Source organism: Nicotiana tabacum, chromosome 20, assembly GCF_000715075.1.
Source record: "Nicotiana tabacum cultivar K326 chromosome 20, ASM71507v2, whole genome shotgun sequence".
Taxonomy (NCBI): Eukaryota; Viridiplantae; Streptophyta; class Magnoliopsida; order Solanales; family Solanaceae; genus Nicotiana; species Nicotiana tabacum.
Genome location: NC_134099.1, coordinates 113790896 through 113862984, shown reverse-complemented (window position 1 = coordinate 113862984; position 72089 = coordinate 113790896). Strand labels below are relative to the sequence as shown.

Genomic DNA, 72089 nt, shown 5'->3' with positions numbered 1-72089 from the left:
AGGAACTTAGACCCAAAATCGCGGAAATAGGTCTTTTAAACATTCTGCCCAGCACTTAAAAATCCTTCATCGCGAACGCGGTCAAAGCCTCGCGTTCGCAAAGCACAAATTTGAGTTCACTAATTTTCCTTCTTCGCGAACGCGTCTCCCCTCTCACGAATGCGAAGGCTCAGCTTCCCAGCCCATCGTGAACGCGGCCCCCCTCTCGCGAACGCATAGCTTGATGACCCCAACCCTTCGCGAACGTGGGACCTCCCTCGCAAACGCGAAGGCCAAACCTTCAGCCTCACATTCTCGCCCTTCGCGAACGCGAGGGTCCACTCGCGAACGCAAAGTACTGTTGTCTGCAACACTACAACAGATTTTTTTGCAATTCTTTTCAACATGAAATGGTCCGTTTAACCACCCGAAATTCACCCACGCCCCCGGGACCTCCATCAAATATTCCAACATATCCCATAACATCATTCAAACTTTTTCCAACCTTTAGAACACTCAAAACAACATCAAAACACCAAATTTGCATCAGATTCAAGCCTAAGAATTCCAAAATCTTCTATATTCCGCTTCCGATCAAAAAGTCTATTAAACCATGTCCGAATGACCTGAAATATTGCACACACATCCAAAATGACACAACGGACCTACTGCAACTTCCGGAATTTCATTCCGACCCCTATATCAAAATCTCACCTATCAACCGGAAAATGCCAAAAATTCCAATTTCGCCAATTCAAGCCTAAATCTACTCTGTACCTACAAAACACATTCCGATCATGCTCCTAAGTCCTAAATCACCTCCCAAAGCTATCCAAACCATCAGAACTCATATCTGATCCCTTTATCACATAAGTCAATATCCGGTTGACTTTTCCAACTTAAGCTTCCTCAAAAGAGACTAAGTGTCTCAAACCTTACCAAAACCTCTCCGAACCCGAGCCAACCAACCCGATAACACAAAATACAGCTGAACAAGGCAATAAGAAGCAGAAATGGGGGAAACAAAGTGGTAACTCATGAAATTATCGGTCGGGTCATTACACATGAGTGCTTAGAGAATGGGCATTTACTTTCATTCCCCTTAAAGCGGCTTACACTTCACACTCACATAGGTAATTTCTAAACGTGTAATCCTATAGACACACTTTTTGGTCATATCCTACCAGACTTAGCAAATCATTAAAAAACTTTAAGCTTTATTGACTCATCAAAAAACATTAATGCTTTACCTTGATTTCTAAACATTGTCTTCATCACGAGAATGGGTTGAGTTATTTGACAATGTTGAACTGTCATTCATAAATTTGTTTGATCTCTTTGAACCTAGCTCTTGGGATCTCCAGTCTACTTACCGCCATGATGACTTGTCCTAGGCCTTAGCCTATTCCCTTCGATGATCTTTCAACTGCCTCTCTAGGTAGGCCTTTTGTAAGTGGATCAAACACGCTATTATTATACATAACACCACTAGAGAGTAGTTGTCTAATGGTATTGTGTCTCTATTGAATGTGACGAGATTTTCCATTATACATAACGCTCCATGCCCTGCCTATTGCCGCTTGACTATCACAATGTAAACATATAGGTGCCAAAGGTTTGGGCCAAAATGGAATATCTTCCAAGAAATTTCGGAGCCATTCATCTTCTTCACCCACCCTATCTAAGGCTATAAACTCAGCCTCCACTGTAGAGCAGTCAATGCACATTTGTTTGGAAGATTTCCAAGACATCGCTCCTCCACCGACTGTTTAGAATCGGTTGAACTGGTGATCTAATTTGCATCACTATACCCCTCTATTATCGCGGGATACTTATTATAATGCAAAGCATAATTTGGAGTATATTTCAAATACTCCAAAACTTGTTTCATTGTCATGAAAGTTCAATGCAAACTTTCTTTTGTCGTAGACTAATACGCCTCGACTTTCAATTGCACATCATATTATTGACTAAACTTAATATAGTAATAGTATATTTTAACAACAACTGGAATGATTGTCTTCAGTTGTGGCCACAACCTTTTAATATATAACACATTTCGCAATCACTCCGTTATTTTCAAGCATTTGTATGATATTTATTCATACGTCTATATATGATATGCAAATTATAGCACCTTCATTCATAAAACAAATCCAACTTGGAATGGATTTTGGTCATTTTCATCGGTTGGTTCACCTCATTATAGACCAACATATTAATATATTTGTTCATGAACAGTCATGTTTATAAAAAATATGTAAACGCATTTTTCATGAAAAATCACAGCCTTTCAGGTGACACCCATTCCTAAAAGAGCTAAACATTATAAATGTTCAAGAGAGAACAAATCATTTTTGGAAAGGAACGTAATTCGAATTTGTTGTTTCATCACTAAGACTGAACAAGTAATGAATTCACCGACTATCATATCAATATCCACTAAGGATTGGTGGGGTCCAAAAATTATATCATTTAGACATTACGTCTAACATTTGCTTGTGCCATGCATAAGCTAAATGCCCCCACATTTTAAATATTTCATTAACATATCATCCACATATAATCAAACAATGACTATATGATTTGAAGTATTCATAAAGTAAACACATTTGTTTACTCTCGTTAATTTTGAAACTATTTGACAATATTATTTGGTCAAATCTGGCATGTCATTGTTTGGGTGCTTGTTTTAGTCCGTAAAGTGACTTAACAAGTTGACACACCTTCTTTTCTTTTCTAGGAACCACGAACCCTTCAGGTTGTTCCATATAAATTTCTTCCTCCAAATCTCCATTTAAGAAGGTTGTCTCTAAGTCCATCTGATGGATTTCAAGGCCATACATAGCGGCTAACGCTATTAAAACTCGAGTAGATGTAATCCTCGTTACCGGCGAGTATGTATCAAAATAATCAAGAGTTTCTCATTGTCTAAATCATTTGACAACTAATTTTACCTTATATTTGTCAATAGTACCATCAGCTTTCATTTCCCTTATGAAAAATTCACTTAGAACGCAAATATTTATTTCTTGGAGAAAGATTAACCAATTCCCATGTATGATTACTTAATGTAGGTTCTATCTCACTATTGACTACCTCTTTCTAACATTGTGATTTCAAGCAAGAGTTGCTTCTATAAATGTTTGAGGCTCACTTTCCAACAAGAATGTTAGAAAATTTGGTCCAAAGGAAGTAGTTGTCCTTTGACGTTTACTATGTCTTGGATTCACCTCATTAGGTGTACTTTTCTTTGCTTCTTCCCGAGGTCGCTTAGATATTTTACTAGACGACTCACATTCCTTTTTATGCTGATAAATATTCTCAAAGAATTCAGCATTATCTTATTCGATTATCATATTAATATGAATGTCCGGATTTTCTGATTTATGAATCAGAAAACGATATGCCTTACTATTTGTTGCATATCTTATGAAAACAGAATCAAATGTTATCGATCCGATTTTATCCTTTTGGGTTTAAAAACTTGGACTTTACCCAAATACCCCCACACTTGGAAATATTTCAAGCTGGGTTTACTTCCTTTCCATTTTTTTCATATGGAATGGATTGTATCTTGTTATGGGAAACGTGAATGAGTATTCGATTAGCGGTAAGCATAGCTAGCTTCCCCCCACAAATTTTGGGTAAACCAGAACTAGGCATTCATCGTCTCCTTTGACGTTCTATCCTTTCTTTCCACAATTTCGTTATTGCCGTGCCTAAGGGGTGATCGTTTGGTGAATAATTTCATATTCCAAACATATTTCTTCAAAAGGAGATTCATATCCGACTGCCCCTGTTACATTGTTGAGCCAACCACATGAACTCTTGTTTGTGTCACGATAGAGCTAGAATTAATAAATGGTGAAATTTTTAATCTTCAAACCAATCTGACACATTCAGAATTAATAAATGGTGAAGTTTTTAATCTTCAAACCAAGTAATATCTGATACAACTAGATATAATAAACGGTAAAGTTTTTAATCTTCAAACCGAATAATAAATTGCAGTACAAAAATCACTAAGATTTTAATCTCCAAAACGAGTATAAAGTCACTTAGACTTTAATTTCCGACAAATGAGTAGAAAGTCACGAAAACTTTAATCTCGACGAACGAGTAAAAATCACGCAGATTTTGATCTCGAAGCAGGAGTATAAAATCACGAAGATTTTATTCTCCATTACGGGTGTAGAAAATCACGAGAATTTTAATTCCCTTTCCAAATGGGTTTTCAACTAAACCATTATAACACTTTAAATAGTTTGGTCTCTTTCTCTAATCAAACACATATATGTTCATCTTTACATATATTATATTCATGATCTCAAGAATACTTTCAAGTATCAATGTAAGCCTAATTCATATCTTACGACATTGAAAATAATCATCCACATAATTTATGCATGTTACCAAAGTCTATATCAATTTGCCAATTTTATTTGGTAAACCGAATAACAATTTTTCTTCAACAATATGTTATTCCTAATCCTAGCATACAAATATGATATACTTCGAGATCACATAAAAATTATCTGCCCGAACATTTATAGAAATTGATTTCATAAATCACACAGAGCAAATAATTTAATTAAATGTAGAATCAAGAAAGTAGAACCCGGATTTTGTTGTACTTTATTCTGGATTTATTACTTTAATATGCTTAAAACCATCCTTGATTTGAGTATGTACACCAATCAGGTTGATGGATCCAAGACCCGCGAAAATGTATCACCCAGTTCCAGCGTTAAAACTCTGGAACTAAACCACGCCTTTGTAATAATTTCTTTATCTTCCGTTAGGCAATCCACCACCAGATACACATAACGTCTTTCTTCTTTCTTTGATTACTGTTTGCTATAATTAGGCAAAATACCAATGTCACATTATCTCCAAGCAATTCTTCATTCATAATGCTCAGTTGTTTTCGTGCCTATCTGTTGGTACATTTAGTGATTCGTACTTTCGGCACATATTGAAAACTTGACAATTTAGTTCTCAAAGAATTGTTGGCCTTTGCTGTTTTATTGGTCAACTACCAAGTTAAAGCCATCGCCATATAACAACGAGGATGCACGGACGAGGAAGAACAAAGCAGTAATCCAATAATCTGTTACTTTTGCGTTCCGTTTCCCTCGTTCGTTACAATACCAGTAACGCCTTAAATTAAAGGAACACACAATTTACTTCTCTGATTTTTTGTGTCAATCATTATGGATAGAAAATTTGAACGTAACAACACCATCATAACTGCCAAGTTTGGCAATTCCATCTATACTCATAGTTTTTCTTTTTCCTTTTAAAAAATAAACTACGCGATATGTTACCCAACAGTAAGTAATTTCATTCTCCTACAAATATTGATCGAACCAATTTTGTCAGAGAACCACTGTATTCATAATTTTTATTAAATTCCTTAAGATTGTTGGTATTACTGTGTTCAAAATTAGAAAATCAGAGCAGCAAACAAACGTTAGTTCAATAAACAAATCGTAACATAATTCGAGCCCACTGAATGCACAGTGTGTCCTTAAGGAATTTAATCCCCTCACTGTTGCCCAAGGTATATGGATTAATTCCTCCCAGGATAGAAAAGAATAACTATTCTGTGATAGCGGTACTTCAAATCACAGAACTTCATCGAACTCAAAAAATGGAGCAAATCACACATGACACTTATGTTTATTTAGAAAATAATGCAACGATGTAGAAAAGAGAGGAGAAGATTTCAGATTTTCCTTATCTAAAAAATGAGGCAAAGCCTCTAAATTTATAGACAAAGGAAGGGTGAGATGGAGAGGTGCAATCCAAAAGGCGCCTCTTTCATTTCCCATTCACACCTTTTGTTAAGCTCGAAGAAGCATGAACTAAGCAAGCTCCACAGTCTACAATGGAGGAAGCTATCAGAAGCTTCCAAGGGATCGAAGATTAGAACGAAGAAATGGAATCTCTCAATTGAGTGAAAATGATAAATCACTTTTCATTATGCTAGAACTGGATTCTTATATATAATGAGATCGACTAAGGACAACTAAGCTACAGCTAATCAATCGCTAACTAACTAACTACTAACAAATGTAACTAACTAATGGAGTGCAATAACTAACTAATGGAATGAACAGTAACAACTACCAACTAACTATCAGGAAGAGAAATAAAGATGCAGTGCTAGTGTACTGCTATAATCTTAATACCCCTCCCCCCTCAAGTTGGAGGTGGAGGAAACACAACCAACTTGATCAAAACAGTAGCATGCTTGATCCCAGTGAGAGATTTTATGAGGATGTCAGCGAGTTGATCACCAATCCGTATATGGTGAAGCAGGATGAGACCTTCTGTAATCTTGGACCTGACAAAGTGGCAATCAACTTCAATATGCTTAGTGCGCTCATGAAACACTGGATTCCTGGCAATGTGGAGAGCAAATTGACTATCCCAAAAGATAGGGATAGGTAGGGCAGGAAGGACAGTCAATTATGTGAGCACACGATGCAACCAAACAAGTTCACCAACAACCTTCCTAATGGATCTATACTCTGCTTCTGTTGAGGAAAGGGAAATGGTTTCTTCCTTCTTAGATTTCCATCTGATAGGGTTGTTGCCCAAAAGAAAAATATAACTTGATACCGGCTTCCTGGAGTCAGGGCACGTATCCTAATCAGAATCGCAGTAAGCCTTAACTGAGAAGTCAGCTTCATTGGATATGAAGAGACCCAAGGTGGGATCCTTGAGTAGATATCTAAGCATATGGTAGGTAGCCTAAAGGTGAGTCTCTCTAGGAGCATACCATTGTCTGCTAGCTTGCTTTAGGCCATAGGCAGATTTATTCAATCTGTAAACTAGCTCAGGAGAAGAAACTGCAAGCCCTTGAGGTAGTTTCATATATACTTCATCATGTAAATCTCCATAAATGAAAGCATTGTTCACATCTAGCTGAAATAACTCCCAGTTCTTCTTAGTTGTAGTAGCAATTAAATCTCTAACAGTGGTCATCTTCACTACTGGAGAAAAGGTTTCTGTGTAATCTATTCAAGCCTTTTGTGTATATCCTTTCACAAATAATCTAGCTTCATATCTTTCTATGCTTCCATCTGCTTTGTGTTTGATCTTATATACCTATTTGCAGCCTATGGCTTGCTTTCCAGTAGGCAATGGAACCAATGTCCAGATGTTGTTTGCATGAAGTGCTTCAAATTCCTGAGGCATGGCATGTTGTCAGGCAAGATTGACTGCTGCTTCTTCATAAGACAAAGGTTCCCTGTCATTACAAATGCTTCTCACAACCTGTTGGCTACCAGTATTCAGGACATCAGGAGTGATATGATTGCTTTGGGTAAAAAGAGCATTGAGAGAAAAGGGTGAACTGGTCTGAGTGACTTCAGTATTTTGAGGTTGCTTTAGGTTAGGTATAGAACAGACATATTCAGACAGGTAAGATGGGGTCTTAGACACTCTACTAAACACCTGTTGGCTTGGCCTCAATATAGAAGATGAGGGTTGATCACCCTTGATGTGACTGGAGGTATTTCTTGTGGTGATATAGTGTGAATAATTGGAGGTGAGTGTATGATATGTTTAGATGACACTGGAATGGATGAGTGTGTGGTGTGACTAGGTGATGGTTAGGATAAGGTCTGTGAGTGGGATAAGTACTGAAAACATCAGAGTGGTCTTGATGTGTGATAATGTCAGGCAGGGAATAAGAGGAGTTTGATATTGATGGAAGTGAAAAAGGGAAGATTGATTCATGAAAAACCATATCTCTGGACACATAAATTTTCTTGGCAGCTAGATTCAGCACTTTGTACCCCTTAACATCAAAAGGATAGCCTATAAAAATATGTGGGGAAGTTCATGGTTCAAACTTATCTCTGTGAGGTTTGGGAACAGTTGGATAGCACAGACAACCAAACTTCTTAAATGTGAGTAGTTTGGTTTCTTTCCATACAGCAACTCAAAATGGCACTTATTTTTCAAAGGTACGGTAGGTAATCGATTGATGAGAAAGGTTGTTGTAAGCACACACTCTCCCCAGTATCTCAAGGGGAGTTTGGCTTGAAACAGTAGGGCTCTAGCTATTTCGAATAGGTATTTGTATTTTTTTTCTACTATGCCATTTTGTTGGGGTGTATAAGGACAGGTTCTTTGGTGTTCAATATGGTGAGAAAATATTTAAAATTATCATGAGTGGGTACATGATAAGGTCCCCACAGGTCTACATGTAGGAGATCAAATATGGTAGAGGTGTTTGTGACTTTTCAGGAAAATGAAGTCTAGCTTGCCTGGCCATAGGACATATAGAGCAAAGGAAAGGTTGTTTTGGTGCAAAAGTTACTGGTATATTAGATATCCCTTTCATCTTTCCAAAGTATACATGTCCAAGTCTGTAGTGCCATATTGGATTCATATCACTTACATCAATTGAGAAAGGCTCAGAATTATAACCTCATCTTGTTTTATTGCAAATGAAATCATTTATAGTAGGAGATGGAGGCACATTATTTATAGCAGAACTGGGGATACAAGAATGGGAAGGACACTGAGTATTTACAGTTGGGCAAGTTTGACAAGAATGAGAAAAACAAGGTGTTGTAGCAATATGACATGCACTTTTCTTTGTTGATGTAGGACTTCCTTTATTAATACAGTCTGAGCAGAGAAGGTACAATCCATCATGGACCTTACCAATCTGCAGAGGCCTCTTCAGAGAAGGGGCCTGCAAAAAGTAGCATGTGTTAGAAAAGGAAGCCAAACATTTGAGATATGTTGTCAATGAACTTATAGAGATGAGATTATATTTGAAGGATGGGACAAATAGGATTTTTATGTAGAACTATTTTAGGTGTAAGAGTTACAGTTCCTACTTCTGTGACTTTAACTTTGTAGCCATTAGGTAGTTTCAGAAGTAAGGGATAAGGTAAAGCAATTATGTTCGGTAGGTTTGTTTTGTTGAAGGTCATATGGTGTGAAGCTCTTGAGTCCAGAATCCATTAGTCAACTTTTTCTTGAAATTACCAAAGTCTATAGAAGAAGTATATGTCACAATACCTGCAAAATTCATTGTTGCATTGGCTAGATTTGTGTTGCTTGAATTATCTCCTGTCTCATTGCTTTGGAAGTGTTGAAGTAGCCTTATCACTTGATCATATTGCTCTTTTGAAAAGTTCATGTTCTGGATTTTTTGACCACTTTGGCTATCTAGATTTTTTTTCCTGATTTGATATTATCTCTGGCGGCATAGCCTACACACCAGCTATGGCATTTGCTGCAACATTTTCCCCCTATTGTTCCTGGGATACTGATTGTGATTGTTCGACTTGTAATTCTGGGTTCCTTGTCGATTAAACTGTTGTGGATATCCATAAAGTTTGAAGCATTTATCCTTGTTGTGACGTTGTCTCTTGCAGAAATCACAATAAGGCCTAGGTCTACAGTTTACTGCGAAGTTTGTTGTGAATCCTCTTGGAGCTTTCATGCTAGCATTCATTGCAGTAGACTAAAGGTTCAATTGATTCCTTGGTCAAAATTCTCTTTGTTTCTCCTCTTGCACCAGAAGAGCAAAGGTTTGTGCCATTGAAGGCAGGGGATTCATCATTAGGATGCTCCCTCAAACCACAGTACAAACCTCATTCAAGCCCATTAGGAATTGTATCAATCTCCTGTCCTGTTCAACTTTGTGTATATTCTCTTTCGCACCACAAGTGCATTGACAGTTACAGATGGATTTTGCACTCAGATTGGTTAATTCTTCCCATAATTTCTTCATCTTCGTGCAGTATCCAGTGATGTTGAGTACTCCTTGGCTCAAATCATTTATTTCCTTTTTGGATCTTGTATAGTTTTGCTCCATTCGTCTGATCATAACGATTTTCAATTTCTCTCCACAATTCTACTGAACTACTCACATCGATTGTTGAGTGGATCTCTGTTGTTTTTGCATTCGTAGTGTCTGCATCATCTATCGCCATGTTTGTCTTAGCTTGAAATTAAGAATGAATAAGAAGGAAAATTGACGAATTGAGAAGACGAAGGTGCAGAAAACCTCGATCGAATGAACTGAGAGATGGGCCCTAATTTTGAGTACGAAGAAGACAGTAGACTGCAAACTATAATTCAATGGATCATCTCGTTGCGAGAACCACGCTCTGATACCATGTTAAGCTCGAAGAAGCATGAACTAAGAAAGCTCAACAGTCTACAACGGAAAAAGTTATCAGAAGCTTCCAAGGGATCGAGGCTTAGAACGCATAAATGGAAACTCTTAATAAAGTGAAAATGAGAAATCACTTTTCATTATGCTGGAGATGGATTCTTATATATAATGAGATCGACTAATGACAGCTAAGCTACAACTAATCAATCACTAACTAAGTAACTACTAACAGTTGTACCTAACTAATGGAAAGCAATAACTAACTAATGGAATGAACAGTAACAACTACCAACTGACTATCGGAAAGAGAAATAAAAATACAGTGCAGTAGTGTACTACTATAATCTTAATTAATACCTTTTAAAGAAAAAACACAACATGAATAACATAGCCGTTGGCTCCCTTTGATATGCTCAGATGATTTTCTTTCCTTCCTTGAATTTATCAGAGTCGTTGCGAATCTGCACACAAAGTGGAATAATATTGGTCAAGGCTTTTGATTATTAAACATTATTAAAATTTTAAACCTAACATTTATGTGCGTCGTGTGTGTGCATCACGAGAGTCTGATGCACCTAATCACAATTTTAATTGGATTACTATGTATGAATAACATAATGCTTCTTAGATAATAAAATGTAATTCTTTTACTCTCATGAAATTGGGGGATTTGCAGTCGTACATTATTTTTATGCCACCTTTTAACATTTACCCTGTTTTTAAAAACTATTGATTTCCTAACCAACTAACAAAAAATCCATAATAATATGATAATTATACCCCTTCCAAAATATATAAGAGTCTGTCTCTCCTCCGTAATCCCAGATTCAAATTCAGATCTCCTCCGTATCTCCTCCATCAGTCTGTCTCTCATGAGAACGCATCTCGCATTCAAATTCAAATTCCGAATTCAAATTCAAATTCAAATACATTGTAAGTATTCAAATTCATCTCCAGAATTCAAAATAGTTTTTGATTTATATGTTTTCTAAATGATTGATTGAAGTTGTTTGACAAACTTCACTAATATCCTGAATTTGCAATTCTAAATCTATTTGACGATGAATTCTAACATTCTAAGCTGAAGTTATTTAGTTAACGAGCTGGAAAATAACACAACGAAGAAGAAATTATATTAAATTTTATATGATTGTTTTGTTGCTGAAGTTTTTTTGTCAATAATTAAAAGCTGAAGTTTTCCTCGTACACTGGGTAAAAAATCATAAAACATAAGTTAAAATTTCATATTGCACCAAAAAAACTTCGGCCTAGGTGCTGAATTTTTTTAGTTATTACTTAAAAACTTAAGCAGGAGGGCTGAAGTTTTCCTCCTACACTGGCTAAATAAAAAAATCATATTGCACCAAAAAAACTTTGGCCTAGGTGCTGATGTTTTTTAGTTATTACTTAAAAACTTAAGCAGTAGGGCTGAAGTTTTCCTCCCACACTGGCTAAATTTAAAAATCATATTGCACCAAAAGAACTTCGGCCTAGGTGCTGAAGTATTTTAGTTATTACTTAAAAACTTAAGCAGGAGGGCTGAAGTTTTCCTCTTACACTGGCCAAATTAAAAAATCATATTGCACCAAAAAAACTTCGGCCTGGTGCTGAAATTTTTTAGTTATTACTTAAAAACTTAAGCAGGAGGGCTAAAGTTTTCCTCCCACACTGGCTAAATTTAAAAATCATATTGCACCAAAAAAACTTCGGCCTAGGTGCTGAAGTATTTTAGTTATTACTTAAAAACTTAAGCAGGAGGGCTGAAGTTTTCCTCCTACACTGGCCAAATTAAAAAATCGTATTGCACCAAAAAAACTTCGGCATAGGTGCTGAAGTTTTTTCCCCCCTGTATTGATGAATCACCATCATAAAAAAACTTCAGTTAATATGTTGAAGTTATTAAGCTTATCTCTAAAAACTTTAGCACTTATAAGTTGAAGTTTTCTTTGCAGGATTCATTAATTATGTCATACATCTTTTTCCAAAAAAACTTCAGCAGAAGATGCCTAAGTGACTTAGTTTATTTGTAAAAATTTCAGCACAAACAATCTAAAAAATTCTTTTGTTCACTTTCCTAATACTTGCCACTAAACATGAATCTGCAGGATGAGTTCGATTTGCATTGTTATAACTTTCAATGGGAGTTAGACTCCTGATTTCAAATACTTGGATCATGATACAAAACATGTTCTACTTAATAAAGACATATCATTCAATACTTTCCTGAAGAAAATTAGTGAAGTTGCAAATATTGATTCAACCAGATATGCATTAAAAGTATGGTTTGATATCAAACTAAATCAAGCAAAGGAATGCTTGTAACTTCAGATGAAGAACTCAGTACGTGTATACATTTGCTTACAACTGATTCAGCCTACAAGAATTGCCATTTCGTCATCGAAAAAATACAACCTTCAGAATCAGCAGCATTCAACCAATCTCTTGCATATGCGATAGATTCAGAACCTTTTGCTGACTATCAACATGAAGTACGACTCCCAATAATGGAAGTAGACAACGGGCAACAACCTTCTAACATTACAGCTGCTTCAGAATACATAGTGCTGCAACAATTAGCCCCCTACTCCAATAAATTTATACCAGTTTGTCGATGACCAAGAAGAAGAAGGACAACTAATAATGCAAATTGACAACCAACACACAATCCAACAAAGCTTTTTTTCACCTTCTGCAATGATAAACAACAATGAAGATGAATTAAACATGGAACTTATACCAATAACATCACATAGAATTGAAAAAATTGCTGAAAGTTCTTGTGCTTCTCAGAAATCAAGAAAAAAGTGAGGAGAAAGGTGAAAGAATCTCCACCATTTAAAATACTTAGGCACGATGCGTTGCCTGAGGAAGTAAGAGCTGGATCAATCTTTGAGAATAAACAAAACATGACTAAATTTTTCTGCAGCTTGGAGATAAATCAAAAAGTTGAATTCACTGCTGTTAGATCATGTTCCAAGAGATAGGAGCTGAAATGCATCGTGGACAAATGTGGTTGGAATGTACGTGCTACCAGAATAAAAAATTCCACACTGTTCAGGGTGATAAAATATCATAACATCCATGAATGCTCAGTTGATGCAAGAAAATCAGATCAGAAGCATGCTACATCAAATTTTATAAGTGAACAAATTATAGAACATGTTCGAGACAAAAAGTTAGAGGTTACACCAGCCTTTGCAGAAAATGAAATGAAAAAAAAATTATAATTGACATTGTTTATCACAAGGCATGGCGTGCTATTCAAAAAATTGTTGCTTGCATAAAGGGACCATCTGAAGAGAACTACCAGATTCTTCCTTCATACCTACACATGATGGTGGCCAAAAACCCAAGAACATACACAAGCATAAAAAGAGATGCGTAGAATAGGTAAGAAAAACAATACTAACCATTAGCCTGAAGTTTCAAATGTTACTATTTGAAAAACTTCACACCTTATGATTTATTTTTTTGTGTTTCAATGTACAGATTTGCTTACTTGTTCTTCGTTCTTGCAGCATCAGTAGCTGGTTGGTCCTACTGTAGACCCGTTATTGCAGTAGATGCAACGTTTTTGCAGTCAAAAATATCGTGGTGTTCTATTTGTTGTTGTATCAAAGGATGCAAACAATCAAATCTTTCCTCTATATTTTGGTGTAGCAGATTCAGAAAACAATGAGGCATACATTTGGTTCTTCGGGGAAATGAGAAAAGCAATTCAAGTCCGTCGTGAACTGGTTTTCTTGTCAGATAGAAACCAATCGATCGCAAATGGTATTAGAAAAGTTTTTCCTGAAGCTCACCATGGTATCTGCCTCTATCACTTTGAGAAAAATTTAAAGCAAAGACATGCAAAGGCCACGCTAATAAATCTTTTTCAAAGTGCTGCAAGGTCATACAAACGTGAAGATTTTAATCAGTTAATGTCCCAACTCAAAAGTATTGACAAGAAAACATACCATTACATAATGGAAGAGCCTCCCGAGAGATGGGCTCGATCGTGGTTCCCACGGCGACGTTATGATAGGCTAACAACAAACATGGTAGAATCAATGAATTCCGTTTTACTAAAAGGGAGAGAAATGCATATTTTAAGAATGTTAGATTTCACCCAAGAAAAGCTGGAAGAGTGGTTTTATGAACGGAGAAAAAAGGCAAATGAAACTTTTCACAGAGTATCAATATGGGCAGAAGAAGAGATGACTAAGAAGATGGACTTGGCTTGCAAAATGTTTGTGAGTATATTTATTAACTTCATCTTTTTATATCTGGTGCAGTGATTTACTGCATACATTTAAAAAAATTTATTCATTTTCTTTTTGAAGCAAAAATACACTAATATAATTTGTCTTAATTTTTTATTCCTTGTTAGGTGTTCAACCTTGACTCAATGTTGTTTAGAATAAATAGTGAAGGAATTGAATTTATTGTGGACTTAAAGAAGAGAACTTGTGACTGCGTGGAATTCCAACTTGATGAATTGCCCTGTCCACATGCAATTGCTGCTATTAATAAGAGATATTTGCAGAAATCTGATTACTGCTCAAATTGGTATTCAAGGGAAACAAGGTTGAAAACATATGAAGGACATGTGAATACCGTGGGAGATCAAAAATCATGGGAAATACCACAAAATGTACAATCTGAGATCACAAAACCTCCCGATGTAGAGATTTTACAAGGAAGAAGACAAAAGAAAAGGCATATACCTACGACTGAATCATCAGTACCATTCAAGTCTACCAAATGCAGTTGATGTAAACAAGTTGGGCATAACAGAACAACTTGTTTGTCTTCTCCAGCACCTCATCCATATTCCAAGAAACACATTGAAAAATATTCCAAGCTTCAATAATCCTTGGTCTGAATTTAAACTTTCTTTATTGTATGACATAATTCAAATGTGATTTTTTCATAGGAATAAAAAAAATAAGCTCTTGGACAATTTTATATACTGCTAAAGTACAAATCACTCATTTTTGTTGCGCAGGCTTATAGGTTTTGTTGCATTTTAAAAAAGTACGCAATGATTTCTGCGAGAAAAAACTTCAGGTTACAGTATGTGAAATACATATCCTTAAACACACACACACACACACATACAAACACTCTTACACACACACATATGCGTACAACACACAAAAAGAAACGCATGTACAAACAAAAGTTGTAGCATCTCTAAGCAACTAAGAAGTATAAAGCAAATACCAACAAATAACAAGGATAATGCAATAGAAAGTGAAGAACAAAGAGGGTGACAATTACATTGATATAAAAAGAGGTCAGAACAACACACATTTACAAACAAAACTTCAGCTCTCCGGGCTGAAGTTATACAAAATTAACCTAAAAAATTTCAGCTCTATGGGCTGAAGTAAACAAAAAGCATAGCATTGAAAACATAAAAAAGGATTACAAACACTAACAATCATCACCATCATCATCGCCATCATCACAGTACTCCTCAATTTCTCTAAATATCTCATCATCATCATTATATGAGATAACTATAGGGTAGCCGGGCAAAAGACAACTGAATCGAAGAAGATCAATCTTTAACTTGTTGAATTGATCACGCAGCTGACTTTGTTCGACGATTACTCTGTCCATAAGAGAAAGAAGAGTCTTCATGTTGTTTTGCAGCTTGAAATAGTCGTTCCAGCTAGGAAACTGAAAACTATCAAACTGCTGCACAACCTTGTCGAACGAGGTTGAATAACTTCCACAACTACGTTCCATGTTAAGCCTGTTCTGGAATGATTGATGGCAAAAAACTGTGGTCTGATTCTCTCCCAATCAGCCTTTATTTGATCCCACAAAAGCATAAGCTTAGACATCGGTTTGTTATTGTACCACTCACACTTCAAACTCTCCCAGTTCTGCATAATTTCATCCATATTAGGCTTCCCACTTCCACTTGCACCAGACATTTTTTCTTTAAACAAAAGCTGAAAGACTAAGGATGAATACAAATTTAAAGAAATATGATAGAACTCTATGAATGACTATGAAATTTTCAAGTGGATAGATTGTTAATATAGACAAAGAGTTCAACTAATCAATTTAATATCTATAAATGTAAAAGTAACTTTTCAGCTGTTTTTACTATTTTACGTTCAGAGAAATTGAATGAAACAAGATAAGTAGGTGGTAAAAACAAGTATGTTGTAAATGCAAAAAGAAATGTAACTTCAGCCCTAGTAAAACCCACAGTTTTTCTATAGTAAAAAAATAACATCAGCCTGAAAAATAACTTTTCGGATCATTTACTATATGGTCCAACAAATTTAAATGAAAGATGAAGTAGTTGACAAAAGACAAAAAGTAGATAGTAAATGGAAAAAAGATAAGTATCAACTTGAAAAAAATACCAAAACATGCTAAAGTTTTTGTCCTAAAGCTATTTCGAAAAACTTCGGCCCAATGTGATGAATTTTTTTAGTATATTTCCAAAAACTTCAGCACTTGATCAGCCAAAGTTTTTTGTTGGATTCATTAGTTTTTGTCCTAAAGCTTTTTAAAAAAACTTCGGCCCTATAAGCTGAAGTTTTTTAGTATATTTCCAAAAACTTCGGCACTTGGTCAGCTGAAGTTTTTTGCTAGATTCAATAATTTTTGTCCTAAAGCTTTTTAAAAAAACATCGGCCCAATGTGCTGAAGTTTTTTAGTATATTTCCAAAAACTTCAGCACTTTATCAGCCTAAGTTTTTTGTTGGATTCATTAGTTTTTGTCCTAAAGCTTTTTCAAGAAAATTCGGCCCTATGGGCTGAAGTTTTTTAGTATATTTTCAAAAACTTCGGCACCTGATAAGCTGACGTTTTTATATTGGATTCAATTGTTTTTGTCTTAAGCTTTTTCAAGAAACTTCGGCCCTATAAGCTAAAGTTTTTTAATATATTTCCAAACACTTCGGCACTTGATCAGCTGAAGTTTTTTGTTGGATTCAATAGTTTTTCTCCTAAAGCTTTTTTCGAAAAACTTCGGCCCAATGTGCTGAAGTTTTTAAGTATATTTTCATAAACTTCCGTACTTGATCAGCCTAAGTTTTTTGTTGGATTCATTAGTTTTAGTCCTAAAGCTTTTTCGAAAAACTTCGGCCCATTGTGCTGAATTTGTTTAGTATATTTCCAAAAACTTTAGTACTTGATCAGCCTAAGTTTTTCTGTTGGATTCAATAGTTTTTGTCCTAAAGTTTTTTTAAAAAACTTCGGTCCAATGTGCTGAAGTTTTTTAGTATATTTCCAAAAACTCCAGCACTTGATCAGCCTAAGTTTTTTGTTGGATTCATTAGTTTTTGTCCTAAAGTTTTTTCAAGAAACTTCGGTCCTATAAGCTGAAGTTTTTTAGTATATTTCTAAAAACTTCGGCACTTGGTCAGTTGAAGTTTTTTGTTGGATTCAATAGTTTTTGTCCTAAAGCTTTTTCAAAAAACTTGCACTTTATCAGCCTAAGTTTTTTGTTGGATTCATTAGTTTTTGTCCTAAAGCTTTTTCAAGAAACTTCGGCCCTATGGGCTGAAGTTTTTTAGTATATTTCCAAAAACTTTGGCACCTGATAAGCTGACGTTTTTCTATTGGATTCAATTGTTTTTGTATTAAGCTTTTTCAAGAAACTTCGGCCCTATAAGCTGAAGTTTTTTAATATATTTCCAAACACTTCGGCACTTGGTCAGCTGAAGTTTTTTGTTGGATTCAATAGTTTTTCTCCGAAAGCTTTTTTCGAAAAACTTCGGCCCAATGTGCTGAAGTTTTTAAGTATATTTCCATAAACTTCCGTACTTGATCAGCCTAAGTTTTTTGTTGGATTCATTAGTTTTAGTCCTAAAGCTTTTTCGAAAAACTTCGGCCCATTGTGCTGAATTTGTTTAGTATATTTCCAAAAACTTTAGTACTTGATCAGCCTAAGTTTTTCTGTTGGATTCAATAGTTTTTGTCCTAAAGTGTTTTCAAAAAACTTCGGTCCAATGTGCTGAAGTTTTTTAGTATATTTCCAAAAACTTCAGCACTTGATCAGCCTAAGTTTTTTGTTGGATTCATTAGTTTTTGTCCTAAAGTTTTTTCAAGAAACTTCGGTCCTATAAGCTGAAGTTTTTTAGTATATTTCTAAAAACTTCGGCACTTGGTCAGTTGAAGTTTTTTGTTGGATTCAATAGTTTTTGTCCTAAAGCTTTTTCAAAAAACTTGCACTTTATCAGCCTAAGTTTTTTGTTGGATTCATTAGTTTTTGTCCTAAAGCTTTTTCAAGAAACTTCGGCCCTATGGGCTGAACTTTTTTAGTATATTTCCAAAAACTTCGGCACCTGATAAGCTGACGTTTTTCTATTGGATTTAATTGTTTTTGTCTTAAGCTTTTTCAAGAAACTTCAGCCCTATAAGCTGAAGTTTTTTAGTATATTTCCAAACACTTCGGCACTTGGTCAGCTTAAGTTTTTTGTTGGATTCAATAGTTTTTCTCCTAAAGCTTTTTTCAAAAAACTTCGGCCCAATGTGGTGAAATTTTTTAGTATATTTCCAAAAACTTCCGCACTTGATCAGCCTAAGTTTTTTGTTGGATTCATTAGTTTTAGCCCTAAAGCTTTTTCGAAAAACTTCGGCCCATTGTGCTGAATTTGTTTAGTATATTTTCAAAAACTTCAGTACTTGATCAGCCTAAGTTTTTCTGTTGGATTCAATAGTTTTTGTCCTAAAGCTTTTCCAATAAACTTCGGCCCAATGTGCTGAAGGTTTTTAGTATATTTCCAAAAATTTCAGCACCTAATAAGCATAAGTTTTTGTGTCGGATTCAATAGTTTTCTTATGTCTTTTAAACAAAATTTCAGCTTAAAAAGTAGAAGTCATGCTTAAGTTTTTTCAAACAAAAAATGTACTTAAAATTGATGATAAAAGACACAAACATATTTGTATGACAAAAAAGTGAACTAAAAAAATAATTAATGTATATTCACAAAATCCAAATTATGTACAACCAATCCTCTAATCAAAAAATTCACACAGAGTCACTTCAAAATCTCCATAATCATGTCCTTCTTGTTCTACTGGAGTTTCATAGCTGCTATCTTTTTTCCACTTTCCATGAGCCTAAAGATTGGCAGCCAATTCTCTCCTGAATGCCAATGTTTGACTTTGGTCGAAATTGAAGACATTTTCTCTCTTCAACCGGATATCAATAAACTTAAGAGCAAATATACCACAATCAACACTGCAAAAGACACATGAAAAAGAAATTAAAGAATAGTTAACACAAGGGCAAAAAATAATAAACATAAGATGCATGGTAAAACATATGTGAAACACGTACTTGGTAGTCTGTTTCGGTGTGTTCATCCACTTAATTTGAAATTTTTCCACAGGACTGTCCCCATAAAATTTATTATGTTCCCCAAATTCAAGCATTTGAGACAGTGTGGAATCAACCGGTCATAAATTTTGACATGTTCAAGTGCACGCTCGTATGTTGCATGCCCCATGGAATCATACACATATATAAATTTGTCTTCAAAGTCCAGAATTCCAAAAAAGTAGTGCGTAGATATCTGGCCCTCCCTTGGCTTAAGTCGAAATGGAAAGAAAACTTTTTTGGCAAATGCCCATGAGATACCACAGGAAAGGTTGAGGCCTTTTACGTAGTTGGCCACCTTTTCATTCGTTGATTCTTCCTCATACCAACAAAAGTCCGTAAGTGGCTTAATAACCGCTTCTTCTTCTTCTTCTTCTTCTTCTTCTTCTTCTTCTTCTTCTTTTTCAATCTGTTCTTCGGATATCTTCTTTCTCTTTGATTTGCTCTTAAAAACCGCCATTCTCTTTTGCTTCCTTTTCTCAATTATCTTCAACTTTTCTTCTGAAGGATGAATACTATCCAAGATAGTCATATACTGATTGAAAAGTAAATCTGTTACTGCACATCTTGATTTTGTATAACGTGGAAGGTGATAGCAATATTTTTTGCGCAAGTAATATACGCCTACATCAATATGCTGCAAATGGACAACGACAAATAAGCTAAAAAACTTCAGCAGTTTACTATGAATAAAGCTATACTACAAAAAATAAACTGAACTTTGGGAAATACAGTTGAAAACCAATTCAAAAAACAAACTTAATAACTTACTTCATCTGCAAGATCAGAGTCAGGATCCATAAGTTCCGTAAAGAATGATTTTTGAATATCAAGCCCAGCTAATCTGAATGGATTGGAATCATATTCACTGGCATCCATCTCCAACCACTGTTTAAATCTTTGCATCAATCCACTGTCTTGATTAATATAATGGAAGGGACACCTCTTCTATTCTTTCCTACTATCCAATCTTGCCCCCTTTGCTTTTTCTTATAAACTACATAAGGAGATCTCAACCAAATACTTTCCATACGCATACTTTTCCTTTTTTTATATTGTTTTCCTTTTGCTTGCTCTTCCTGCGGTTCCGTCACAACTAAATGTTGTTGTTCAGCAGTAGGGGGGAAAACTACAACCATCGTGGCAGATGCTTGACCAATTCCCTGCTGTTCACGACGTTCTTCAGTCTCTTCACGAACAAGAACAACAGCAGAATTACCTTCTGAATCAGCCCCTTGTGTACTACTAGGTGAAAATGAACATAAATTGAAGTTGGGGATATCACTGTTGTCACACATAGGAGAACTAGAAATCTTCCTTCTTTTAGGTTTTGGAAGCAGTTCTGATGCATCAGATGAGATCTAAAAAAGCAAGGAAAATATAAACATAAACAAAACTAATAGAGAACACACATTAGGCAATAAAACAGCCAGTAATTGAATTGCAGAAAATAATTACCTAGTCTAAGTGTTGCGACACAGATGGTGTTTGCATTCCAACAGATCCTGTATCTTCATGCAAAAAAAAATAATACTGACTAAATTTTATAAAATAATACCAACACACTTCACACCTATTTGTGAGTCAACAGGTGTGAATATATGTATTTCTCCTTTTTTATATTGCTGCAAAATCTCACCCAATTCTTTTCGAGTTGCCTCCATTCTTTCTGAAAAATCATTCAAAAACATAAAAAAGAAAATAAAATATGTAAAATTTCAAAATGTAAAAAATATACTTCGATCAGATATAATAAATTCATGATCTATAGAATACCTTTATGTTTGTCTTCCGCTGTGGTTTCCCCAGGCTGCATGCCTTTCTCAATATCAGCATTTCCAACATCATTCAATTGTGAACCAACGTCGACGACCATTGCAGTATTCTCTGGAAGGTTTTTCTCAACTCTACCTTCATTCAATTGAGCATCATTAGAGAGTTTTTGAGTTGTGGAAATTGAACCACGACTAGTTTCAACTTCCACTGCATATTCATAAAAGAGGGAGAATAGATAAACTAGCTTTTCTATATATAAAACATAGAAAAAATTTATACCTGTAGTGAAAATTTCACTACAGGATATTATAAAAAAAATAGTTAAAGCTTCAACTCTAAGAAGACTGAAGTTAGCCAGTCACAAACAAAAACTTCGACAGTTACAAAAAAAAACTCCAGCTCTAGAGCTGAAGTTCGACAGTTACAAAAAAAAACTTCATCTCTAGAGCTGAAGTTCGGTTATAAAAAAAGAACTTCAGCTCTATAGCTGAAAGTTTACCAGTTACAAACCAAAACATTCACCAAAAAACATGCTGTAGTTTTTACAAAAAACACAAACACATAAAAACAAAACATCAGCTCCTATCTAAGGTATAATTGAAATATTATAAACTTCACACTTTGTACCTGTAGTAACAACTTCCTGTGTATCACCACCTAGAAGTTCATTGCAAATCGCTATTACTCCTGCATAACGATCGTCTTTCAGATTTAAAGTACCAACAGGTGCTTGATTTCCAATATCACTTTCCAAAGCACAACTCGGTGCATGTTTTTCAGTGCCAACAACTTGATCATCTGCACCTTTCTCTCCACCTTTACTCTGTCTACAGACATTGGATTGTTTATCTCTGCCTTGTGTTGAACATGTTCAACGCCTTCAACAGCCGCTTCATTATGTGTAGCATTATCATCTACGACTTTACGCAATGCATCATGAGCAGTATGTTCTTCAGTCTCAACAACTTAATTATGTGCACCTTGCTTGCTTCCAATATTCTCAGTTGATAAATGTGCTTCATCATTTACATCTCTGCTCAATCTATCTGCACTGGAGCTGTGCTCTTCAACTTGTTCTTGAACATGTTGATCGCCTTCAAAAGCCGATGGATCTTTGTAACAGTCGTTCCTCCTGTCATATTCTCAATGCTTACTCAAATCAAAATTGCCATCGTCCATTCCATTTGATTTGTTGACAATCATAAACAACTGTTCAAACTTCTCATCGAAATATTCCTAGAAAAAAAATTACTAACAATGATTAATCTGAAATAAAATCAGCACAAATAAAAAGACTTCTCTATAAATTAGCTTACCTTCACTTTTACAAAAACCGCATCCACAATAGCAGTTCGCTCCTCCTTTTTAAACTTATCAAAAACTTCATTCACGATCATGCTTCTTTCTTTTTCTGCATGCCTTTGAACCTCCGTCGTTAACCTCTAAAATAAATACACAACAAAAATTCAGATATAGAAGAAAACTTCAGCTCAAAAAACATGTTGTACTTTTACAAAAACAAACCCAAAAAACTTCAGATCAAAACTTACAAAGCATATTGTATCAAGTAATTCATCGTCATCAAAGTCAGATGTAGACGAGGTAGAACGACTCTTGGTACGAGATGCTTCGCCAATAAAAGGAGTTCGATTCGGTTCTTTTGGTTGATTCTGACTATGTGGTGATTCACCAATGTCATGAGTTTGATTCGCTTCTTTTGATCGACTCTTTGTAGGTGGTGATTTACCAATGACAAGAGTTCGATTCAATTCTTTTGATTGACTCAAAGTACGTGGTGATTTACCAGTTGAAGGAACTGCATTAACTACATTTGAACAAATCCGGCTGCACGGTAATTTCCCAATTAAAGGCATTGAATTCAATTCCTCTTCTGTAGGAATTATATCTAATACCCTAAAGTCGCGATATCTCTGTTTAATACAAAAAGTATATTATGTGGAGAAAAAAACTAATACATCAGCATATTGACACAAATACAAAAATAAAAAAAGTAACTTACTTCATGAGTTTTGAACATATAATAAAGTTCGGGATATTTAGGCTCTCTAACGCATACATAACGTAACATCCTGGGGACCTGAGGCATATCAAGGTACTCATCCTCTGCTACATACTTCTTCCGAACATCAGGGAAGCGCTCATAGAACCAAACACATAACGGATATGGAAATCCAGTAAGTTTATACTCAGTTGCATGATGTTTGTTCTGCTTGTCCAATGCATGTTTCAGTGAATAAATGAGCTTCTCATAAGCCACATTACCCCAAGGATATTCAGCACAAAGTTTCTCGTCTTCAACGATAAATGCATACTCCTCAACCACACATGACTCGGTATTTTTCCCAAACAGAATAGACTCTACAATAAGAATTTCCATAAGCTTAACTACATCATCATCACTCTCGCATACGTGTGCATGATTCACAGCATTCTTTGGAATTACATTGCGAGTCATAAAACTTCGAATATCCTTCAAACTCACACCCTTGGACTTACCAAAATAGCGCTTCAGAATAGTGCTCTCTCGATTAAATGGTTTTTCAATATTATGTGTTGTGATCCGCAAACCACACATAATGTGAAAGTCTTTAAGGGTGAAGGAAACATCATGCCCAAAAATCTTGAAACTAATGGAGTCTCGATCATTCGTGAATATTAGAGAAAGACACAGACAATGAACCAACTTCATGCTGCATTTGAAATTCTCCATAGCAATAATGTATCTAAATGCACCATTATTAAGCTTATCCCTTTGTGCAGGAGTCAAGAAATTTGCAATTAAACTCTTTAAATCATGGTTCCCCTTCCAGTAACCCTTAGAGTTAAACCATTCTGTAAACTCAAAATATTTTTGTCCTGGTACTGTAGGTGGAGGCTCAGGGACATAAGGACCTGGTGCTACTACATGTAGTCTAGGTTTTTAGGTGCTTTGCCTTCTTTAGCTACTTTAGGATCTTTAGGTGCTTTAGGAGCCATCTGTCCAAAAAAGTAAAAGATACAAATAATAACATCAGGACATTATCAAAAAGATCATTTAAAACTTCAACACCTAAGAAGGCTTAAGTTCGACAAGTATAAAACAAAAACTTCAGCTCTAGAGCTGAAGTTCGACAGGTATAAAACAAAAACTTCAGCTCTAGAGCTGAAGTTCGACAGTTACAAAAAAAACTTCAGCTCTAGAGCTAAAGTTCGAAAGGTATAAAAAAAAACTTCAGCTCTATAGCTGAAGTTCACCAGTAACAAACACAAAAACTTCATCTCCTAAAGCTGGACTTCACCAGTTACAAACACAAAAAACTTCAGCTCCTAAAGATGGAATTCACCAGTTACAAACACAAAAACTTAATTCTGGTTCTCCATACAAGCACAAAACATTCAGCAAAAAAACAAAACACAAATTCAAAATAAAAAATAATGCCAAAACATGAAAAAAACTTCAGCTCCTATCTAATGTATCATTATCATCTGTTTAACTCTGAAATTTTTTAAAAATTTGAATGTCTAATCACAAAAGAATTTATAGAATTTTCATTAACAACATAAGCACTAGTTCAAAAAACCTAAAAATACAAACGTAAAAGTAAAACTAATGAACTTATCAAACTAAACCATATCATAAATATATGACTATCAAAACCAAAACCAGAAATTAAATCGTAAAATAAAACCCAGAAAGTTAATGCAATATACCTGTGATTAAATCGTAATGTGGGAACAACGACGACTAACAGTTGAAAATTCGAAACAACGACGAAAACCCTTTGATTTCAGAGAAGAGCAAATCAAAAAAACGCGAATAGCGGGAGAGAGAGACAGAGACAGTAGAGGACTATCATATACTTGGAGAGAAAGTAGTCTTTTAATAAAGAAGGGCAAAATAGTCTTTTCAAATGGCTTTTAACAAAAAAACGGATACGGGTACAAACAGAAAGACAAAGCGACTACAGGTTAAAAAGGGGCGCCCAAATAGAGCGGCCCGTACAATTTTTACCATGAAATCAGATTGAATGTTAACTCTCTCCGTCTCGTGCTTTGTGTGATTTTATTAGCAGTTACCTTTAAACAAAATATTGATCGGAGTATTATTTAGTTATTTCCAATAGATTTGTTATATGCGGAGTATATTATAACTCTTTTACTGAAAACCATCTTTAAAAAGAATAATGAAAACACTGTAGACATTGGCTTAATTTATTCTTCATTAAAATAGATAAAATTATATTTGGAAAAAAGTTTACATGATCGATTAAAGAAACTAAATTACCTCTAGAAAAACGAATCATATTTGTACATGCAATAATGGTTGATATGCCTATTATTAAATAATACAATAACATCATATCAAAATAGATAAATAATAATACAATTACTGCAATAAAGCATGCTAGGTCTCATCGTTTATTCTCGATTAATGTAGATGCATGAAGTTAATATTTTAGAGAGAATTTATGTGATGAAGAAATTACCTATAGAAAAACTGATATTCCAACAATAGTTGCAACATTTCAGGTTAAACGTGATCTTCCATATATATAGGGGCCAAAAGTGGTTCCGCATGTTCTTGTCCATCTTGTGCATAAAAATCGTATATGCACATGACTTCTTGAAATTATGAAAATTCTAATAGATTGAATGGTTATGGCTATATTATTATTAAAACTATGTATAATGATACAGATAATCCGTGCACATCACCGGTGTTTGACTAAAAAGATACTAAAACCATTATGAACAAATCAATCAAAGATGAAAGGGTAAATCTTATCCAAACATAATTAATTCCGAATCGAAAAGTTAACAATAATGATTACGTATGGGACGAAAGAGGCATGATTGATCTCATTAAAATTTAACATTGCCTTTCTCGTCAGTTGATGAGGAAGTAAATTTACATATATTCTTCGAGGTCATTTCCTCTTCCTCTTGAAGATATAAGAAAGGAGCTTTTTGTCATCCTTTTATGAGAGAATGGAGAAGCCTCCTGAATTGAGAGCTTTATTTAGCTATATATAGTCGACGCCCTTTTACCCTTTGCTTGACTCGACACTTTTTTGTTACTAATGTGTCCTGGTCATGATTTTAGGCATTACTCTTTTCGATTCGTCGAATGTCACAGAGGAGAAATGGAGTGGGTTCTATTGACTTTCACTACTTAGTTACTAAGGCGGGGTGTCGGGCAACCTGGTCGTGGTGGTCAGATTTTAACCAATACAGTTAGTCCCTCCATCTGTCGGGGTCGTTCTATGTCGGACTTCGGCAGACGGATCATGTTCGTTACGAAGTCGAGAGAAATCTGGCCTATAACTTTCCGTTCCTTAGTCGCATTCTGTGGGTTTTTAGCGGAGTGGTGGTGTTCTTTCGATCCTCGTGGACCATTGCGGCGGTTTCAGAATCGAAACGTCGGTTGGCACTGAAGCATTGGTTCGTGGTTATCTACATTATGATGCACGTTTCTGGGAGACTGAAACATTTTGTGCCCTATCAGATTTGAATGGCGACTCTTGGGTTTCGTGCTCGGGAAATTTATGTCTCTTTATAAATAAAGGGAACTTGTCACTTGATTGATTCACTTCATCTTTCATTTGAGAGAGTTCTTCAGATATAGCTTTTTCTGATATCTCGAATTTCTGCTTACCTTCTTGTCTACTGAAATCTTTCATCTCTTCTTCTTATTAATTGTTTGGCGCATTTTCTGCTAAAAAATGACTGATGATTCTTCCCGCGACAATCTTCCTGCCGCTAATCTGGTACCAGAGAGTTCTGTTCAGGTCACCGGAGGGGCGGATGCGATGGAGGATGAGGAGATTCCCTCAGTGGTTGAGATCTTGCCTCGCCCAGGGAGAGAGGCGACTGACTTCAGTTTTAGCGGCTGGGCGGAACCGGAACCTGTCCCCTCCGTCATGAGGGAAAGGGGGATTTTAAAGTTGAAAGAAAGGTGGATAATCCCCAATTACGTCGATATGCGGCCGGTGGAGGGGACGACATAGTTCACTTCGACCGTCCCGGGTACTGCTTGTTCTACGCCTATCCCTTTATTGTATGGTACACACTTCCTCTTCCCATGTTGGTGGTGGATTTTTTCCGTTTCTACTAAGTGTGTCCCGCCCAACTTTCGCCTTATTTGTACAAGTTATTCCTTATGTTGCTCAAGTATGTGGAACTTATCGGTCGTGAGGTCACTTTGGACCATATGCTCAGCATCTTTTCTCCTCAACTGATCTGCGGTTCGATGATTCATATGCGTCCTCGGGGGTCGAGGAGTCTGGTGGTGAAGATGGACGACAGGACCAACCATCGTTTCTACGAGAACTACTTTTATGTGCGGACCGAACACATTGTGGCAGACCCAATTGCATTCCCTGAAAGATGGAACTTCGCACGTAAGTCTGCCTCTTTAGTTAGTGAAATGATCGACCGTTTTCTGCGAGTACTAAATTATCTCATCTTTGCAGCTGAGAGATTTCCCCCGCCACCTGTCGAAGGGATTCGTGAATGGGTGGAAGCCATTCTTCCCCATTTAGTGGGAATTTGCACATGGTCGACCTTTCATGAGAGGTTCGGACCAGGCCCCTTACAGGTGAGATGATGCCTTTATCTACTGTTCTCTTTTTTTTGTTTAGCCTCTTATGCATCGTTCATCGTTTCCAGGGAAGGTGCGGAGAGCAAGGGTTCCTCAGCTAACTTTCCGCCAGCCGTCTGCATCTACTCACCCTATCACAGAATCCACTATACGACCTTCGTCGAGAGCTGCTTCAATTGAACCTGCGGCCTTGGTTACTCCAGCGAGGGCCACTTCCTAGGACAAGGTCCCGACCAATGTTGTTCGCCCAACGGATGAGTCACCATCTACTAGAGAGGAAGAGGGTCCATCGAATAGACGGAGAGTAATGTTTGAGACGGCGCCACCAACAGTCATTTATTTGGACGACTCTCCCACAACGGGCTCCGGAGAGGGTGTTACTGCAGCTCCCCCCATAGGGGAGGAGCAAACCGTTGAAGTTGTCGGTGCCCGCGATCAGCAATCAGAAACTCCTATCACCGCCTTGGCTCAATTAGAATTCCTTGCCGTTGTTGATAATCAACACCTTGTCGTGGTAGAGAACCAGACCTCTGGGACTATTGTTGTGATTTCAGACGTGCCCTCATCTTCTGCATCGGGTCGTGCTTCCTCTTCAGCAGCAGAAAGGGGAAAAGGCATGGTGATTGATGACTATGAGTCTAAGTCAGACCTGGGCCCCGACGATGTTAGGATGTTCGAGGAGAGTCTCACTCATTTGGTGGTTAATGCGGGTGGCTCGGCTCGTATTCTTTAGATCCCTTCTGGCGTTAATCTCTTGGCGGAGGGGGAAGATCTGGTACCGCAATTCAGCCTGTTATGCTCCAAAGCTGAGAACGAACCCCTTCGGGATGTTTCCGATGCTGAGTTGAGGGGCGAGGTGGCCGTCATGGGATTAAGGGTACGTTACATTTTGTTTTTGCTTTATGCTTTTGCCCTTTTCGAAAGTACTAGTTTAACCCTGTCTTTACGTTTTCTAGACATACATGGTGGAAGTGGAAAGCATTCGCAAGACCAACATACGGGCAAGGGTTTTCTTGAAGATGTTGGAGAAATACCGTCGCTACCATGACAAGTGTCGAGATATGCATGAGCGGCTGAGGACGGATCCCCGTAATCGGGCTCTTGGTGAGGACTTGGAGAAAAAGGACCAGGAATTGATGCAGACCATCTGCAGCAAGAGAGAACTTAAGGAGCAACTTCGCATTAAGGACGAGGAGCTCGAGTTAGGTAAGGGGATCGCAGCGGAATGTGAGCATTTGCAGGGTATTTACCGCGATGGAGAGCAAAGTCGCTGGATTGGAGAACATTGAGAGTGCCTGGTCGGAGGCTTTAGCGAGGGAAACGGCCCTGGAGAACACCATCCGTGTACTCCAATCCGAATAGGAGTCCGAGAGAGTGACAGCTACTCTCAAGGAGGCGAGGCTCGAGGAGCGCATTGGCGTGATTGATCAGGGGGCATGGGTTCTGGGAAATCAGGTCGTGGCCTTGGAGGCAGAAAATGAGCGATTATAGGCTCAGGTTGAGTCATCTTCCACTGTCGTTCCTTGCCAAATGCATGAGCTCTGGGTTTATACTGAAGCCCAGCGGGACATATATAAGAGTTTGTGGGAGGCGGGCACCGTGGCTGAGGCTTCTTATGAAGAAGTGCGAGCGAAAGCTCGAGAGGCTCGCATTAACTGTGGATATGATGTGGCAACGCCCGAAGCTAATGGGGATGCGTATGATGCCAATGGAGAACCTCTTGGAGACGGTGATGATAGTGGTGATGGTGACGGCAGTGATGACACCAAATGAAGAATGTTGTCCTTTGTCTTTATTTTCATTTTGTTTGTCGACTGTCATTTGTTCATTTTTTTTGGTTGGCCTGGGCCATATGTAAGAAGCGGTAGCCCACACTGTGACTTTGCATAAATAAAATTTCTTTTCTTCGCTATTTGCCTTGTACTTTACTTTTTATTTCAACTGTCCATGGCCTTGGTGCAAGATAGGGGCTCATCTAACGAGTCCCGATTTTCCTTTTCTTCCGGTGGTTGTCGACCTTTAGGGGTGTCGTTTCGAACTTATCGAAATGTCGGCATGTCGTCATTCGATCGAGGTCAAACCCTTCTCTTTTTTGGTGAAGGCCCTTGGCCTTGAAGGGTATTATTTCGAATCTTATCAAAATAACAGTCCATCGTCGTTCGATCGAGGTCGAAATCTTCTTTTCTTTTGGCGAAGGCCCTTAGCCTTAAAGGGTGTTATTACGAACTTATCGAAATAACAGCCCGTCGTCGTTCAATCGAGGTCGAACTCTTCTTTTCTTTTGGCGAAGACCCTTAGCCTTAAAGGGTGTTACTTCAAACTTATCGAAATAACATCCCGTCGTCGTTCGATCGAGGTCGAACTCTTCTTTTCTTTTGGCGAAGGCCCTTAGCCTTAAAGGGTGTTATATCAAACTTATCAAAATAACAGCCCATCGTCGTTAGATCAATGTTGAACTCTTCTTTTCTTTTGGCGAAAGCCCTTAGCCTTAACGGGTGTTATTTCGAAATTATCAAAATAACAGCCTGTCGTCGTTCGATCAAGGTCAAACTCTTCTTTTCTTTTGGCGAAGGCCCTTAGCCTTAAAAAGTGTTATTTTGAACTTATCAAAATAACAGCTCATCGTCGTTCGATCGAGGTTGAACTCTTTGTTTTTTTTGGCGAAGGCCCTTAGCCTTAAATGGTGTTATTTCAAACTTATCGAAATAGCAGCCCGTCGTCGTTCGATTGAGGTCGAACTCTTCCTTTCTTTTGGCGAAGGCCCTTAGCCTTAAAGGGCATTATTTCGAACTTATCGAAATAACAGCTCGTCATCGCTCGATCAAGGTCGAACTCTTCTTTTCTTTTGGCGAAGGCCCTTAGCCTTAAAGGGTTTTATTTTGAACTTATCGAAATAACTGCCCGTCATCATTCGATCGAGGTCGAACTCTTCTTTTCTTTTGGCTAAGGCCCTCAGCCTTAAAGGGTGTTATTTCGGACTTATCGAAATAACAGCCCGTCGTCATTCGACCAAGATCGAACTCTTCTTTTCTTTTGGCGAAGGCCTTTAGCCTTAAAGGGTGTTATTTCGAACTTATCGAAATAATAGCCCATCGTCGTTCGATCAAGGTCGAACTCTTATTTTCTTTTGGAGAAGGCCCTTAGTCTTAAAGGGTCTTATTTCGAACTTATCGAAATAACAGTCCGTCATCGTTCGATCAAGGTCGAACTCTTCTTTTATTTTGGCAAAGGCCCTTAGCCTTAAAGGTTGTTATTTCGAACTTATCGAAATAACAACCCGTTGTCATTCGATCAAGGTTGAACTCTTCTTTTCTTTTGGCGAAGGCCCTTAGCCTTAAAGGGTGTTATTTCAAACTTATCAAAATAATAGCCCGTCATCGTTCGATCGAGGTCGAACTCTTCTTTTCTTTTGGTGAAGGCCTTTAGCCTTAAAGGGTGTTATTTCGAACTTATCGAAATAACAGCCCGTTGTCGTTCGATCAAGGTCGAACTCTTTTTTTTTTGGCGAAGACCCTTAGCCTTAAAGGGTGTTATTTCGAACTTATCGAAATAACACCCCGTCATTGTTCGATCGAGGTCGAACTCTTCTTTTCTTTTGGCGAAGGCCCTTAGCCTTAAAGGGTGTTATTTCAAACTTATCGAAATAATAGCCGGTCGTCATTCGATCAAGGTCGAACTCTTCTTTTCTTTTTGCGAAGGCCCTTAGCCTTAAAGGGTGTTATTTTGAACTTATCGAAATAACATCCCGGTCGTTCGATCAAGGTCGAACTCTTCTTTTCTTTTGGCGAAGGCCCTTAGCCTTAAAGGGTGTTATTTCGAACTTATCGAAATAATAGCCCGTCATCATTCGATCGAGGTCGAACTCTTTTTTTTGGCGAAGGCCCTTAGCCTTAAAGGGTGTTATTTCGAACTTATCGAAATAACAGCCCATCATCGTTCGAATGAGGTCGAACTCTTCTTTTCTTTTGGCGAAGGCCCTTAGCCTTAAAGGGTGTTATTTCGAACTTATCGAAATAATAGCCCGTCACCAGTCGATCGTGATTGAACTCTTCTTTTCTTTTGACGAAGGAACTTATCCTTAAAGGGTGTTATTTCAAACTTATCGAAATAACAGTCTGTCGTCAGTCCCGGTTTCTGGAGAGTTGGACATCTTTCATGGGAGTCCCAGTCTGTTTGGTATTGCTTGCACCAAATGGAGCAACGCTGGTGAATACGTGGTGTTGATGTTTCATTTAGGTTCGTGTTGTGTAAGCCTTATGGTTTTCTTGTCTGACTCCTGCCGTCCAGCTCGGAGATGTTGCCGGCAGGAGGTATTTCAGTTGTGTTGAAGCAATTTGTCCTTCAATCGGGATGTTCCTGTGTACGTTCGTCCATGGGGGTCTTATGTGCTTGCCTGGACAAAGAGTGGGAGGTGAGGATGAGATTTTCTTCGTTCCCGCCCGGCAGTCCGGTGGGGGAATACAGGTCAATAACATCGTTTGCTTTGTTTACTATATCGATGGTTGATGGGGCGAAGATTTCCGAGCCCGGTGATCTTGCTTGGCTCTTCTTCCTCTTCTGCGCTGCTCTTGCGTCTCGCATGGGTTAGGTGTTTCCTCCGCGTTCCTTTTGGTGAGTGATTGTATTTTTTGGTTTCGATCTAGGAGAAACTAGGAAATTTTTACTAAGAAATCCTCACAGACGACGCCAAATTGTTTGGCTCAAAAGATACAAAAACTTTTATGAACAAATTAATCCAAGATAAAAGGGTAAATCTTAGTCAAACATAATTAATTCCGGATCGAAAAGTTAACAATAATGATTACATATGGGACGAAAGAGGCATGATTGATCCCATTAAGATTCAACATTGCCTTTCTCGTCAGTTGATGAGGAAGTAAATTTACATATATTCTTCGAGGTCATTTCCTCTTCCTCTTGAAGATATAAGAAAGAATTTTTTTGTCATCCTTTTTTGAGAGAATGGAGAAGCCCCCTAAATTGAGAGCTTTATTTGGCTATATATAGTCGAGGCCCTTTTACTCTTTGCTTGACTCGACACTTTCTTGTCACTAATGTGTCCTGGTCATGATTTTAGGCATTACTCTTTTCAATTCATCGTATGTCACAGAGGAGAAATGAAGTGGGCTCTATTAACTTTCACTGTCCAATTACTAAGGCGGGGTGTCGGACAACCAGGTCGTGATGGTCAGATTTTAACCAAATACAACCAACTAATCTTCAAGGCTTCTTTAATAGATTTGGTGGGCATCGATATATTCATTCTTTATGCAATAAAAAATTATACAATCGTACTGTAAATCGATCGATCAACCATATTACCTTGAGATCAAGATATACATGTTATATACTGAATTTATAAACTTAATATGGACGTGTAAAGATTTTTCACACGTGTATTTTGATTTACGTATCATATAACTTTTCTTATTTTTTCGGCCGCACATCTCTCTAATTATAGGTAATAATATATACTCCTTCTATTTCAATTTACGTGAACATGTTTGACTAGGCACGAAGTTTAAGAAAAAATGAGGACTTTTGAAATTTATGGTCCTAAATAAGTCAAAAAAGGGTCCAGAGTATTTGTGTGGTTATAAAAACTTCGCACTAAGGTTAGAATTAGGAGTTTAAGCTAAATTGTTTCCAAATTTAAAAAGGAGTTATTCTTTTTGGAACATACCAAAAAGGAAATAGGTTCACATAAAATGGAACGGAGGGAGTAATTATTTTTCGAGTGACCTAATAGTATAAAAATATTTTATGATGTAAGTGTATAAAAGTTAAAATTATTATATGTACTTTTCTCAATTCGATTTATGTGACATGCTCTTATTAATCTATTCCAAGAAGAATGATATATTTTTATGTAGAAACTTATACTCCAACTATTTTAATTTATGTGAGGTAGTTTTGACTTGGCACGAAGTTAAAGAAAAAAAAACTTTTGAAACTTGTGTGGTCTTAAAAGCTAGAAAGGTAAACATTTTGTGATGTCATGACATTTGTGTGGTTATAAAAGCTTTCCATTAATAGTAAAAAAAGCAAAATAAAAAGTTTAAAGTTAAATTATTACTAAAATATAAAACATATCAGTCTTTTTTTGAACAGATTAATAAGAAAAGTGCATCATGTTGAATAAAACGGAGGATGTTTCAATTTTTTCCTTAATAAAAAGCTTTTATAATAACACAAATATTGTGGAACATAATTAAAATAATAAATTTATAATATTTTATAGCCACATAAATATTAGGCGAAATGGCTTATTATCCACCTAAACTTGCACCGGATTTTAAAGTCGATATATGAACTTTAGATTTTTCCATTTTAACACTTAAACTCAATCGATTACTTATAAGTGAACACCTTTAACCTTTGACTATGCTTATGTGGTAGCAACTCATCTAATATGGTCAAAGTGCGCGTTAATCACGCAGAAAAAGAGCGTCACTCGTATTACTAAACTTAAAAATATTAAAAATATGAATAAAAAAAGTAAAAGTAAATAAAAGACAAACAAATAAAAAATAAAAAAAGTCCTGAAACCTAAATCCCTCCCCGTAACTCCTTTCTTATCTTCTTCCTTACCCACTTCCCCCTCCCAACTCCAATTTCTTTCTCCCCACAGTTTCTTCCTGATTCCCCACCCCCCACCTCCTTTCTCTTCGTTGAGACTTTAAACAATCCCTTGGCCAGTCTTCATTTCTCCACAAACTAATCATTTTAGCGTTGGTTGATCTATCTCATTTTCTCAGTTTGACGACAAGTATAGCAGTGACGGTGTTTCCGGCGATCTTCTTTGGCCGGTTGAGACTACGAAATTGCTGAAAATTTTCAGGGGCGGGAAGTAATAGGTGCTCAAGGAGGTCTATTAATTTTGATTTTAACGAGTGCCACCGAGATGCCATTTTTTCCAATAAAAATCTTGTCGGAATGGTTTTGATATTTTTTTCGAAGATCTAATGGCTTGTTTGGACTAATTTCTAGATTGAGGTTTGGTTAAGATATATACTAGGATATGAATTGATCGTATTTGAATTTTTACCATTGGAAATAGTGGTTGAGGAAGGGAAGGTTTTGGAGGATTTATGGTGAAGAAGAAAGGAAAGAGAACAAAAACTAAAAATTTGGTAAATTAATTTTAAAAAGGATGGGACCTAGATGTTACAAATGTCAAATAATAAATGGTCTTAGTATCTGACGTGGTATTCATGTCATGTAATTGAACACGCTCTGAGGCAGGGGTTTATTATAAGTATTTTTATCGAGTTGGGGTGTTAAAATGGGAAAATTAAAAGTTTATGTATCAGCTTTAAAATCTGGTGCAAATTTAAATGGCCCAGAAGCCATTACGCCTAATTATTATGATATATTAAGTTTCAAATGTTTTTTTTTTGTTAAATTCTATAAAGTCAAATTACGTTATACAAATAACAATATTATCATTATTATCATTACCATCACCATCACCAATTCTACAAGATTTCAACTCGAACCAATGATGCATTGTATGTAGGGGTGTACATAGGTCGGGTTGGTTCGGATTTTACAATTATCAAACCAAACCAATTATGTCGGGTTATTAAATCTAAAGACCAAACCAAACCAATAACATTTGGATTTTTCGCTCTCGGGTTTTCGGGTTTTTTTTTCCCGAAAAATCTTCGTAGAACAAAACATATAAATTGTGCCCAAAATATTTCTTTAATCCTAGTAAGATACAACTATATAAAGTATTTTCCAAGAAAATAATACAAAATATGAGATGTGTCATGGTATTATCCTAAAATATTCAACAATAAAGACAATAAAATTATGTAATATAAATATTGCTAATTAAAAAGCCATAATAAAAATAAACATATTCTAAAAGTACTAAGTCATGCTAAAATAAGTAGACTAATAAGGGAGTATTAATTACATGATTAAACGCTAAAGAATAAATAAAAATAGGTTATGCATTTATCTAAATTAATGCAAAACAAAAAATAGACATTTACTAGATTTTTCATTCGTAGTATTGAATTGAATGTCTTTTGTTAGCATTAGTATTGATTTGATTTTGGTTTGGGCTTTTATTGGCATTGTTTAATTTACTAATATTAATGACTATAAAACTTATTGGAACATTCAAAAGTTCTAAGTCCAACCTTGAAATAATATCTTAAAAGATAAAATTATGAAATTTTTAAGAAATATTTATAAATTACATCACAATAAGTATATTTATATATTAAATATATCTAAAAAATTTATGTGTAGGGTTGGTTTTGGTTTCGGTTTGACTTTCTTTAGTTAAAATCAAACCAAACCAATTATGGTAGGGTTTTTTTCCTAACACCAAACCATAGTCGGTTTTTTTTCTTCGGTTTGACTCGAATTATCGGGTTGATGCGGTTTGTCGATTTCCTTTGTACCCCTAATTGCATGACAGTTTGGTGGAGAAATTGGACTAATAATGAATACTAGTATAATATACTCCATCCGTTTCAATTTATGTGAACTTATTTTCTTTTTAGTCATTGCCAAAAAGAATGACATTTTTCTATTTGGAAAGAATTTACCTTTATAAAATAATTTATAGCCCAGAAAATATATTTGTCTTATTTTACACCGCTAAGTTTAAATTGAAAAAGAGGGAGTACTCAGCGAGTCATTTTTGACCTCGAAACCGGCGTTCCAGCCAACCCAAATCAACTTTGAATTTTCCCATTTTTTAACAGTCTGGCGTGATCTCTTTTTTTGCACTTTCTTTGACGTTTTTGACTTGTTTTTTCCATCTATAAATATCTGCATTTCTTCAATCCTTCTTGCCAAAATCATCCAGATCTTTCCTTTCCTTTCGAGACATTTAGAGAGAGAGAAAGAAATTAAGAATGGGTTCCATTGGTGCTGAATTTTCAAAGCCACATGCAGTTTGCATACCATATCCTGCCCAAGGCCATATAAACCCTATGTTAAAGCTAGCCAAAATACTTCATCACAAAGGCTTTCACATAACTTTTGTCAACACTGAATTTAACCATAGACGTCTCCTTAAATCTCGTGGCCCTGATTCTCTCAAGGGTCTTTCTTCTTTCCGTTTTGAGACCATTCCTGATGGACTTCCGCCATGTGATGCAGATGCCACACAAGATATACCTTCTTTGTGTGAATCTACAACCAATACTTGCTTGGGTCCTTTTAGGGATCTTCTTGCCAAGCTCAACAATACTAACACATCTAACGTCCCACCCGTTTCGTGCATCGTCTCCGATGGTGTCATGAGCTTCACCCTAGCTGCCGCACAAGAATTGGGAGTCCCTGAAATTCTGTTTTGGACAACTAGTGCTTGTGGTTTCTTAGGTTACATGCATTACTACAAGGTTATTGAAAAAGGCTACGCTCCACTTAAAGGTACAAATACTTTCTCCGACATAGGCGGCACCCTTTTTGCTTCAACTATATAAGTATATATGTGTACAAGATTACAATATTACTTCTAAGTTATTAACTTTAGATCTTGAATTCACTGTTGTTATGCTTTTATGATTTATCGGATCTTGATGTATTTAGTTATTACATCGTGTATGTGCTACTTTCATCTAATACCGATACCAAATAACTCTGTCTATAAGGCAAATGGAAAGATATACTCCATCCGTTTCAATTTATGTGAACCTATTTGACTGGGCACAGAGTTTAAGAAAAGGGAGAAGTCTTTTGATCTTGTGGTGTAAAATGAGGCACATATATTTTGTGTGGCTATAAATCATTGTGTAAAGGTAAATTGTTTCTAATTAAGGAAAGAAGTCATTTTTTTTGGCACGGACTAAAAAAGAAATAGGTTCACGTAAATTGAAACGGAGGGAGTAGCTATTTTGAGACTTTTTTTGGTTGTTCTTGATGTATATAGCCAATTCCCATTATATTGGATATGCACGTGTTTTAACTTTTTCTCTTTTTGGGAAATTATAGATGCGGCTGACTTGACAAATGGATACCTAGAGACAACATTGGATTTTATACCAGGCATGAAAGACGTACGTTTAAGGGATCTTCCAAGTTTCTTGAGAACTACAAATCCAGATGAATTCATGATCAAATTTGTACTTCAAGAAACAGAGAGAGCAAGGAAGGCTTCTGCAATTATCCTCAACACATTTGAAACTCTAGAGGCTGAAGTTCTTGAATCGCTCCGAAATCTTCTTCCTCCAGTCTACCCCATAGGGCCATTGCATTTTCTAGTGAAACATGCTGATGATGAAAATTTGAAGGGACTTAGATCCAGCCTTTGGAAAGAGGAACCAGAGTGTATACAATGGCTTGATACCAAAGAACCAAACTCTGTTGTTTATGTTAACTTTGGAAGCATTACTGTTATGACTCCTAATCAACTTGTTGAATTTGCTTGGGGACTTGCAAACAGCCAGCAAACATTCTTATGGATCATAAGACCTGATATTGTTTTAGGTGATGCATCGATTCTTCCACCCGAATTCGTGGAAGAAACGAAGAACAGAGGTATGCTTGCTAGTTGGTGTTCACAAGAAGAAGTACTTAGTCATCCGGCAATTGGAGGATTCTTGACTCATAGTGGATGGAATTCGACGCTAGAAAGTATAAGCAGTGGGTTGCCTATGATATGCTGGCCATTTTTCGCTGAACAACAAACAAATTGTTGGTTTTCCGTCACTAAATGGGATATTGGAATCGAGATTGATGTAAAGAGGGATGAAGTGGAAAGCCTTGTAAGGGAATTGATGGTTGGGGAAAAAGGCAAAAAGATGAAGAAAAAGGCAATGGAATTGAAGGAATTGGCTGAAGCATCTGCCATAGAACATTCAGGGTCATCTTACGAGAACATTGAGAAGGTGGTCAATGATATTCTTCTTTCGTCCAAACATTAAGTTTAATGTAAGTTACTACATAATTAACGATGGTGTTTGAATTTAATCTTCCTTAATTTTCATTCTTGTGTTCTTTTAATAATACGTGCAAAGTAAGACTTTTCAAATTTTTATATAGAGTAGAGTTTTGAACAGAATACGGTAGGTGCATCAGTATTCATAGCATACAGCTAGTATCATGGCACCATTCCCAGAAAATACAACGCCCACGCTAATGTTTAATTTGTTACAGCTCTATTTTAGTCAATCATATACGTACATTCTTGATTCTTCTTAAATAAATAAAAGATAAAAATTATTCAAGGATTTGGTCTCATCAATAATTAAATTGATAATGATAAATAATTACGTAACCATGGGATAACATTTCATGTGCCCTCGAGCATATCACTCTTTCGTAAGTCCAAGTGTTTGTGACTTCATATTTATTATCCCTTTCTCTACTTTATTGCCGGAGACAAACAACTTGTCTTTCGCAGACAGGAATGGTCTTATCTGCTAGTACATTTATTTCGTAATAATAAGTACAATTTACATATAGATATATTTTTAAAGTGTTTTCAACTATTTATATAGAGTAGTTTTCAACAGAATAGGGTAGGTGCATCGGCATTTGTCGCACACAATCAGCAAACACCCACGCCCATGCGAATACTTGATTAGCTATAAAATTATACAAGTCATATTCTTTTTAATATTGCCGACACATTTGAATAAATAATGCAAAAGTAATAAAACAATGAAAGGTAAAACGTTTACATGTCAAGTGATATTATATCGATCGATACTATTTACAAAATTGCGGGTGCTTCGTTGTTTTCACCTTTGTTTCATAGATAAGAATGGTTTCTTGATAGGGTATATGTATATCCCTGCTCTATTATGATGATTTAACAAACTTACTGCTAAGAACTAGATAAGGAACTTGTTACACATACTCAAGAATTTAAGATCAACAAGTCTCCAGTCGGGGACACGGTTTAACTCTTCAGAGTCAAAGGAATAACAGAGAGAACAAATAGCTACCAATTCCCGTGGTGACTGTACAAGTCAAACCCCAGCTGTAAAGTTGCTGTCTGCACAAAAAAAGTACAATAGTCAACTTTATGAGGAATGCCCTTTACCTAACTTGCTTGCATCATTCAAGTGATATGACAAATGAATTATTAACATCAAGAAAAGGTAAAACAAAACACTTGCACATTCAAGAAAGAATCAAGCATTCTCTGAAGTGACCTATCAATCTCGCTAGTGACTCTCAAGGGCATCAAGAATACAGAACAACATAACGACGGATCAGTTCCCTGTATCGAGTTATTACATGTCCTTAGTTGTGTTTCACCTTTGTTAAACCACTCTACTCGTAATTCCTACTTAGCTTAGTTATAAGCATTATGTAGGAAATCTTTGTAAATTATAAACGCTTGTATTTGTGTCTTAGCTAGAGTTAGTCGAGGTGTAAGTTTTTGCAATAGAGATATTACAAAGCGGCTTGTAATAGAGTTGTTACAAGTTAGTGATGGATTAAAAGGTTAATTCCTAGGTTACAATATGTAGTAATCTAAAGTTTGCTTAATAGTGAAGTTGAAATCCTACAAGGGTATGTCGTGATTTTTGATCCCGTGAACTTGGAGTTTTTCACGTAAAACTCCATTGTGTCATTTACTTACTGCAGTGTGCGTGTGTTCTGTGGGAATTAACAGAGAACTTGGTTCTCTATATAGTTTGGTGGACCCTTAGTTTCTATCAATTGGTATCAGAGTGGCTTCTTTTTATCAGGCTAACACCTAGAAAGGATCCTCATGGCTGCTCCGCCAAACTTCGAAGAAGGTCAGTCTACCTACAGACCACCAAGATTCAACGACCAATACTATGGATGGTAAAAGACAAGGATGCACGACTTCATCACGGTTGAAGACTCAGAGCTCTGGGATATCATCTGCGATGGACCTTTCATTCCTACGAAGACCATTGGAGACCCCGTAATGACAGTTCCTAAAATAAGAAAGGAATATAATGATAATGACCGCAAGGCTATTGAAAAGAACCTTCAAGCTAAAAAAATCCTCGTCTGTGGTATTGGTTTCATATGAGTACAACAAGATTTCAACATGTTAATCTGCTAAGGAGATATGGAAAGCTCTCTAAACAGCTCATGAAAGGACAACACAGGTAAAACAGTCCAAGATTGACATGATAACCACAGAGTATGAGCTTTTCAAGATGAAGGACGATAAGTCCATTCAGGATATGCACACTCGCTTCACATCTATCATCAATAAGCTTCACTCTCTAGGAGAGATCATCCCCAGGAGAAAATTCTTCAAGAAGATACTTAGTGTATTACCTGGTTCCGGGGAAAGCAAAGTGAATGCTATCACAGAAGCAAAGGATCTGCAGGAGCTGACCATTGATTAACTTGTCGGCAATCTGAAGACTTATGAAATGAAGAAGAATAAGGATAATGAGAGAAGAGAGCCCAAAAGAGAGAAGAATCTGGTCCTCAAGACGGACAACAATGACTTAGGTGGTGATGATGCTGATATGGCCTACCTGACAAAAGGTTTCAGAAAATGGTTCGCAGAAATGGAGGCATTCCAAAAAGGGGCAGCTCCAGCAAGCCAAAAGGTTATGAACTATGTTATAAGTGCGGTAAGACAGGACACTCCATCAAGATTTCCCTCTCCTCAAGCAAGATCAGTACGAACACAATACTGACAAAGCAGCTAAGAGGAGCCTAGCTCCTTACGAACGATTCAATAGAAAAGATGTCACTAACAATATTGTAAAACAAGCTCTTGCTGTATGAGGAGACTCTTCCAGTGAATTTGAAGAAGATGATGATCATGGTGATAGCTCCATGATGGTAGTAGAAAGTGAAACAGTTGAGTCTGGCTCAATCTTTGCCCTAATGGCAAAATCTAACAATGATGAAAATGTCGATGATGATGATGAGGTAAACTTTCTAGATGTTCAAAGAAATCTAAAGTCTTATTCTCCAAAAAAAACTTATGACTTTGAGAAATATTTTAATTGATGCTTATCATAGTCTTATAAATGATAAAGATGCATTAATTGTGGAACTAGGAGAAATAGAACAGTCGAGAGATGATCTAGTAGTCATTGTGGTAAACTTAAAGGAAGCCATTGAGAGTTTGAAGAAAGAAAAAGATGCCTTAACTGAAAAAATTGCAAACATAGAACATGAGAGAGATGATCTAGTGGTTGTTGTGATCTATCTAAAAGAGACCATTGAATGTGTTATAAAAGGAGAAAGAAGTTTTAATAGAGAGGGTTGCTAACATTAAGCATGAAATAGATGACCTATTACTAGTAGTTGTAGACCTAAAGGAAACAATTGAGGAACTAAAAAGGGAAAGTAGGCCTAGGAACACTCAAAAAGGAAAGGAAGTTGCAAGTGAGGCACACCTTAGGCTTGAAAATGAGTTAAATCAATGAAATATAGTTTGTTTGCTAAGCTTGAGAAAAATAGACAACTTCAGGAAGATCTAGGCAAAGTGAAGAGTGACCTAGAAAAATCTCTTAAGTGGACCTAGTCCTCTAATGCAATCACTGCTATGTATACAAATAGTATGGGAAATAGGAAGGGAATCGTGTTTAAAAGGGAAAAGACTTCCTACAACCCCCATAACAAGTACGTTATTGTACCTGATAACTAGCTCTGCACTCACTTTGGTAACACTGAGAACTTTAAGGAAACCTATAATGCCAGATTTCAATCTCAACAAAAAACAATGTTTTTGCTGAAAAAGTAACTACTACTAAGGAACCTGGCCCTTCATATAAAAAATGTGTGGTGTCTGCTTGGACCAAAAGATCCCTCATTCCCCCATTTCCTCATTACAAAGACCCAAACTTGTTTGGGTTCCTACGTCTAACTCTTGATTTCCTTGTGCATGGAGCAGTGAAAGGGAGTAGCGAATAATGGTACATGGATAGCGGCTGCTTGAAGCACATGACTGGAAGTACAAATGATTTCCTTTCATTGAAGGCCCTGCAAGGAAGGAGTGTATCCTTTGAAAATGGCAAGAAGGGATACATTCTGGGAGTTGGAAGGATTGGGCAGTCTCTCTATCACTCAATTGAAAATGTGTACTACGTGAACAGGTTGAAATACAGCTTTCTAAGCGTTCCCAAATCTGTGACAAAGGAAACAAAGTGGAATTTGTATCCAAGATATGCACAGTCACTAATCTTGTGACCGGTGAAGTGGTGTTAGTGGCCAAAAGATACAAAAATATCTACGATGGTGACTTTGAGTTCTTGCAAAATGGGGATCTCAGCTATTTGAGTGCCATTTATGATGATGCTGAACTATGGCACAGAAGGCTGGGCCATTCAAGTTTTATGTAGCTGAATAAATTGGTCAAGAAGGACCTGGTTCGTGGTCTGCCTAAGTCAAGCTTCAAGGATCACAAGGTGTGTAATGCATGTATAAAAGAAAAGCAATTCAGATCCTCTTTCAAGCCCAAAAAGGAAGTTAGTAACTCAAGGACACTTGATCTCCTCCATATGGATCTATGTGGACCTATGAGGGTGCCAAGTAGGGGAAGAAAGAAGTATATCTTCGTTATAGTGGATGACTATTCCAGATTCACCTGGACTTTGTTTCTCAGAACCAAGGATGAAACCTTTTAAGTGTTTGTGGCATTTTTAAAGAAGATCCAGGTAAATATGAGCCATAATGTAGTATATATGAGGTCTGACCATGGGACAGATTTTGACAATGCCAAATTCGAAGAATTCTGTGCTGAAAATGGCATCATTCACAATTTTTCAGCTCTAAGAACACCTCAACAAAATTGTGTTGTAGAGAGGAAGAATATGACTCTTAAAGACATAACAAAGACAATGTTGATTGACAGTAGCATTGCAAAAGGATTCTGGGCCAAAACCGTCGACATTGTATGCTACTTGGTGAACAAGTGCATAATCAGGTCCTTTCTAAACAAAATGCCATATGAACTACTGAACGGAAGGAAGCCCAACTGACACATTTAAGGACATTTGGCTGCAAATGTTTTGTCCTCAACAATGTCAATAAAGCACTTGGAAAATTTGATGTCAAAAGCGATCAAGGAATCTTTCTAGGCTATTCATCACAAAGCAAAGCCTACAAAGCATACAACAAAAGAACTCAATGTGTTGAGAAAAGCATACATATGATCTTTAATGAATCTCATCATTCATGTGGAAAGGATTTGAATGATAAAAATGATCAAGACGGAGAACAGTCAACTGTCCCTAGTGGAATCATTGACATGGCAAATGGAAAGGCTGATGTAATGATCCACGTCGAGGAATCAAATAAGGATGGTGAAACCATATGTCAAATTGATGGAGAGGAACCTAGTCCGTCAATCATAATAATTAAACCTGAGAATATAGTTGTCGATATTGTCCAAGGAACCCTACATGCTGAGATGAGAAGAAGCCAAGGATCACAGTCTGAAATACCTGAATCTTCTAATAATGAGACTCAGATGTCTAACTTGAAGCATAAAATTTCACACCCACTTGAAAACATAATCACTCATCTTGATTCAGGAATTCAACCCAGATCAAGGACAAGAAACTCACTTGCTTTCTTAGCCTTTCTCTCTCAAATAGAGCCCAAAAAATCAAGGAAGCATTGAAAGATGCAAACTAGAATACAACAATGCAAGAAGAGCTCCATCAATTTGAGAGGAACAGCGTATGACACTTGGTTCCACGACTTGCTGATCGAACTGTTATAGGATTCAGGTGGGTATTCAGAAACAAACTTGATGAGTTTTGATACACTTCAAGGAACAAGGCAATACTAGTAGTTCAAGGATACAATCAGAAAGAAGGAATTGACTATGATAAAACCTTTGCTCTAGTTGCTCGAATGGAGGCAATCAAAATTCTTATTGCCTTTGCATTCCATATGGAATTCACATTGTTCCAAATGGATGTCAAAAGTGCATTTCTGAATGGTTTTCTAAGGGAAAAGGTCTTTGTCAAGCAACCACTTGGATTTGAGAATCATGAGCATCCTTAGCGCGTCTTTAAACTTGACAATGTTTTGTATGGGCTAAAGCAGACTCCTCGCGCTTGGTATGGAAGGCTATCAAAATTTCTTCTAGAAAATGATTTTACAATAGGAAAAATTGACAACACCCTTTTTCTGAAGAAACGAGGAAGGAACTTGCTCATTGTGCAAGTCTATGTTGATGATATCATTTTTGGAGAAACAAATGATTCTCTATGTGAGGAATTTGGAAAACTCATGGGGAGTGAGTTTGAAATGAGCATGATGGGGGAACTGAATTTTTTCTTGGGTTTACAAGTGAAGCAAACTTCCAAAGGGACAATGATAAGTTAGTAGAAATACATCAAGGAGCTGTTGAAGAGATTTGACATGGAAGGATAAACAATCATCGAAACTCCCATTGCCACAGCCATTCGTCTAGACATGGATGAACTTGGTTCCTCTGTGAATGAGACCATGTATAGAAGTATCATAGGGTCACTCTTGTATCTCACATCAAACAGACCATATATTGTTTTTATTGTGGGGTTTTGTGCCAGGGTTTAATCTAATCCAAAGGAATCTCATCTGAAAGTGTCCAAGAGAATCCTGAGATATCTTAAAGGAACACAAGACCTGGTTCTATACTATCCCTCAAGAGATAATTTTGATCTATTTGGGTATGCTGATGCTGACTACACTGGGTATCTGGTGGAAAGGAAAAACACTTCTGTCATGACATATTTTAAGGTTTCATGTCTAATTTCATGGGGTACAAGAAAATAAAACTCAATGGCCCTCTCACCTGCAGAAGCTGAATATGTGGCGGATGCATCTTGTTGTGCTCAACTGTTATGGATTAAACAACAGCTGGAAGATTTTGGTGTGTTTTCTGATTGCGCTCCCTTCTATGTGACAATATCAGTGCTCTCAATATGGCCAAGAATCTAGTTCAACATAAGAGAACAAAGCACATTGATGTGCGACATCACTTTCTCAGAGACAATGTTCAAAAAGGGCTCATCTGTATGAAATTTTGCAGCATAGACGATCAAATTGTAGACATATTCACCAAAACACTGAGAAGAGAGCACTTTGATAGGAATCACTTGGCACTAGGGTTGATGAAATCAAGCTGAGGATCTGGTCCCTCGATGATTGGCTACGAAAGAAATGTACCAAGTTAAAAAGTGTTTTTTGGCAATGTCTAACTCATCTCTATACCGTTACAAGTAGATACACATGATGATTACAGAGTAAACAAGTAGCTAATGCATTGCACGTTGGTCAAAGGATGATGCTTACATTTGAAAAATATGTCAGGGAACCTGGTTCCCTCGACAAAGGTTACTACTTCCTCTGTACTTTCATGCATAATTTTTAAACGGCTGAAACGATGCCTCGTCATCAAATTGTCAATTTCTTTTCCTTCCCAATTTTTGAACCCAAACGTCTTGCCCCTTTATGAAATGACCCGACTACCCATATTGCCATCTATTCCTAACCGGTCCCTCACCTCTATTAAATAACACCTCTCACAGTTACTCTCACAACTAACCACATTAAAAGTTCAAAATTCCTCTTTTTCTTTCTTCAAACCAAACACCCTCTTCTTCAACTCATTAAACTCCATCATGTCTGAAAATCAGGAAGCCCAAAGTGTTACAAGCATCATCCCCACTGTGTCTTCACCCATTGAAGCATCAGTGTTAGAGCCCATACTCCCCATTCCGACCAGTCCAAACCCCAAGTAATAGTCATAACCACCTACCTCTCCGACCCAGTCGAGTACTGGTTCTCATCGGAGTTACAAAACTTCAACTTCCAAAAAGTTTATGGTTGTGACCTCTCCTTCTACCTCGCCTGAAGAAATGGTCGAACATGCTACAGTAGAGAGAGAAGAGAATCTAGAAATTTCTAGTCTACCTGTGGAAGAAATCTTTGCCAAAGAACACGATGTGGTTCATATACATGCTAAATCGACGATGACAGCCCCTAGCCTTGATTATATAGGTAATACTCTTTCTACTTTTGAGTTTACATGGGGTTACAAGAACAAGAGGCCATAGAAAATATATTGTCAATAGGTGCTGAGGGAAGTGTGATCTGGAGTAGTGAAGGTATGTCTGAGTCTTAGGGGGGAAGAAAATGGTGCAGAGGTCGAGCGTAGGGAACTAGTGCCTGTCGAAACTTGGGCACCTGATAGTATTACTAGGGAACCAATTGAGGGACCTAATCCCTCTGCCCAAAAGGAGCCCTCTGGTTCTAATTGGTATAAGACCCCAGTTCTACACAAGAACCCCAGGTCAGTACTGATCCTGCCCCCTCTCCTCATTGTGAGCACCTAATTTTTGATAATATTTAATTTTTTATCACTTCTTCTATGTAAATATTTTAGGGGTTTTAACCTACAATTTTTAGCTTTGTTACACTTTTTATTATAGGGTAAAAATAAAAAATTTAAAAGGTGAATTATTACTATTAATATTATTTTTATTTTTATTTTAAAATAATAAAAAAAATCCAAAAAAATATTAATTATTTTTTAATTTTCAGGAGTGATTTAAAAAATAAGAAAACGGGAAGTATTGAATAAAAAAAATAAAAGTAAAAGTAGGTGGAATTCTCTTTTAAAAAGTAAAAGAAAGTAGAAAATTAAAAAAATAAAAGTAAAGTTTTGTGGAAATTTTAAGAAAATAAAAAGTAAAAGAAAGTTGGAATTAAAAAACAAATATAAAGGTATCTGAAAATTAAAAAAATTTAAAGCAAAAGAAAGTAGCATTTTTAAAAGAAAAGCAAAAGAAAGTGAATTGTTTTTTTAAGAAAAGTTAAATAAGTGGAATTCTCTTTTAAAAAGTAAAAAAAGTGGGATTTTAAATAAGATAAAAGTAATTAAAGTTGGAATTTAAAAAATAAAAGTAAAGAAAGGTGGGATTTCTTTTTATAAAAAAAATAAAAGCAATTTGTAAGTGGGATTTCTTTTAATTAAAAAATAATAAAATAATAAAATATTTTTTAAAACAAATCTGAAAAATCTCGAAAATTATGCTATAAATAGGAGGGGGGAAAAGAAGAGAGGAGAAGAAAAAAAAGGGGGAGGAGAGAAATTTAGGTTGAAGGTTTTCATTAAATTTTTCTTTCAACATTTCGGGCCTTGAATCTTAGGTTTGAAGAAGAGTTGATAGAGATTTTGTTGTTGCTGCTATATTGACTCTACAAATTTCAGATTTTATTCATTTGAATTCACTCTCTTGTAGGTGTGTAATTCAAGCTCTTGAGTTAAAAAATGTCGGAGAATCTTTATTGAAGCAGAAGCAAATTGATTTGGTTCTTTTAATAAAGTTTCTTTCATATTGGATTTGTTCGCATGAATGATGTTTCTTTGATTGAGTGAATTGAGATTTGCAAATGTTAACGTTATTTTAGTATGTTCATGACTCTGTCTCGTTTTTTTTTCTTTCTTTTTTTTTTACTTTTTTTTTATTTTTCTTGGCTCATGACTTGTAACTAGCAGGTATTGTTTTGTTTACATTTAGATTTCAAGATCATGTAGCACCATGTTCATATTTTAAAATTTAAAGAAGTATATGAAGTTGAATAATTTGTCAACATTAAGATGTAAAAAAAAATAGATTGTGTTAGTGGAAGGATCTATCATGTGAAGATTCCACTTCTTCTGCTTCAAAATGGTATTGTAGAAGTTATAGTGGTGATACTATAACTTTCTCTTTAGCATAGTGTTAAATAAATTAATTACTTTAAGTGTTTTTTGTTATAATCAAGTTTAAAATGCATTTTTGTATGTCCATGTTTGTTTTGTTCCTTCTGGTTCATCCGTATAGTTCTCAGCATGGTTTCTTTTTCTTTTTGTGCTCATATGGTCATTTAAGATTCATTATTTTGCTATAAAATTTTGTTAGTTTCTTTCTAGAATTTGAAATCGGAAGTCTGTCTTTTGAAGATGATATGGAGATGAACCCAAAGCTGGCACCTGTCTTTTGTTATTTTCATATAAATGCCAACTTCACCTTTCTGAATTGTAGTATGCTATAACAAAAGGCTCCAGTGATATACATGTAGCTAACCCATTTCTTTAGGCCTTTTATACTTATCAATTATACCACTCCATCCACAATAAAACCTCAAAACGCATGGCCCTCATTTCATTAATTTTAAATCCATAGAATTCGAGGCATGCTATTTAGCGTATTTTCTATGGCCCTCGCAAAGTTGAAAAATGCGTAGTTGCTTTAGGCGCGTAATTTAAAATTACCTTCCTAAACTCAGGTGTGCATTTCATGTGACCCAAATCCAAATCCCAACAACGTTAAATAAAATGTGTCGTGGACCGTGGGTGCATTTATGTGACGTGGTTCAAGACATATTTTAAATGACGTTGCAATCTTCCTAAAAATAATTAAGAGCGGTTAATAAGTTAAAATTGAACCATAGGTTAAACCATGTATTAAAATCAGATAATAGGCCAATTATAACAGTTGAGCGATCGTGCTAGAACCACGGAACTCGGGAATGCCTAACACCTTCTCCCGGGTTAACAGAATTCCTTACCCGGATTTCTGTGTTCGCGGACTGTAAAACAGAGTCAATCTTTTCCTCGATTCGGGATTTGAACCGGTGACTTGGGACACCATAAATTATCCCAAGTGGTGACTCTGAATTTTTAATAATAAATGAATCTTGTTTCGATTGTCACTTTAAGTTGGAAAAAACTCCTTTATACCCTTTCCGGGGTGTAGGAAAAAAGGAGGTGTGACAGCTCTGGCGACTCTGCTGGGGACTGGAACCCAGAACTTCTGGTTCAGGGTTCGAGAATTTGAGCTTGGAATAATTGTTATAATTGGATTTGTTTATTATCTGATTTTTACATGTTTGGGCCTAATGTGCTAAATGCTGTTTTTACCACTTTGATATTATCTGAACTGTATATAAACTGCTACGAAACCCTTCTCTTCTCACCTTCGGGGATGTGCTCGCTGGTCGAGACTCCCTATTCTGTTAGTGTCATACCTTGAAATAAGAAAGAGGCTCGGACAAGTTACTAAGCCGGATGGCCTTTTGGTTCCCGGTACGTAGCCCCCTCCTCGGCTCGAGTTGTCCGCTCGGGTACACAATCTAGAACAAATACCCAAGCTTTGAACCTAGAATAACTCAGCTTCATGCCGGATCCCTAATAGGAACGTTTGTGTGCATCATGTGCATTTGACGTTCGAGGCTCAACACAGGGGTTGGGTCTGTCTAGGACAGGTGTACCAAAAATGAAAAAGACCATCCTGATGCATCTTACTTGCTACTTGTGCATTTATTTGCTTCGGACTTGCATGCTGACCGGCTTTTGAATATTTTGAGGAAAGAGAAATAGCAGTATGAGGGTTAAAGAGAGTTAATCGTCTGTTTTAAAAAAAAAACAATATCCAAATAGTGCCGAAACTCTGCTGAATTTTTGAAAAAATTTTTATAAAAAAAAGAAAAAAAGGAGAAGGAAAAGAAAAAAGATTTGTTTTCAAAAATAGTTTGTTTATTTTGCCAATAAAATGAAAAAAGAATCTTGTTTTCAAAAATAATTTGTTTTATTTGCCGATCTACGTCAGTTTGATTCTCACAGGGTGTGGGATACGTAGGCAACCCTCATCGGGTCCAACTTCTTTTTGCCAAAAATAGCCCGAAACGAAAATAATAATAATTTATTTTACTGAAAATAGGTAAGGTGATGCCGTTTTTATCAAAAATAGCCGAATGTTCCCGAAAAGGACGCCGGAAGGCTGATTTCGCATAAACAGCCACCTTTGGTCTTTTTTCAATTTTTGGCCAGCTAGCAGGCACAACCTTAAAATCTCCCTCCGGAAGTGCTGAAAGGCCGTATTTGCAAAGTTGGGCTTTTGGTTTTAGAAAAAAAATCTGAAAAAGGGTCAGTTTTGATTCAAAATAGAATAAATCATGATTAATCACCTTAATAAATGTGCAGAATGAGCACAAACCAGAATTTACCAGTAACAGTTATGAACAAGATCCCTTTGGAGTTGCACATGTGGTGGGATGACTTGGGCAAATCAGGGCGAGACACGGTCAATCTATACTTGGGAGGCCTCGCTGGGTTGCTGAAAATTAATCCCAGAGGATATATCATAAAGGCATTGGTCACATTTTGGGACCCGACTCACAACATATTTCATTTCTCAGATTTTGAACTTACCCCAACATTGGAAGAAATAGCCGGATATATTGGGGGTCCCAAAGTTCCTCTGATACACCAGTACCTAATTGCTCCAAGGGCCATAGCTGTGCACAGGTTCCTAGACTCTTTGAAAATAAGTAGGGAGGTCCACAACCCAGACTTGGCAGCTGGTTTTTGTACTTTGCAGTTTATATACAACATATATGGTCATATAGGGGGGTTCAACAAGCCGGAAAACAAAATCTGTAGCAAGGAAAACCGCTTTAAGTGGGAAAAACACAGATGTTTTGCATTTATGGTAGTCTTTTTGGGACTTTTGGTGTTTCCTAGAAAAATGGGAATATTGACATACGAGCAGTCGGGGTTGTCAGCACTTTGTTTACTTAGGCTAACAGCACCCTCGCACCCATGATAGTAGCTGAAATCTTTCACGCTCTCACAGCCTGCAAAGCCGGGGGAGACTTTTTTGAGGGGTGCAACGTGTTGCTGCAGATGTGGATGATCGAACACCTATGCCGTCGTCCTCAATTTATGAGTTATGTGTCGACAGAGAAAACATGCATAGAGGAATTTTCTACGAGGGTTGATGGAATCAGCTTGCCAGAAGGGGTCACAGAGTGGATAGCGCGCCTCCGTTCCATCACTGCGAGCCAAATAGAGTGGACATTTGGATGGCTCCCTGTGGATGAAATCATATATATGCCAGCCACTGGACCCTATTTCCTTTTGATGGGACTCAGGAGTATCCAGCCCTATGCCCCGTATCGAGTTTTGAGGCAGTTGGGGAGATGCCAAATAGTTCCGAAATATGAAGATCTTAGTGGCCAAGTGGTCGAGATCGGGCCTAATAGACAATTTCACGAAGCAACAGTCCGCCAAATTTGGAGCGAGTGTCAATACTTAACGACAAATACATGTGTACGTGATCGGTCCAAAGGTGAAGTTTCGTCGGGATACCTTGTTTGGTATAGGAGAGAAATCGAGTTTTGGAGGCTGGCCAAGAGACCTCATCTCCAGGAGTTCATCGGGGCGTCGCAAGAACAGTGGGATTGGTTGGATAAAGAACATGAGTACAGGGCCACAATAGGCATATTGGAGAAGCAAGTCATGGAGTTGCAGTTTGAGAAAGATCTGTAGGCCGCCGCAGATGAGGGGGAGAAAAAGAAACTAGCTAAAGAAAATGAGGCCTTTCGAGCCCAAATTCAAAAGATGAAAATATCTGCATAAAACCCCGCCCGAAGTGCCAATGATGAAAAACTTATAGATAACCTTAGGCGGAAAGTGGGCGAATATAGTTTTGATCTGGATAAAGCAGAAAATGAACTAGTCAGGGCTCGAAAGCAATTGTCTAAGAACGCGGATGAACGAGCACACCTGGTTAAGCAGTTAAAAGAAAAGTACAACAATGAGGTCGCAGGATTAAAGAAGAGGGTCGTCGCCACGGAAAACAAAATGATCAAACAGGAGAAAGACTTCAAGGTTGAAAGAGAACATTGTTATACGACATTGGCACAATTAGAAATAGATTTGCAACAACTTCAAGAGCAGAATCAAGTGGCCGAGCAAACTTTGGAAGCCAGGACCCAGCAGATCGGGCGTTTGTTGCAAGGAAAAGGTGCAATAAGAGAGAGAATTAGAACCATTGGCGATTACATTGTTGTGAAGTGCCAAGCCTGCGAAGATATGACTCGCACCACTTTCTTCGCTACAGTGATGACATTCGTGCGCCAGATAATGAGTAACTTGGAGAAGCTTCAAAGGGATCTTGCATATAGGCCCGTGTCGAGACCGAATGATGTCCCACGGGCACCGGGAACATTAATGTATTCATGATTTTCATTTGAGTCTGTACTTTCCTTCCGCTAGAGTCTGTCAGTTGTTTTCGAGTCTGTATTTTCTTTCTGTTGGAATATGTTGGTTTGTTTTCTTCTGTATTTCGTCTTTTCATCAAAGTCTGTTAGTTTCTTTTTGAGTCTGTCAATAATCAAAGCATTTGCTTTTTATGAAAATTGAAAATCCTAAAATATTTTATTATTATTTTTACATTTATTTCCGCCAGAACTACGCACGGTCTGATTCATGCGGGGACATGATACATAGGCAATCTCTATAGGATTCGACCACCACTAAAAAGAAAAGGGGGAAATGAAAAATAAAAAAAGTAGGATAGAATAAAGGAAGCTTAAAAGAAGGGGCACAATTATGAGAGGCCGGAATGACGCACGCAACCGAAGCAAATGCATGATAGAAAATGGTTAATTTCCTAGGTGCATTGCATCCCAACGTGTAATTGCATATGTGTTAAACTCTAAAAACTAACAAGTTTGTTGTTTTGTAGAGAATTCAAGCAGTTAGTTTATCTAGAGGATACTGGCACATTATCATTACCAAACCAGATCAAAAGGACCAATACCAGAAATCATGTCTATCCCGGATGTCGACACAAGTGTTGAGGTAGAGGAGTTGGACATCAGTAAAATGAAAGAGGAGATGCTCAAACTTAAGCAACAGATGGCCGAGATGTATCAGGCCTGGTCTAAAGGACAATCACCCCCAGCTTACCCTGCTTACCCTGCTTCCACCCTACAACCGGCTCAGGCTCAGGATCATCCTGCCATCGATCCAAGCTTTCCCATTTACCAACATTACCATGGCACAACTTCTCATATGCCACAAGCTCCACTACCAAAATCAATTCCATACCCCCCCTCCGCCAGTCACCCCTGTCTTTGTGGCATCTCTACCAGCTGCACTCCATAGATCCTCGAGTGAGCCTATGTTCCAAGCTCAGGACAACCAGTACTACCCCCGGAGCCCACCTTCAAAGCTCCCGAAACCTACCCCTATAATCCACGTTCTGATATCCCGAGAGAAGCTGAGAGACCAGCTAAAAATCCCGAACATGAGGAGATGTTCAGGAAAGTTAAGAGCCTAGAACAGTCATTCCGGGACATGCTAGGATTAGGAGGTCAAGTAAGTGTGGCCTACAAGGACCTATGTCTGTTTCCAAATGTGTAATTGCCGCCAGGTTTCAAGATGCCCAAGTTTGATCTATACAATAGGCACGGTGATCCAGTAGCACACTTAAGAGGTTTTTGCAGTAAGATGAGGGGAGCCGGAGGAAAAGATGAATTGTTAATGGCTTACTTCAGCCAGAGTTTGAGTGGATCAGCATTGGAATGGTACACCCACCAAGATCACGAAGATGGTACACATGGGATGATCTGGCACAAGCGTTCGCTTGTCACTTCCAGTAAAATCTTGAGATCATTCCAGACCGACTGTCCTTGACTAAACTAGAGAAGAAGCACAGTGAAAGCTTCAAAGAATATGGTTTCCGATGGAGGGAACAGGCAGTAAGGGTAGATCCCCCAATGAAAGAGAGCGAGATGGTTGATTACTTTTTGCAGGCTTTAGAGCCGACCTACTTTGGTCATTTGGTGTCCGTAATCAGCAAGTCTTTTAATGAGGTTGTAAAAATGGGAGGCATGGTCGAGGAGGGACTTAAGTTCAACAAGATCAAGAGTTATTCAGCAATCAAGGCAACCACCCAGGCCATCCAAAACGGCACTGAGGGTGTACTTGGGAAAAGGAAGAAAGAAGATGTTGCGATAATTGAGCCCGGAGCCTGGTTCGGATCTAGAGGCCCATCACCCTACTATAACCAACCCCGACCCTACCACCAAAATTACCCCCACACTCCATATAGCCCTCCACAACAATACTACCCACCGCCAGATCCCCATTTTTCCGTCCATCAGGCACAAACCTACACCCAAACCCCGACACACGCACAATGGCATGCGCCGGCTCCACAAAATCCATACCCAGCTCCACAGAAATCCCCCCGGAATGGGTTTCCGACCAAGCCAAGCCTTCAAGAATGAGAGGTTACAGAAGTAAAAGACTTTCACTCCACTGGGGGAATCCTATACCAGTCTTTTCCACAGGTTGAGGCAGTTGGGCATGTTGAATCCAATTGAGCCTAAAATGCCAAATCCCCCTTCTAGAAATCTTGACCACTCGGTGAATTGTGAGTACTGTTCAGGGGCCCCTAGGCATGATACAGAGAAGTGTTGGAAACTGAAAACAGTTGTGCAAGAGCTTATTGATACTCATCGGATCGAGGTCCAGGCCCCAGAAGCACCAAATATCAATCATAATCCACTGCCAGCTCACCATGAGACCCATATGATTGAGTTGGTACACAAAGGAGAGGAGCCTAAGAAACCCTCGCAGACGGTAATGATGATCCGTTCCAGCGAAACCAGTTCAAAGGAGAAGGTAACCAGTGGGAAATCAGTGGTCCAGTTGAAAGGGGTAGACAACAAGCCAACTGTGGTAGCCAAGAAAGGGTCGTCAAGCACTGTTGCAGTGAAACCAGAGAAAGCTAAAGTGGTAGTACCAGGGGTTGCAAGTAAACCTGTTGTGGTCGTGAAGGGTGCTCGCATAGAGCCTGTTATTATAAAACCAGTAACTCAGCTTCCAGTGATCAACAACAAGGTTGTTCCTTGGAATTATGAATGAGTGACAGTGATTTACAAAGGGAAAGAAATCAAAGAAGAAGTTTGTGAAGCACAAGGTTTGACTCGCTCAGGAAGGTGTTTCACTCTCGAGGAGTTAAGAAGAGCTAAAGATAATCCAATGCCGGTAAAGAAAGCTACAACTAAAGAAGAGGCAGAGGAAATTTTGAGGAAAATGAAAGTGCATGACTATTCTGTTGTAGAGCAGTTGAGGAAAACGCCCGCTCAGATCTCATTGCTCTCATTGTTAATCCATTCAGATGACCACCGTCAGTCGCTGATGAAAATCTTGAATGAGGCCCATGTCCCCGACAAGATCTCGGTAAACCATCTGGAAAAGATAGCCAACAAGATTTTTGAAGTAAACAGAGTCACTTTTTCCGATGATGAATTGCTCGTAGAGGGTACTGAGCATAACAAAGCCCTTTACCTTACAGTGAAATGTGAGGATTCCGTGGCTACCCGGGTATTGATTGACAATGGTTCAAGTGCGGACATCTGTCCTCTTTCCACTCTAAGAAAGCTGAAAGTAGAAGATGAGAGGATCCATAAGAATAGTATCTGTGTGCGGGGATTTGACGGCGGGGGCAAAGACTCTGTCGGGGACATAATTTTGGAGCTAAATATAGGTCCAGTAGAATTCACAATGGAATTCCAAGTGCTGGATATAGCTGTTCCTACAATTTGCTATTAGGGCGACCGTGGATTCACGCCGCTAAAGTAGTACCATAAACACTCCATCAGATGGTCAAGTTTGAATGGGACAGACAGAAAATAGTTGTGCACGGCGAAGATAATTTTTGCGCTCACAGCAACACCATTGTGTCATTCATTGAAATGGAAGATGACAAGGGACCATGGGTCTACCAAGTTTCTGACACAATGTCAGTCGAGAAAGTTCCAGAAGGGAAGTATGTCCCAAATCCAAAGATAACCGCCGCATCAATAATGGTAGCGTATGAAATGCTGAAGAATGGTTTTGTACCAGGAAAGGGTTTGGGATCAGCTCTGCAAGGCATCATACAGCCCGTGTCTCTTCCTGAAAACTTGGGAACATTTGGTCTGGGATTCAAGCCCACAACCGCAGACATAAAAAGAGCCAGGAAATTGAAACAGAGGGCATGGGTCCTTCCAAAGTCGGTCCCATGTCTTTCCAGATTATTTGTCAAGTTTGGTACGAGGAGTCGCCCATTAACAACAATTCTCAGTTCTGTGATTGATCCTGACAAGGAGTTAATTGAAAGATTTGAGAAGTTGTTCGACAGTGTGAACATGGTGGAAATTGGAGAAGGTTCTAGCAACGCGGAAGTGCAATTTGTCGGGCCAAAAACAAAGCTTAATAATTGGAAGGCTACTCTTCTCCCTACTCGGAAGGAGTCTTGGTAGTTTTCTTTGATTTTCCGTTAAGTTTGTACGGATTATTCCAGGGTTGTAATCCAGATTTCATTTTTTTTTCCAGTCTGTTTGAGTGTGCAAAGCTTGTTATCTTTTATCATTCAATGAAATACAATTTCCCTTTCTTCATCATTCCTGATGGTTTTCCTTTTTGTTTTCTTTTCTTTTCTATACAGTTCTTTTTACGCTGGTTCTAATGACATGGCATGCATAAGGAATCCTCAGCCCAGTCTTAAAAATCAATCTAATTTCGAAATATTAGTTCAAGAAGTAGATTGTGATTACGAATCAGAATACGATGATGAGGATGAAGCCTTTGAAGATATTAGTAAGGAGTTAATTCACTTCGAAGAAAAATCCAAACCCAACCTGAATGATACAGAAGTCGTCAATTTAGGGGATACAGACAATGTCCGAGAGACTAAAATAAGGGTCCACCTCGAGCCAGAGATCCAGGAAGAGTTAATCAAAGCACTCATCGAGTACAAAGATGTTTTTGCATGGTCATATGACGACATGCCGGGTTTGAGCATTGATTTAGTGGTCCACATATTGCCTACTAATCCAGCATTCCCTCCCGTCAAGCAAAAGTTGAGGAAATTCAAAACTGGTATGAGTGTGAAGATTAAAGAAGAAATTACCAAGGAGTTGGATGCAAAGGTTATTCGGGTCACTCGATATCCTGTTTGGTTGGCTAATGTCGTGCCTGTATCGAAAAAGGACAGCAAGATCAGAGTATGCGTCGATTACCGCAATCTCAACAAAGCAAGTCCGAAGGATAACTTCCCACTACCCAATATCCACATTTTGATCGATAATTGTGCCAAGAATGAGATAGGATCTTTTGTGGATTTCCATGCCGGGTATCATCAGATTCTAATGGATGAAGAAGATGCAGAAAAGACGGCTTTCATCACGCCATGGGGTACTTATTGCTACAGGGTAATGCCATTTGGTTTGAAGAACGCTGGGGCAACTTACATGAGGGCCATGAATACCGTGTTTCATGATATGATACACAAGGAGATTTAGGTATACGTAGATGATGTGATCATAAAATCAAAGCGTCAGGCCGACCACGTTGGGGATTTGAGGAAATTCTTCCAGAGGCTTCGCAGGTACAACCTCAAGCTTAACCCTGCCAAGTGTGCATTTGGTGTTCCATCTGGAAAGCTGTTGGGATTTATAGTCAGCCGGCGAGGCATTGAATTGGACCCATCAAAGATCAAAGCCATACAAGAATTGCCACCTCCGAGGAACAAGACTGAAGTGATGAGTCTGTTAGGAGGTTGAACTACATCAGCAGGTTTATTGCTCAGCTCACGACAACTTGTGAGCCTATTTTCAAGTTGCTGAAGAAGGACGCTGTGATCAAGCAGACTGATGAGTGTGAAGAAGCATTCAACGAGATTAAGGGGTACTTGTCTAACTCGTCTGTGCTGGTACCACCAGAACCAGGGAGAACTTTGATTCTTTACTTGATTGTCCTGGAAAATTCATTTGGCTGTGTACTGGGGCATCATGATGTCACAAGCAGGAGATAACAGGCCATCTACTATCTTAGCAAGAAGTTCACGGCTTATGAGGTTAAGTACACTCACCTGGAAAGAACATGTTGTGCCCTAACTTGGGTGGCACAGAAATTGAAACATTATTTGTCATCCTACACTACTTACCTCATTTCACGCTTGGATCCATTGAAGTATATCTTTCAAAAGCCCATGCCGACAGTAAGACTTGCGAAGTGGTAGATTTTGCTCACAGAATTTGACATCATCTATGTCACTCGGACTGCGATGAAAGCCCAAGCATTGGCCGATCATTTGGCCGAGAATCCGGTCGATGAAGAGTATGAGCCACTGAGGACTTATTTTCCCGATGAAGGGTGATGCATATTGACGAGCTAGAACAGGCCGAAAAACCAGGTTGGAAACTTTTCTTTGATGGGGCTGCTAACATGAAAGGAGTGGGAATAGGAGCCATGCTTATTTCTGAAACAGGGCATCACTATCCTGTTACAGCTCAGCTTCGTTTTCATTGTAACGAAAATATGGTTAAATACGAAGCATGCATTTTGGGTTTAAGGCTAGCTGCAGACATGGATGTCCGGGAAGTCTTGGTCTTAGGAGACTCGGATCTTCTGGTACATCAAATTCAAGGAGAATGGGAAACACGCGATTTGAAGCTCATACCATACCGACAATGTTTGCATGATCTTTGTCAACGGTTTCGATCAGTGGAGTTTAGGCATATTCCAAGGGTCCATAATAAGGTCGCCGATGCTTTTGCTACCCTAGCGTCAATGTTGCACCATCCGGACAAAGCCTATGTCGATCCTTTGCACATTCAAGTACGAGATCAGCATGCTTACTGCAACATGATTGAAGAAGAACTTGATGGCGAACCATGGTTCCATGATATCAAGGAGTACATCAGAATGGGGATATATCCAGTGCAAGCCACGGGGGATCAAAAGAGAACAATTCGACGGTTGGCAAGTGGATTCTTCTTAAGTGGAGGAGTTTTGTATAAAAGAACACCAGACCTTGGATTGTTAAGATGCATAGATGCTAGACAAGCTACGGCTGTCATGTCCGAAGTACATTCAGGAGTCTGCGGACCACATATGAGCGGATATGTGCTGGAAAAGAAAATTCTCCGAGCAGGTTATTATTGGCTCACAATGGAGTGAGATTGTATTGGTTTTGTGCGCAAATGTCATCAGTTCCAGATACACGAAGATTTAATTCATTATCCACCATCGGAATTGCACACGATGTCGGCACCATGGCCCTTCGTTGCTTGGGGCATGGATATCATTGGACCAATCGAGCCAGCAGCGTCCAATGGGCATAGATTCATTCTGGTAGCCATTGACTATTTCACCAAGTGGGTTGAGGCCAAAACTTTCAAATCTGTAACCAAGAAAGCAGTAGTCGATTTTGTTCATTCAAATATCATCTGTTGATTTGGAATCCCAAAGGTGATCATCATGGATAATGGTGCTAATTTTAATAGCAATTTGATGAAAGAAGTATGTCAACAGTTTAAGATTGCACACCACAATTCCACCCCATATCGTCCCAAGGCGAATGGAGTAGTTTAGGCAGCCAACAAAAACATAAAGAAGATACTTCGGAAAATGGTAGAAGGTTCCAGGCAATGGCATGAAAAATTAGCATTTGCGTTGCTAGGTTATCGCATTGCTGTCCGTACTTCAGTAGGTGCAACCCCTTATTTGTTGGTATACTGAACCAAAGCAGTGATACCAGCGGAAGTTGAAATCTCATCCCTTCAGATTATCGCTGAGGCTGAGATTGATAATGATGAGTGGATCAAAACCCGTTTGGAGCAGTTGAGCTTGATTGATGAAAAACGATTGGCAGCTGTGTGTCATGGCCAGTTGTATCAAAGGAAAATGGCAAGAGCATACAATAAAAAGGTGCATCCCCGGAAGTTTGAAGTGGGCCAGCAAGTGCTGAAACGCATCCTTCCACATCAGGCTGGGGCAAAAGGCAAGTTCGCCCGAATTGGCAAGGGTCATTCATTGTAACCAGAGTATTGTCCAATGGTGCTTTATGTTTAACAGATATCGAAGAAAAATGCATAGAGATGACTATCAATTCTGATGCAGTAAAAAGATATTATGTATGATTTCTTTGTTATAATTGTTGATTGTTTGTATTTGGAATTATTTCGAAGATTGAAATGACGAAGGCAATTTGTTCTGCTATCTAAACGTTTTACCCTTTGTTTCCCCTTTATAAGCCTTATTTATTTCTTTTATACCCCTCTTTTGGAATCAATCACGAAAAAGAAAGAAAAAGAAAGAAAAGAAAAAGGGAAAAGAAAAGAAGTGAAAAGTATAACAACAAGGAAATTCAGGTGTGAACTACGTTTGACCTGATTCCTGTTAAGGATACATAGGCAGCTTTACGGTTCGGCCATAGTAAAGTAAAAGTCAAAATATCCCCAAACAAGAAACTAGGGCAGAGGTTGTATTTGTATTAAGAAATGTGATTCCAAAAGTTGTAATTTTAAACCCATAGAAAATTGTTTTGAGCCTTTGATACCCTTTCTTTCTAACCCCATCCAAAAGCCCACATTACGGTCCAAAGAAAGACCTTCCGATCAGTTTTCGAGAGATGCCAAAGCAAATAGAGGTGATTCATATCAGGGTAACACTCTGGTCCAAATAGGGAAAGTAATGAAAATGAGAGAGTCTTATTAGTGAAAATCCTCACGGGCACCATGAGGCGACGAAAGCTGAGAGAAAATAAAAATGAGAGAGTCTTATTGGTGAAAACCTTCACGGGCACTATCAGGTGACAAAGAATTGAGGAATCAAAAAATGAGAGAGGTTTGTCGGTGAAAACCCTTCAGGGCACTACAGTCGAACAAGATCCGTAAAGTTGGCGGAAAGTAAATTCGGTTGTGGAACATCTTGGAGCACAAAGTAAAACAATTGGAAAAGAGATTGGTTAAATAGATTGGGTCGATTAATCCAAAATGCATACCATGATCATTGGTGCCAGTGACTCCACTCAGATAAGTTCCTTTTTTCATATCTCCAACAGTCATCCAAATTCGAATTTTCTTCTTTATTCTTAATTCCCAAAATCATTGCATTTCATTGCTGTTAATTTTTCCAAGTTTAGCCTTGTTTCAACAAATAAGAAGGAATTTCAAAGCTTACTACCAATTTTGAAATTGCACAAAGCAAAATGCGGCTAGAACATGCTAGAGATGATATGATGAAAAGTGGGACATATGGTGTAAGCAAAAGTTAAATCGGTGGAATGGTTCAGTAATGTCATGGGAGATATACGAGTTCAGACAGAAAGGTCAAAAATGGAGAACAACAGTTGGGGATCCTGCAGTTAAGGATCAGTCAGAATGTCAAAACAATCCTTCGACCAAGTTCATGGTAGTCGAAACGAAGCAGAGCCTAGCAAAGAGAAAACCACCCCTAGCAAGAATGCCACAACTAACCGCCACGTTTAAACTGACAAGATTTTCTTTGATTTGAAACAGGGGCAAAGATGGCATTTGTTTCAGGAAACACCCTGCAAGGAAGACAAGTACCATGCAGGTTTGATCGCAGAATTCTCAGGACCCTCCTGGAAAGTGGGACTTAGTTTAAAATTCAAAATACATGACTGAGTAGCAAGATCTGGCATAAATGTACCCCAAAAGAATATAAGTTGGTTTCAAAATTTTCATTCTGGAGATAAAATTTAGTTAGGAGTTGTCAGGACCCTCCTGGAAAATAGGACCTAGTTTAAAATTTAAAACAGTCATGAGTAGTAAAATCTAGCATAAATGTATCCCAAGGAATAAGATAGTTTTAAAGTTCGCATGTTTAAGATATGATTCAATTAGGAGTTTTCAGGACCCTCCTGGATAATGGGACCTAACTTTGAGATCTCCATTAGATAACAAGGTTTAGCATAAGTTCTTGTTGTAGGGTAATATAATTTAGCCGTAGAATTGTCACTCTTAAGATAAGACTTGATTTAAGAGTTGTCAGGGCCCGCCTGGATAATGGGACGTAGTTTAAAACTGGTTTGGATAACAAGATTTAGCATAAGACATACCCTTCAGTAAATATAATTTAGCTCTAAAATTGTCGTTTAATTAAGAATTGTTAGGACCCTCTTGGATAATGGGGAGTAATTCAAGACATCCTTAGATAACAAGATATAGCTTAGATTTAAAATCGTCATTTAGTTAAGAGTTGTCAAGACCCCCCTGGATAATGCGACCGAGCCTTTCAAATTCTTAGTAATATTTGGTGATGTGATTCAGTTTAAACTGATAGATGCGCCCAGCTACCAAATTGGGGCAGAAAATTTTCTTTTGTTTTGTCTATTTTTGTTGAAGTCAGGTGCCCATCTGAAGAATAGGGAGAACAACACGGATATCAAAGATAAGAGTGTGACCAAGTACTAGCAATCAGGCGTCCACCTGGAGAACAAGGAACAACAGTTGAAGTAACAACAATCAGGCGTCCACCTGGAGAACAAGGAACAACAGTTCGAGTTTCGGCAATCGGGAGCCCACCTGGAGAACAAGGGAAAACAAATCAGGTTTCAAGGAAGATTGGCACAAGTATTGGTAATCAGGCGCCCACCTGGAGGAACGAGGAAGAACAAGTCAAAGAAAAGCAGTTTCAAGAAGAAGATGGACCAAGTTTCAGAATTCAGGCGTCCACTTGGAGAACAAGGAAAGACAGTTGAAATTTCAACAGTCAGGAGCCCACCTGAAGAACAAGGGAATACATTCGAGTTTTAGCAGTCAGGAGCCCACCTGGAGAGCAAGGGAATACATTTTGAGTTCAGCAATCAGGAACCTACCTGGAGAACAAAAGAATACATTTCAAGTTTCAGCAGTCAGGAGCCCACCTGGAGAACAAGGGAATACATTTGAGTTTTAGCAGTCAGGAGCCCACCTGGAGAGCAAGGGAATACAATTCCATTTTTGGCAATCAGGCACCCACCTGGAGAGCAAGGGAATACAATTGAAGTTTTGGCAATCAGGCGCCCACCGGAAGAGCAAGGGAATACAATTAAGTTTTGGCAATCAGGCGCCCACCTGGAGAGCAAGGGAATACAGTTCAAGTATTGGTATTCAGGAGCCCACCTGAAGAACGAAGGGAAGCAGCAAGTCAAGTGTTGGTAATCAGGAGCCCACCTGAAGAACGAAGAGAAGCAGTTCAAGTTTCGAGGAAAAGCAGTGCAAGTATTGGCAATCAGGAGCCTACTTGGAGAACGAAGGGAAGCAGCAAGGTTCAAAGGAGTTCAACAATCAGGAAACCACCTGAAAAACGAAGAGAAGCAGTTCAAGTTTCGAAGAAAAGCAGCACAAGTGTTGGTAATCAGGAGCCCACCTGGAGAACGAAGGGAAGTAGCAAGGTTCAAAGGAAGACAACAATCAGGAGCCCACTTGAAGAACAAAGGAATCTCACTCAGAGAGTACAAGTCAGCAGGGCAGCAGAAACAGCAAGTTCAAGATATAGATAGGATTCTTGTAATTCGTATATCATAGTTTAGTCTACCTTCATTTATTTTGTCACGGTGTAATAAGGAGTTCAGTAAGCAGAAACAACAGTAATAGCAGCAAAATCACAGCTCTTCGGTAGTACCAGCTACCAAAACTTCTTGAACTACACGCAACCTGATTCCCCTATAACCCGGGATATGTAGGCTGTCCAAAACCAAGACTCGGTTGCATGCTTTCTCTTTTCTCTTATCCTTATTTCTTCCCTTTTGAGTAAAAATATGTTCAAAAATTAGTCACATGGCTCACCTATCTTTGCTTGAAAACTCTTCATGTTTCCAAACAAAGAGGGGCAGCTGTAAGCACCTAATTTTTGATAATATTTAATTTTTTATCACTTCTTCTATGTAAATATTTTGAGTCCGGAACCAAAATATGGTTTTTTTGACTCAAACTACACAAATAGGTGGTAAAAAAACAAAATGGCCTTTTTATATATAACGCCATAATACCTGGCGCTATATACTAACAGTAACAGAACCGTTAAGGTATAGCGCCAGGTATTGTGGCGCTATACTGTTAAAGCTGACATGGCCAGGTATAGCGCCACAATACCTAGCGCTATATATACATCATTAATGTATAGCGCCACAATACCTAGCATATATATACAGCATTAATGTATAGCGCCAGGTATAGTGGCGCTATACATAAATATCCCGGCCCCACCAATAATTTGTGACTTTAATAATTCAAAAGCGTATAGTGCCAACATTTTGGGAGATATACCTATATAAAAAAAAATTCCCGGCTAGCCATTTCCTATATAAAGAGGTTAGAATTGTATAGAAATTCATTCAAAAATTTTGTTACCTCTTGTTGAAACGTTTATTGTTCTTAAATTCTCCAGCATTTTTTCATTATGTCTGAAGAGCGTAGAATAAGAGTTTCATTATATTGGGTTGGGGGGTGAGGTTGTGATGGAGAATAACTTCGTGGGCTACAGTTTATCTGCTCAGTGTCATGTTAAATTGCCACTTACAATAGAGTACGATAAATTGATATCGTTGTTATGCAAAAAACTGAGTGTGAGGAAACGTTCAGTGATACTTAAAGTAACCGGAAGATATCCGTATTCCGTCACTCCGCAAGGGGTTGCTTTTTACTCGGAGTTTAACATCAACGATGATGAAAGTTTGAGTGATTTTCTGAGGACTCCGGATGAATGTCGGGAATTTCTTGTAATCACAATGTTGGAGATGTACGTGAAGGTCGAAGACGTTCCAAAGAACGAGGTTGTACGTAGCATAGATAACCCCCAGTCATCGGGTGGTTATTATGGAGCAGTTTTTGCCAGAAAGGTTTCGGATGAAAGAGTTTTCCTTGATTAAAACTTATCACCGCCAGCGAATGAGCAGCGAGAAAATAATTTATACCCTACTTTCCATAATTCACAAGACGAGTGGTAAGCTTCAATTTTAATTTGTGTTAATTATATATATTTTTGGCGTATTGAATTTGTATTAATGCTCATATATTTAATAGGGGGTACCGGCCGGATATGAATTTTACAAGTGGCCCATCCGGTAGTCATCACTTAATTGAAAACGCCCATCATGAAATTTCATCACATTACGACTTGTAAGTGAAGTGATATAGCCATATGGAAATCATTTATTAATTCAGTAGATTATATTTTTGTTGGTTGTGCAGTGAAAATGAGCAAGTTGAACCACCCATACTCACTCAATTGACTGAAAACGACGTATTACATCGGGATCTGGCAGATGCATAGAGTGAGGAATAGAACAGTGATTACGATAACAATGCCGATGAATCCGGAGACGAGACACCCTTTTTCGTGAGGATGGTGATGAGCAGGATGAGGAGGAAGGACCTGATTTGAAGAGAGACCCCCTAGACGAAGAGTGTATGAGTCCGAAGTGCCGTTTCATTCAAGGGAGATTCCTTACATTGATAACTTGCCAACCGTGTCGGATGTGGAAGCTCTAACAAGGGATTTTGATGAAATCCGGAAAGCAATGTGGGATGAGTCTAGACCAACGGTGCTTGCAAAGGGGATGCTTTTTCCTGATAAAACGCGCTTAAGCAGGCTTGTAAAATGCACAACGTAAAAGAGTGTCGTGAGATGCAGGTATGGGAGTCAAGTCCGATGGTATACAAGGTTGTTTGCCGCAGGTGGTTTTGTCCATGTAATTGGATGTTGCGTGCGACCAAGAAGAAGACAAGTGTGGGAAAGTGGGTAAATACATTCCCACCCACACATGCGAAATGGACACATTCAACGGGAATCACTTCAACTTGGATATTGACTTGATTTCTCTTGTACTTATTCCGCATATCGAAGCGTCCATAAGGTATACAATCAAAGCGTGCATTACATCGGTCCACCAGGAATATGGCCATACCATTACGAAAAGAAAGGCATTTCTCGGGCGCAAACGAGTGTTTGAAATTGTCTACGGTAATTGGGATAAGTCATTTGCATCTCTGCCAAAGTACATGGCCGCATTGCAACACTTTAACCCCGGGACAGTTGTTGAATGGATGCTTGAGCAGAGTCCGAGAACACCAGAATACATATTCAATTACGTGTTCTGGGTGTTTAAGCCAACAATTGATGGTTTTCCGCATTGCCGGCCAGTAATATCCATAGACGGAACTCATGTCTATGGAAAGTACGATATCAAGCTATTGATAGTTGTGGCAGTAGATGCTAATGGACAGATATTTCCTCTAGCTTTTGCTATTTGTGCCAATGAAAGCACAGAGACGTGGACGTTGTTTTTGAACCACATGAAAGAGCACGTTGTCAAACAGCGTTCAGGTATTTGTCTAATATCTTATCGGCACGGTGGTATATTAAGTTCTGTGGAGAACTTGCCTGCATGGCAAGAACCTTATGCCTACCACCGTTACTGTGTGAGGCACTTTAAGGCCAATTTCCAGAAGGCACATCCCAACAAGGATCTACATGATTTGATGTGGATGGCAGCAACAGATCACCAACAGCATAAATTCCGGAGGCATATGGTTCTATCAGGCAAGAAGACGAGGCAACCTATCGTTGGTTAATGAGACATGACCCTGAAAAGTGGACGTTGCATGAGGATGGTGGCAGACGATGGGGAATTCTTACTACAAACGTGTCAGAGTCCTTCAACGGATTATTGAAGTCGGCAAGAGGATTTCCCATCACAGCCATGGTGCGGATGTCGTTCAAGTAGATGGCGGAGAGGTTTGTTCAACGGTCTGCAGCTGCAACAAAATTGATGGAGAGGGGTGTTGAATTTATGCCAGTGCCTATGAAGAGATTTGAGAAATACAGACGGCGAGCACATTGGCATTCATTTTTGCAGTATGATAACGAAAGAGATGTTTTTGAAGTTTGCACCACTATCCATAATAATCGGGGTAATAATGTACATATTGTAAATGAATCTGTAAGGTTATGCTCCTGTGGGAAATGGTCCATCTACCACATGGCTTGCTCACATTCCATCAAGTGTTTTCAACGTGTTGGTTATGTGGAGACCAACTATGTTGATCAACAATATAGTGTTTCCAAGTACCTAAACACATATAGTGGTCAGTTGCAGCCAGTGGGTGCTGAGCATTATTGGCCTTCGGAACCCTTTAAAATGGTGTGTAACAAGTCCTATTTGCGTAAAAGACAAGTGCAGAAGAGAACACGTATACAGAACCAAATGGATGTTAGTGACACCGTTTATGCGCACAAATATGGTATATGCTCGCAAACAGGACACGACCGTCGTAAATGTCCTTCAGTTGGTTTGGGTGGCAAAACTAATCAAGCTCGTGGTGGGTGTTCTTCTAGTGTACCTAACTATCCATGAGTTGATGTTGTAATAATTAGTTGTTATATCTATGTTGCAAGATTTATGAAATAAAATTATGCTTGTTAACTATTATTTGTACTTTCCCATTTTACCTATTTAAATAATAATTTAATAAAATTATCTGTATATTTATTATGTGTGTGTTGCCTTGTCGAACTGAAAAAGCTGACCAGCTAACATAAAGTTGTCTTGTCAACATCATGATATTTAACACGCAAAGTATAACGCCATTAGATAGTCCGTTATGTGTGTGTTGTCTTGTCGAACTGAAAAATCTGACCAGCTGACATAAAGTTATCTTGTCAACATCATAATATTTAACACGCAAAGTATAACGCCATTAGATAGTACGTTATGTGGGTGTTGTCTCGCTTATAAATAACGGGCTCATTGTAGTTATGTTGCTTGTTCAAAATTTACTAAAAGCAAATATTTTATTAAAGGTAAGGTTTTTTTACTAAAAGCAAATATTATACAAATGGCTCAACCTCTTCGTCCACCAAAGTGCAACTGTGGAAAAGCATGCTTGATGCAAAATTGTTGGGAAGGTGGTGAAGTTGAACGCAGCTACTGGCACTGTATGAACCAGTTTTACAAGGTTCCCGACGAACCTATTTGTGATTTTCAAGAATGGGTTGATGAACCATGTTATCAGGAATGTTATAGAGAACAACTCCAGTTTCTTCATAATATGTGTTTAAGACAACATGAACATGAAAAAGAAAGCAATAGAATTATTGCAGACTTGAGGGCGAACCTGAAGGAGGTGGGAGAAGAAAAATGGAAAACACAATTGAATTGTGAAGTACAAAAGGATCGAAAAAAAATAAACTGGAACATGCGGAGGTGAAGGCGAAACTGAAAGAGGTAGAAGAAGAAAAAGAACAACTGGAAGAACGATTTAAGTGGTTGGAGCGGAGAATAAATAGCAACCGGGGCTAAACATTGGCATGTATGTGTGTTAGTGTATTTTTCATATTTCATGTATTTTTATTATGTTGGCCTGCGATATTTGTGTTTTTTATTGTGTTTGTACTGTAGTAATGTTTTCCTTGTGTGTTGTACTAAAATTTATTTTAATTGAAGTAGAAGTTAAGTTTAAGTGCTTGTGTTGTACTAAATTTTATTTTATGAAACTATCAAACAAATGGAGAACTAAAAAAAGTAATGCGCATATTCGATTAAATAATATTGTTAATGTATACAAAAATATTATTTACACCATGTCAATGTGTCCCGCATCCGGTGTGTCTCAATGCAGCCGCTGGCCTGAGGCGCATCCCCTCCCGCCCGGGTATGCTATCAGGATCATCATCATCAAGTCGTCTCCTTATAGCTAGATGCGGCGCAGGATGACATGTATCGGTGGTGCTATCAGTTCCAGTATAAGGCTACATAATAATGTGAAACTTAGTATAGAAAACTACATAACAATTCACAACAATTTATATTGTCTTACCATCATCGTCTCTAGATCCTGAATGTAGTCATCTGTCGCTGCATCGCATGAAGCCTTAAAAAGGAAATTAATAAAGTTAAAGAAAATAAATAAGTTACAGTTAACACAAATTCAAATTCAATACTAATAAACTCATACCTGCGCATGTGATGTGGAGCCATAACTCAGTCGGCGCCCACTATAAAAATCTCGGGTCGGTCAATCCTCAACAGTGGTAGACGAGCCTGGGAAGTATCTACCCCAATCCACTCCTTGAATATCCGGCCCGTGATCAATAACTGACCCGATGGGGTCACCTGCGATGGCACTGGAGTGCGATAAATTCCAAGGCTAGAAGATGGCATGTCCGTCTCATGCATGCCATCTGCCATATCAGCAGCAACATCATCAGCAGGAGCCTCAACGCCCCCTTGCTGGGGACCACCTCCTCTCCGCCCACGACCACGTCGTCCGACACCACTAGCTTGTTGGGCACCACCAGCTCGTGGGATACCACGGCCTCGCTGGTATGTTGTTGGGTCCATATAATCAGCCTCGTGTGCTAAACGTTGATCCGATCGAGCTCGCTGCAGTGTCTGCGCATCCACATCCATGAATCGACGACTATACTCATGTATGGCCACAGGATCATGGACATAACTCTGCATCTGCTGCCCCATATGATAGACGGTATGCAATCCAATCGCCTACGCAAAGTAAATAATATAAACTACATATTTGGCACTAAATTATAGCTATATAACTAATAATAACTGAAAACATACCAGGGCCTCGTGTCTCCCGGCGTATGGGACGTACCGACTGTGTGCCTGATGAACTGGGTTCCCGATAAAAAGACGGGAAACAGTGCGGTACCATGCCATATAACGTGGAATAGGAAAGTGTTGCGGAGGTGGGGTCAAGTCCCCTCGCCGGTCCCAGGTACCCAACTGCTCGTTAAGCCATGCCATAAATGTGTCGTCTGCCCTGGACCGATCATCCCTCTCATAATGTAAAGCATGCCATGCAGGCGGAGTCGGTATAGGCTGCGGCAGGCCAAACTGACGAAATACCCGCTCGGAGGCATGATGCTCGACAATATCGAGGCATATGAGCGGGACAGAAGCCCTCCAAATATGTCGGCCAAACCTGCAATACGCTGGCAGGGTACCTATCACCTCATCGGTGTACGACCTTCAGATGAACTATCAAATAAGAACACAAACCGTTAGTGCGCATCACTAAGTTAATCTATAACAGGTAAGTTTAGTTAGATATTCACCTGTGCGTCTTCCAGCAGATCCAACACATCCCTGCAGAGGGGGAGATTATGATGGGCATCATACTCTCGTGCAAGAGTACGATGCATAACCCACCTACAGGCTAGAGGGAGTTGCGGAATTTCTACATTAGCCGATAGCTGTGGTAGAGGTGGCTGAAACTGCAGAAATCGCTCCCAGACCCAAACCTAACATAAAAAGTTGACGTAAAGTATAAGATTAACTATAACTTGGTAGAATTGTAACTAATGGACATATTATTTGAATATGTTGTCACCTATAGAAGCGGCAGAAAGCCACCAACGTCTCTCTGTGTGCCGATGCAAGCCCGACACATCTGCCTGTACAGATATGAGATGACAGCACCACCCCAGCTGTACAAAGATGTATCCTCGAACCGGGCAATATGATGCAGAAAATGGAGGCTCACTAGGTTCTCTGAAGTGTTCGGGAACAAGACCCCCCCCTCAAATAGAAGGAGCAACAGCAGCCTCGTATATCGCTGTACATCCACCTCCGCAGACTCATCGATGATAGTATGGTAGATCTGCACCAGGTGGTCTCTAATGGGGACCAACTGTATACGACTGGACCCAGACGCTACCGCCTCGTCCTCCGGCATGAAACCCGTGAGCATGTGCAACATATCCCAATATGCCTGCCGCGAATAATATCTCATGGTCGCAGGCAGTAAAACTGGCAAGCCATCAGCGGACAGGCCATATAAAATCTCAGCGTCCTGGAGTGTGGTGGTGGCCTCGCCGATGGGCAAATGGAAAGTGTGCGTCTCCGGTCGCCACCGCTCAATCAAGACCGTGATCAAAGCATAGTCGAGCTGTATCCAGCCAATCCTAATAATCCTATAAAATCCCATCTCCTCCAGGTAATGGACCACGCGGGGATGTAGAACGCGGGGAGGACTGAAAAACTCCCACAATAGATCCACTCTCCTAGCCTAGAAAGTTTGCGTAAGCAACTGTCCGTCCCATATATACTCGGATCTATGCTGGGGCTATAGGGCTAATAGATCCAACGTCCGGGGGCCGGGATCTTTTTCCATATCCCATATATATATATATATATATATATATATATATATATATATATATATATAATTATGTGTTTTTATTATAATTTAAATTATTATTTTTTAATAACTATATATACAAATTATATATATATAATTATGTGTTTTTATTATAATTTAAATTCATATTTTTTAATAACTTAATTGTACAAATTATATATATATATATATATATAATTATGTGTTTTTATTATAATTTAAATTATTATTTTTTAATAACTTAATTATACAAATTATATATATATATATATAATAATGTGTTTTTATTATAATTTAAACTCATATTTTTAATAACTTAATTGTACAAATTATATATATATAATTATGTGTTTTTATTATAATTTAAATTCATATTTTATAATAACTTAATTGTACAAATTATATATATATATATATATATATATATATATATATAATGTGTTTTTATTATAATTTAAATTCATATTTTTTAATAACTTAATTGTACAAATTACTAATTATGTGTGTTGATACAATTATTAACTTAATTGTACAAAGTTTGCATTTTCAACTACCAG

General features: G+C 38.0%; 2 protein-coding genes across 2 annotated transcripts; both read left to right on the top strand.

Moving 5' to 3' along the window:
• The first annotated feature begins 36652 nt into the window (after positions 1-36652).
• Positions 36653-38803, top strand: LOC107759621 (7-deoxyloganetin glucosyltransferase-like). Its single transcript, XM_016577598.2, has 2 exons — positions 36653-37248; positions 37810-38803. The coding sequence occupies exons 1-2, from the start codon at positions 36729-36731 to the stop codon at positions 38739-38741; spliced, it is 1452 nt and encodes a 483-aa protein (XP_016433084.2). The 5' UTR covers positions 36653-36728; the 3' UTR covers positions 38742-38803.
• Positions 38804-40633: 1830 nt separating this feature from the next.
• Positions 40634-41159, top strand: LOC107759620 (uncharacterized). The gene is made up of 2 exons (XM_016577597.1): positions 40634-40817; positions 40894-41159. The coding sequence occupies exons 1-2, from the start codon at positions 40634-40636 to the stop codon at positions 41157-41159; spliced, it is 450 nt and encodes a 149-aa protein (XP_016433083.1).
• Positions 41160-72089: the final 30930 nt, after the last annotated feature.

Excerpts from the sequence above, each read along its gene's own strand:
- LOC107759621 (XM_016577598.2), top strand. The coding sequence starts at position 36,729 with ATGGGTTCCATTGGTGCTGAATTTTCAAAGCCACATGCAGTTTGCATA. Across the intron at positions 37,249-37,809 it reads AGGCTACGCTCCACTTAAAG|ATGCGGCTGACTTGACAAAT; the intron begins GTACAAATACTT and ends GGGAAATTATAG.
- LOC107759620 (XM_016577597.1), top strand. The coding sequence starts at position 40,634 with ATGCACGACTTCATCACGGTTGAAGACTCAGAGCTCTGGGATATCATC. Across the intron at positions 40,818-40,893 it reads TAAAAAAATCCTCGTCTGTG|CTCATGAAAGGACAACACAG; the intron begins GTATTGGTTTCA and ends CTCTCTAAACAG.